The 72,089-nt window shown below is 33.0% G+C and overlaps 5 protein-coding genes, 1 long non-coding RNA gene and 3 pseudogenes across 6 annotated transcripts; 4 read left to right on the forward strand and 5 right to left on the reverse strand.

The window, feature by feature from the left end:
* Window positions 1-4,642: 4,642 nt before the first annotated feature.
* LOC108472335 (indole-3-acetic acid-amido synthetase GH3.17-like) lies at window positions 4,643-6,838 on the reverse strand (annotated as a pseudogene).
* Window positions 6,839-10,774: 3,936 nt separating this feature from the next.
* Window positions 10,775-12,131, forward strand: LOC108473688 (uncharacterized). Its single transcript, XR_008273949.1, has 3 exons — window positions 10,775-10,912; window positions 11,040-11,073; window positions 11,811-12,131. It is a non-coding gene; the product is annotated as an uncharacterized LOC108473688 (long non-coding RNA).
* A 2,156-nt stretch (window positions 12,132-14,287) lies between these two features.
* On the forward strand, window positions 14,288-18,195 carry LOC108472334 ((+)-delta-cadinene synthase isozyme XC14-like). Its single transcript, XM_053020990.1, has 7 exons — window positions 14,288-14,416; window positions 14,633-14,909; window positions 16,477-16,849; window positions 16,990-17,208; window positions 17,326-17,464; window positions 17,576-17,824; window positions 17,908-18,195. The coding sequence occupies exons 1-7, from the start codon at window positions 14,288-14,290 to the stop codon at window positions 18,193-18,195; spliced, it is 1,674 nt and encodes a 557-aa protein (XP_052876950.1).
* Window positions 18,196-18,987: 792 nt separating this feature from the next.
* On the reverse strand, window positions 18,988-30,388 carry LOC108472333 (indole-3-acetic acid-amido synthetase GH3.17-like; annotated as a pseudogene).
* A 6,156-nt stretch (window positions 30,389-36,544) lies between these two features.
* LOC108472331 (indole-3-acetic acid-amido synthetase GH3.17-like) lies at window positions 36,545-38,790 on the reverse strand. Its single transcript, XM_017773822.2, has 4 exons — window positions 38,391-38,790; window positions 38,169-38,270; window positions 37,186-37,985; window positions 36,545-37,066 (listed from the first exon to the last, which is right to left on the reverse strand). The coding sequence occupies exons 1-4, from the start codon at window positions 38,684-38,686 to the stop codon at window positions 36,573-36,575; spliced, it is 1,692 nt and encodes a 563-aa protein (XP_017629311.2). The 5' UTR covers window positions 38,687-38,790; the 3' UTR covers window positions 36,545-36,572.
* Window positions 38,791-43,186: 4,396 nt separating this feature from the next.
* Window positions 43,187-44,899, forward strand: LOC108472330 (indole-3-acetic acid-amido synthetase GH3.17-like). The gene is made up of 3 exons (XM_053020991.1): window positions 43,187-43,605; window positions 43,703-43,804; window positions 43,967-44,899. Exons 1-3 carry the CDS (start codon window positions 43,310-43,312, stop codon window positions 44,790-44,792), a joined length of 1,224 nt encoding a protein of 407 aa, XP_052876951.1. The 5' UTR covers window positions 43,187-43,309; the 3' UTR covers window positions 44,793-44,899.
* Window positions 44,900-50,159: 5,260 nt separating this feature from the next.
* Window positions 50,160-50,739, forward strand: LOC128279233 (indole-3-acetic acid-amido synthetase GH3.17-like; annotated as a pseudogene).
* Window positions 50,740-54,049: 3,310 nt separating this feature from the next.
* Window positions 54,050-54,667, reverse strand: LOC108472329 (uncharacterized). Its single transcript, XM_017773821.1, has 2 exons — window positions 54,443-54,667; window positions 54,050-54,358 (listed from the first exon to the last, which is right to left on the reverse strand). The coding sequence occupies exons 1-2, from the start codon at window positions 54,665-54,667 to the stop codon at window positions 54,050-54,052; spliced, it is 534 nt and encodes a 177-aa protein (XP_017629310.1).
* Window positions 54,668-64,978: 10,311 nt separating this feature from the next.
* On the reverse strand, window positions 64,979-67,527 carry LOC108473687 (indole-3-acetic acid-amido synthetase GH3.17-like). Its single transcript, XM_017775390.2, has 4 exons — window positions 67,127-67,527; window positions 66,903-67,004; window positions 65,923-66,722; window positions 64,979-65,805 (listed from the first exon to the last, which is right to left on the reverse strand). Exons 1-4 carry the CDS (start codon window positions 67,420-67,422, stop codon window positions 65,228-65,230), a joined length of 1,776 nt encoding a protein of 591 aa, XP_017630879.1. The 5' UTR covers window positions 67,423-67,527; the 3' UTR covers window positions 64,979-65,227.
* Window positions 67,528-72,089: the final 4,562 nt, after the last annotated feature.

The raw sequence follows: 72,089 nt of genomic DNA on the forward strand, positions 1-72,089 counted from the left end.
GTCTATTTTATGTTTTGTATTCAAAGTTCGTGACTATCCTTTTAAAAATATAATATGTCTTACTATTGTACACTAACACTTATTAATAATATATAATTTTATATTAATACTTATATATTTAAATTTAAATAAAATTTTAAAACATTTAATTTAAATTTTATATCAAATTTAAATTTAAAATCTAAAATCTTTATTCAAATTTGAGTCCGAGAATGCATAATATATGTCCCATTGGCATGGGAGAAATATTAAAAGAATTATTTATGGGTTATTACCTCTCAATCTTAATCCAAGTTTGTTAGGATTTCGACCCGATTGAGCAACGAACAAGAAAATAGCGAAATAAATTGAGAAATTGAACACATAAATTTAACGTGGAAAAACCCCTCCAAAGAGGATAAAAAACTACGGGCAAAGATAATTTTACTATAATGACAAAAGAACGAAGAGTACAAAAAGATGGAGATAAAAACTAAACCCCGAAAACCCGAAAACAAAGAACCCACAAAACGTAAACACAAAATTCTCTAAATGTGTTATGAGTTCTAATCTCTAATGGGTGTATATTCTAAGGTTATAAAAGAGCCTATTTATAGGCTAAATTCATAGATCAAATAATAATAAAAATAATCTAAACTAATCAGTGTTTGATTGAAACAAGTAAACAGAGTTTAACTGAAAGATTATTTTTCAAATTTGATTGAAAATATGAGTCATATTTAACAAATCTCCACCTTGACTCATATTTCCACAACGCTATCTTTGCCAAAACCTGCCACGAGCCTATCTTGAACTATGCAGGGAATTAACTGAGTCAAATTTGTGCTTAGAAACTGGAAGACTTCTAGCCTTCGACTTGTACACAGCCAAATCAAAACTAACCCAGGTTTGATTTTCACGAACACAGTGCCCTAACTTTTCAAAACCTGCATCCAAAAGAGAACCTCTCTTCAACGAAACGGTCATACCTTTTTCCCTCCTATGACCAAGTTGCCTCCGCTCCAAACGAGTTGACTTCGACTCTGTAACAGACGAGGGACTTCCGATTTCATCGGTCACTGTAAAACCTTCCAGAATATAAAGACTGCCGGTTCTTTTACCTTTTAACAAAACAAGAGATCTACGAGATACTTTAATGCCGTTCGACTTGATGTTGATTCTGCATCCTTTCAAGTCTAAAATACTCAAAGAGATGAGATTCTTTCGTAAATCAGGTACATACTTGACATCTGAGAGTGTCTTAATTGTCCCATCATGCATCTTAATTTTAACAGTACCAATACCAATTACCTTACTAGATGAATCGTTTCCCATGCGCACAACTCCACCTTCAACTGAACTGTATGTGAAGAACCATTCTCTATTGGGACACATATGGAAAGAACATCTTGAATCTAGGATCCACTCAGACGTGAGCTTGGAGTTATCGCTCGTTGAAACTAATAAGAAATCATCACCGTTTTCATCGGACAAATTAGAACCAGCTACATCTTCCTCGTTACTCTCAGCAGCTCTTTTATTTCGCAGTTTATAACAATCTGCTTTGACGTGACCTAACTTTTTAAAATAGTGACACCTTTTATCTCATTTCTTTGATGCTACCAAAACGGAAGCTTGCCTATCTGCTTTGCTATCCAAATGAAGCTCATTGTCGAGTTTGTCTCTACTCAACAAATGACCCTTCACATCTTCGAACGAGAGTTTGTCTCTGCCATAAATCAGGGTCTCCCTGAAAGACTTGTATGAATGGGGTAAAGAGCACAATAATAGCATAGCTTGATCTTCATCATCAATATGAACCTCAACATTCTTTAAATCATTTAAAAGAGCAATGAATTGACTGCTGTGATCTCTAAGAAGCTCACCTTCGTTCATGCGAAACGTAAATAGACGTTGTTTCAACACTAAACGGTTAGCCAGAGACTTAGTCGCATAAAGAGTTTCTAACCTTTTCCACAAGACGGATGAGGTTTCTTCATCAATACCTCTTGCAATACCATATTCGCGAGGCACAACTGGATTGCAGACAAAGCCTTTTCATCAAGCTCTTCCCATTCTGTTTTATTTAGATTCTCAGGCTTTTTCCCGGTAACAACCTTTTTCAAGCCTGATTGAACTAAAATTTTCATCATCTGAACTTGCCATAGATTGAAAATTGTCTCACCATCGAACTTCTCAATTTTAAACCTTGTTGTTGCCATCTTTGAACTGGCTGATCTATGAAAATTGAACTAGCTCTGATACCACTTCTTAGGATTTCGACTCGATTGAGCAACGAACAAGAAAATAGCAGAATAAATTGAAAAATTGAACACACAAATTTAACGTGGAAAAACTCCTCCAAAGAGAATAAAAAAATCACGGGCAAAGATAATTTTACTATAATGGCAAAAGAACGAAGAGCACAAAAAGATAGAGATAAAAACTAAACCCCGAAAACCCGAAAACAAAGAACTCACAAAACGTAAACACAAAATTCTCTAAATGTGTTATGAGTTCTAATCTCTAATGGGTGTATATTCTAAGGTTATAAAAGAGCCTATTTATAGGCTAAATTCATAGATCAAATAATAATAAAATAATCTAAACTAATCAGTGTTTGATTAAAACAAGTAAACAGAGTTTAACTGAAAGATTATTTTTTAAATTTAACTGAAAATAGGAGTCATATTTAACAAAGTTGAAATAAACTATGGTGCAAATTAATCATTGTATTTTGTACTTGTTCTGAACAAACTTATATTATGTTCTTTCAATGATTGCTTCTTACGTGGCCTTCCCTCCATCACTTGGTTAATGGAAATCAAGTAAGGTTACTCAAAAATATTAGTAAAAAAAAGAGCCAGAGAACCCAGCCATCCCCAAATTATTAATTTGTATAAAAGATTTAATTAAAAGAATATAAACTTCCTAAAATTAAAATAATAAACAAAGTCAATAGCTAACCAATCATTATCTGTAATTAGGTATTTATTTTTTCTCATCAGCCATTCTTTCTTTCTTATCACCTAACATGTGCAAAAAAAACCTAGAAATTAATGTTATTTTCTTGCTTAAAATTTTTTTATTTAGTCCCCTTTTTCTACATTGTTTGTCTCAAATGCCTTTTTAAAACCTAGAAAGAAACTCTAGATTAACAAATTTATAAACCCAGAAAAATGGTTGGGTTGAAGATACCAACTTTGACAGCTTTATTTTTTACTATAAAGATAATACCAGTTTCAGACTCTAGTGTTCCCATGTCTTTATCATTTCTAGCTCAAGCATTGGAGAGATTTCAAGTCAATATCGTAGCATTTGATATTTCCAACTTTGTCAATTGAACGGAAGAAAGACCAAAGTAGAAGATATTATTGAAAGTCATTTAAGGTACACAAATCCTAAAAATATTTTTATATTTACTTTTATTTTAAAATTTAATAATTTTAAGATATTTTTATAATTAGGACTAAAATGATAAATCTTGTAAACATTGAAGAATAAATTTGTTGAAATTTTTAGATTTAAGATCAAATTTATAGAAAACATAAATATTGGAGGGTTAAATTTTTATTAGGCCAATAAAATAAGGCCCACATTAGACTTCTATTAAGTAACTAATGAAAGAGTAACTAAAATATTTAATTTCAAATAGTTGAATGATTAAAACGAAAAAAATTAATAGTTGAGTAACCAAAATAAAACAAACTAAATAATTTGTGAGTATTCTTTTACTTATACACTCTTATTTTTAAAACTTTATTTTATCGTTACAATTAATTTTTTCAAAACTAATTGACTAATCCTCATTTAATTAGCATAAATATATATTTTTGAAATTATAAAATATATTATTTAATGAATTAAAACTATATAAAACTCATGTGCAATATATGTGACATTAGAACTAGCTAGTACATTTCAACTCATACGCGTCTTCATTAAATTAATTAGATTGGCTTGATTTTTTTAATAATATTGATTTTGTTAATATTTTATTGCGGATATCCTGGCAAAGTTGTAATCTTCAATATAGTAACCTTCAATGAAATTGTAAGGTTTTTATATTGTAATTAAGTCTTTATTTATTCTTTTTAACTTAAGGGATTGTATCCTATTGAGTGCATGAGTATTATTGTTAATATAAGAGCATGTGGGTTCAAATGCATTAAAATGCATTATCTTTTTATTTATAAATTCAAAAGAGATTATTGGTAGTTCTAACTATTATCTTAAAAAGAGCCATCCAAACTTATAATGGATTTGGAAGGTGCTGTTAGTAGGTTTAAATATTATTTTTTTAGTTTGTATTGATATTTATCTTTCTTTCATTATTTCATAAAATATTTAATTATTTATTATTAAATAATATTGGGAATCAGTACATAAACTACTTGCCATATTAAATAGGCACTAAAAGACCCTTTTATTCCTTTTAAGTTTTGATCCAGCTCAGTGTCGAAATAGTTTGAGTCTAATGTAGCCATCGGATAAAAAAGAAAAACTCAAACGTACTAATATTAAGAGCGAAAAAATAATATATAATGGCATAAATTCAGAAACTGTAGGTTCGGTGAATTATCTTTTCATGAAAAGATCCTTTGTCAAGTCCATGCCTGCAATTTCAGCTTGTAGGATTACCTCCACAATGTTTGATTAATCCTCAAACAATGCAGCTTAAGACATTGTTTTGGGGCTGAAAAACTTCCCCACCATCCCCTGGATTCAATATCTTTATGGCTTCCTCAGATTTCAGCCAACAAGGTGGCTTGTATTGGGAAATGGAAGCTCCCTTTGATGTATAGAAATCCATGAGTTCATCAAAGCTTCCATGTTTAACCACTCTTAGCTCTAAAGCTGAAATTGCACCATCTTTCCTAAATAATTTATACGTAAAATCAACGGATTCTTCCACTATACAGCAGCATTGATCCATTACCCTGGCATCAAGTTTTGGTAAATCATTGCTGCCTTTCATCTTCAGCTCCCAAAATAATACATATCGACCCGGTGTCGACGAGGTGTCGGAATAGCTACTGTATGCAGTCAACATGATGCCAAATGGTTCGAGGATGAGTTTTGCATTCGTGATTGCTTTCGAAAGGTCTTCTTCAGTTGTTTTGTCTCCATCTATACTCAAAACCACATTCTGTCGCTCTACAAATTAAAACTGTGGAGATTTACTATAGAATCCGGTCACCTTCAGAACATTTCCGACCCTGTACCGATATAGACCTGAAAAAGATGATTACAACACATTTAGGTGCGCAGAAGAGGTAGTCAATGTGAGACTTTTAACCGTGTCTCTTGATGTAACCGACATATAGCTTTGATGCCGAGTAAAAGAAACCTACCTGCCAAAGTTGTGACAACAACTTCGGAGTATTGACCAAGCTTCACATTCTCAAGATCGACCGGTTTGTCTATAGTCCTAGTTTCTTGAGCCTTTCCTCCACCATATTTGTTCACAGGGAGAAATTCGAAGTAGGCCGTATTTGGGAGAAAGGTGTAAGAGACGTCAAAGGGATTGCTTAGGGGTTTCATATTGATCCCGAAACAAGCTTCCGAAGAAACATAACTTGGTGAAACTAAAGGGATCCCTCCTCCATAAAGTTCAAGTAATGGAATATATTGGCTCATGCTACCTGTACAGATTGAACTAATATACTTGATTTTAGGCCAAAGTTTCTTAAAGACCCCTTCCCAAGATTTATCTTCACATATTTGTTGAATCAAATCAGCCAATTCAGGGTTTGGCCCAGTAAGGATCAATGACATGGCATTTTTGCAACCAGGGTCAATAATCCAATCCCTGAGGTAACCTGTTCTAATGTTACAACATAATTCTCTCCAATAATCTTCTAAGAACTTGATGGTCCTTGCCAAAACCGATGCAAAGATCGAACCGAGCCGTACGACCTCATCGCGCTGTAGTAAACCGGTAAGCAGTTGGCAGAACATAATTTGCTTGTGGTCCAAACATAAGATGGTCTCAATAGGACTTATGCAAAACTTAGCCAGGCTATTTTTGAAGGTATTGGTCTTGGAATAGAATGTTGAGTAGGTTGATGCCACTAATCCAGATGGAGTTTTCATATCTGGTTTGCTAAAATATAGGTAGAATGATTTGCCTTCATCTAAGTCACTAAAACATCTACCAAGAGAAAGGAAAAAAACAGTAATTAGTTTGTTTGATTATGTGTATCGTGATTGCGGATATGGTACTAATTGCTGCGAATATTGAAGGGGACAAAAACACATGAAGTAAAGATCTTAGCATCGAATTACGACTGCTATTGATACTTCACTGTAATTACGGATAATGAAATGTACTTACTTTTTCACCACAATGTCAGCCAGAAGACGATGATACTTCCCTTCCTCAAAACTCTCAGTTGTGATAGGTATTAACTTCTGCTGCCCCCCAGAAGTACCAGCGCTGTATCCAAAATTAATGGATTACTTTGAAAGGGAAAAAGGTTTAATTTTGAATTTCCTCCCTCTACTTCACAAAAATCAGGTACTCTATTTTAATTTTCCAGAATTTGATTATATATACCTTCGGATGAACTGGGTGATGGGATCAGCAAAAAGGATCGACGAGGTCTCTCCATTGGCAATCCGATCTATGTAAGGCTTGATATCTTCATAAGTAACGATGGGAACATTTGTTTTGAAGCTTTGCTTGTCTGCTTGGTCACTGGAGAAGAATCTGGATAGATATTCTGTTCCTGCATTTCTCTTTAATTAGTATCTCCTCCAACATTTGTTCTTGTAGTTCATGAGCATTGTTGGTTAAATGTTCCAATATTTTCATGCCATTTTCATATATTTCCTTTATTTCTATATCACCATCCATCACAGTCGTTGGGAGAGTAAAAAGAGCAAAGAACAAATCGGAAAGGAAAACTTGAAGAAAAGGGAGAAAAATATATTGATACATGAACTTTAATTTGATTCCGTTCTTGTAAATTATTAATACAATTATTGATATAACATCATTTTATATTTATATATTGCAGACATAAATATTTATATTTATCCAATATAAAAATATATTGATGTATTTATTTTTAAAATGTGTATGATTAAATTAAAATTAAAGTTTCAACTATACATTTAAACCACAATAAGAATTTCACGTCTACAATTACACATTAAACTGAAATTTATATATAATTCGAGATGTATCTCTATCAAAATTTAGGTGTATACATATAATTAAATGCTATTTATATAAAAATCTAAATAACTAATGCGGACCATACTTAAAAGAATAATGCTTGTATTGGTGTGTCATTTTGTATTTTTTAATTCATAGATTCTATTTTATTTCTCTTAAAGTTTCCTTTTGTATTTTATATGTTAATTTAAAAATTATAAAAATCTTTAAAAAATTTAAAATTTAAAATTAAAAATTAAAATAAAAAATAACGAACTTAAAAATTTAATATTTAATATTTTAGTTCATATTTCATATTAAAAAGTAAAAAATATATTAAAATAAAAAAATTTAAAATTAAGTAATAGTGGCGTTTTTAGGCAAAAGGCACAAAAAAATTGATCTATAATGACGTTTTTAATGGAAACGCCGCAAAAAGAAAAAATCAAAATCCCCAAATTTTTTTGGTTACCCGCTCGTTACCCATCGCTCCCTCTTCTTCTTATCTTACTCCCTCTTCTTCTCATCTCCATCGCTCCCTCTTCTTCTTATCTTACTCCCTCTTCTTCTCATCTCCATCGCTCCCTCTTCTTCTCATCTCCATCGCGCGCCCTAAATCCCCCAAATAACTCTCAAAATTTGCCCTCAAATTTCCCATTTCCAGCAACACCAAGTCAATACATCTACTGTATTTGTTCGGCTGAGAAAAAAAAAAAGGGAAAGAAGGAGGTCGGGAACCGGCAAAGTTCGTCGGATTTCACCCATTCGTCATCGGAGCTTCCTAAAAAATAACTCTTTATCTGAGTTTCGATCACGGATATAGAAAAGAATCGGGAAAATGAAGGGATCTGGACCTCTTGTTGCGACCGTGCTCGTTGCGTCTACAGTGGCTCTCACTTCGTCTTCATCCGCCGAAGTCCAACATGTTTCTTTTTCTCCAACCTCCTCCAACCAGGTTTATTCCCCCCCCCCCCTTTTAATTAGAGCTTTTTTTCATTCAGAAGTTAGAAATTTGGCCTAAATGTTTCTTTTTTCTTTAATTTTGTAGATATTTTACTGGGAAATTTTGGCTGCTTAAATCTATTAATTCTAGTGCCTTGCTTCTGGATCTAGATTTACTCATTTAATTTCACTTTAGGAGCACGATTCATTTGCTAAATTAAATATTTGGTTCTTGATCTTAACATGGAACAATTGATTATGTAGGAGTCACAGAACATTGTGTCGGGGAATCGTCGGCGTTATTTAGGAGGTTAAAATTGTATTATTATTAAAATTGTTTAGATTTTAATCGTAATCCTTGCTGTGATTGAAAGATACTATATTTTGAACATTCTTCTTCCATTTCCATCTATATTTTCTCTCAGAAAATTCCAACACCAAGACCATTAAGGGAATTTCCTCTATTTTCAACTAAATCTGACCTTATATGGCTCTTCCATTCAACTTGGATGACTCAACCTAAGTTCATTGTTGTTTTTCTTGCTCTTTTGCTAAGTTTGAGCAATGGTAAACATAATGAAGTAAAGCTACAATATTGAACTATCCCTGCCTTACAAGCCATTCTGATTGATAATAAATGAAACAATGAAAGAGAGGAATGCATGTTTGTTTTTTATGTTTTTCTTGTTTATTTTCAGTGTGGGTTTGGCTGAGGGGCATGGTAGGTTCTCCCGTGAATATTAGTCCTGTGTAGAAAGGGCTTGCAGATTTCACCCAGAAGCTGAGCTCAGCCACAACTGAATTGGAGAAAGCTGAAGCACAGATTGGGATTGATGTTCATGGCGCACTAAACTCAGCTCTCACAGGCTAACCGTTGTTTGCCATTTTGTTCATTGGTTAGTCCATATGTCCCCTTCTCTTTTAGGTTTATCCCATGGATGCTGATGTTATTCTGAATATAGTGGTTCTATTTGTTCTGAATATTTAAAGAGATACTGCTTGATTAATAAAGAGGAAACCGGAGATTTTGATTTGATATATAATCAAATACACTAGTATTAGTGATAGTAGCATAAAAGCAGTAACGGCCATGGATTAAAGCTAAAGGAGTTAATATAACAGAGAAAATCACTTCATAAGATCTCAGCACTAATATTTAGCATCTATAAAAATGTAGGTGGTGTGTTCTTTTTGGTCTGACTTGAAGGAGTACTTGCCATGTCAACTTTTATAAATTTCATAAATAAAGAAAAGAATCATCGTCACTCCGAAAAACAAGAAAAAGGTGAAAAATGATTGTTTTTCTAAAGTTCCTTAATTTGATTAGATTTTTCAGTTAATCTCTTTCTATTTCTGGAAACCCTTTTTTCTGTATGTAGTTATTTCCTAGGATTCAATCAATTTACCCTCTTTATTTTTTGGGATTTTGGTTGTAGGATAAAAGAGAATATGGTGAGAGGGAAAACACAGATGAAGAGAATAGAAAATGCAGCAAGCAGGCAAGTGACGTTTTCAAAGAGAAGAAATGGATTACTCAAAAAGGCTTTTGAGTTATCAGTGCTTTGTGATGCTAAAGTTGCACTTATTATCTTCTCTACCAGAGGGAAACTCTATGAGTTTTCTAGTTCTAGGTGCGTTCTTCTTCATTTACAACATACCTAAGTATCAGTATATGGTTCTTTTATTTATTTATGTTAATTAAATCTGTGAATTAGAGTTGGACTTGTTTCTTGATTATGGACCCCGCTTTACTAGGCTAGCACCATGTATAGGCAAGTACTATGAGTACATTGCTTATTTCAGGCTTTGTAGCAGAAGGTACCTGGTCTATGTCATAAAAACTTGAATTGATAGATGAAAAAATATTGAGTGAAGTGATAACCTATATTACATTTTAATTACATTTTAAAAAGAGAATGTATGTTTAAATTTTGAAGGTAATATTATTGAAAGAGACAAATACAAACTTCAAATATAATATTATATTAACAGTAAATTTGACAAGAAAAATATAAAAAAAATCATAAAAACTTTGAGCTTTAAACCAAAAGAGGAAGGGCAAATGTTAAGTTGAAATTAGAATCCTGTTGATTGTTTACCCGGGGGGCCTCTAAATTTTCAACTTTAAATTAATATTTAAAACTGCAAAATATTTGAACTAACATAAAGTTTTAGGAGTAATGATGGAGACCAGCACAACATTAAGGCCAGTGAATAGTAACAGAATTGACATAGGACGTGTTCTATAATCTATGAGGCATCTGGAACATTATTACTCAAATATTAAAATAATTGAGACAAATTTTATAATAAATCGACCTTTATGGGATAAAAAAATTAGTTAATTTACATTAATTAATTAAAATTTCATTTATAAAATTGGAAGGGCTTATGTGGGATTTAATTCTAGTCTATTTTAAAATCATTGAAGTATAACCATTTCCCAAGAATAGAAATGGCAGCTAGCATTCCCTCCTTTGCCGCGGAGAAGAGAAAGGGAAAAATATTGCTTGTCTCTACTTTTAGGATATTTTTGTTGTATTCAAAGGCACCACTTTGGTTTCCTCTTCATAACACCCTTTCGACATAGGTTGCCGCTGGTCTTGGTAATGTCTACACCAGGACCTCGAGGCGTCTTGAAAATAGTCTCTTTAATTTTGCCAGGAGCCGAAATCCAAGTAAAGCAAAAGTGCTAAACATGGATGCTGCTGGCAATCGAAGTTTTAAGTTACTATTATTTTTAATATATATGATTAAAATATATATGATCTAAAAGCAAGAGAGAAGGAACTTAAAGCAAAAGAGGCTGAACTGAATAAACGTGAACAGGTAATTTGTTCTTATATGTTCGGATGCAATATGTAACTGTGTTCCATATAAGGTGATTTTGCTATTCATTTTGCTCTTAGATTAATTTGTCCTTGTAGTAACTGAATGTTAACTTTATATTTTGCAGGAGTTGAGAAGGAAAGAGGATGCAATAGCACGAGGTAGGTTCTTTTTTATCTTTTATCTTGATAAGTCCCGAGTTTATCCATTACCAGTTTTATTTTGACATGAGTTCTTGACATGAGTCCCTTAAACATCTTTTGCTTTTTTCTTCCAAAAGTTTAACGTCTTTCCATTAGAGTTTCATCGTCAAGTTTATCTCCTCTTCCTTTTGATCGACATTTTCAATACTTTGGGTTCAAGATCCCCTATATGCTAAAGGTATAGAGTTTGAACTTTGGCATGAGCTTGTTTTTCAGCAACTATGGCATTTTGCTCTCATCTTCAACGATTAGATATTTCAAAGTGACTAAAGATAACACCAAATTTGTTTGAATGAAAAATAATTACTTTATCAATGCTATTGGACATAGAAATTAAGATTATGATAACTAAAAACTTGTGATATTTGTGAGCTTAATAAAAAAAGTGAAACATGTTATGAATCGCATGAAATCGAGAAAGGAGATAGACATTAAACACGTGAGGTTCGTCATGACATCTCATTTAACCTTCATTTGACCCTTTTTGTCTTTTTCATATATGGTACTTATTTTCTTTTTGAGGCCTTTACAAGTCCATCAACATGAAACTAGACTTATGCCTGTCATTTATTTACAGCGACATTAGCATTTACGATTAGCCTAGCATCAGTTTTTTTATTATGGGTTTACTTTTTACTGATTTCACTTTCGTTACAGTAAATGGTATAGCTAATTTCCTTGTTTTGCTCAATCAGGTGACCGAGATTCCGTTTAACAATTTTCTTTATTGTTGGAACAAGTCTTATCCAAGATCAAGATCAAAGTACTTCACTAAGTTATATACGCAGGCATTGCAATACTTTGGCTTCATCTAAGCTTGAACCAGTTGTTTGTTGTATATTGTTTCTTATTCTTTTCTGATCTTTTTCCTTTGATTAATGAGAGTTGGCGATGATTTGGTATTATTTTCTCACTAGGATGAATTTTGTTTTAGAAATTGTAGTACTCTGTGTTTTTTTTTATGTATTAAATTACATATTGAATCAATGTTTATGTATTAAATTTAAATTCATTAATTTTTATATTTAACTTTGAAGTTTAAATTTTAATGGAAAATTTAATTTAATTAATATTTTTACATATCCTTTTAAAGTTCAAATTTCAAAATTAAACATAATATAATATTTAACATAGAAATAAATATTATTTAATGAAAATAAAATAATTTTTAAAGGTAATAATTTTTAGCGGCGTTTTTCAGAAAAGCGCTGCTAAAGGTCTTGATCTTTAGCGGCGTTTGTGGGAAAAGCGTTGCTAAAGGTCCTGATCTTTTAGCAGCGTTTGTGGAAAAAGCGCCGCTTATAAAAATGCCGCAAATAGTTTTAGTGGCGTTTAAAAGCTCTGCTAAAAACCTTAAAAAATGCCGCTAAAAGTCAATTTTGTTGCAGTGATTGGACATTTATAATTTAGTCCATGAGCGGTAATTAATTATTTTTCGGTTAAATTTCTTAACTGATCTTCAATATATTTTCACAATAACTTCTTTAAACTTTATATGTCATCCTCACAGACTCGGTTTATGGAAATACGGTTTCAAAACTGCATTTTTTGACAACACTTAAAATTAGGTCGCTACAGTAAGATACTAGCAATCTATTACAATTCAACCCTTCAGTAATAACAACTATAAAATAGTAGAAGCAATATGCTAATAAAGACCAATGTAAAATGACAGTTGGAGCTTCATTCTTAAAAGAAGTCGTCAAATCAATCTCGATCAATTATCCACAATCCGAGGGGTTTAATTGTTTGATCTGAACAAATCCAATCTCCAAAACTAATTGCTTTAAATGGATTAGTCTTCAAAGTTGAGCTTTCGTACATTCAAAATATCAGCACAATTCAAAGTTCAAAGATTTTGTTTCAATAAATTTCCAACTCAAAATATGACAAGTTAATGAACTGTCACATGGATGATAGAAGTGGCCACTTTGATTGGCACTTAGCAGGACAATTCAAAAACTTAATATAGAGACTAAATTGGTTCTTTTTAATAGTATAGGATTAAATTGATCTATTTAATAATAAAAGAACTAATTTGGCCTAATTCCTATAATACAAGAACCTCTAGATACTTTAACCTAGTTTAAATAAAAGAAAATAAGAAAAAATTATATTAGGATGATCCTAAAATATATAGTTTTTAGACACTAATAATAAAATGTCACATCATCAACATTTAAAAGTGTAAAAGTTATTATACATACATCCATATTAAATATCTTCTTTAACTTAATTTAACTTTAACTTAATCACTTAACAAATTAAAGAATTAATAAATAAAGAAACAATTTTTCTTCTTTTATAACATTAAATCATTTTAGTTTTTTTTTAAATTTAGTCGTCTTCTATTTTTTGCTTTCAAATCACGTTTTATTTTTATGTAGTGAATTTTTTATTCTTTTCTAATTCTATTTTTAAATTTTTAATCAAATTTCAGAATTTGATAAAACCACTAATGCTGGATATAATTTTTCAAATTTTGATTTTTACTAGTATATTTTTTCTAGATTTTTAATTGTTGATTTTAGGTTTTTTTTGAATTTGTACTTACGATGTTTATCAGTTTTTTTTCATTTTTAATTAATGATTTAAGTATTTTCAAATATTATTTATTTTTTGTTATGTTTTTCTAGCATATAGTTTCAACATTTCCCCAATTTTTAATTATTTTAATTAAAGTTCATTTAAATTAGAGATGATATCGTATGTGATATTAGTTTTCAAAGTTAGTAAACCATTGTCTTTTATTTCCTTAAAAGATATTATATTTAAATAAAGTGATGGTGCATAAGTTTTACATACAATAAACAAATTACATCATAATGTTGAATAAAAGCAGATGAAGAAAATTCAAAACTTTTAAATAAATATTAAATTAAACTTATATAAATTTATTAATATTGGTAGATTTGACAACTTTTTCATTGTACTTAGTAAGTCCGACTTCGTAATAAATAATGTAAAAGACTATTACGTAGAACCAAAACAAACAAGTTATCTAACTTGGAAAATAAAATCAACAAGTCATCTGCACATGCTGAGAAATAAATCTAAAATCAGTATGCAGTAAGGTGAGAAAACTCAAAGGATGGTGCCTATAAATACAAGCTACTCATAAAAGCATTTGGATCACACAAAACAAAAAACAGCTTTTACCATACTAAACAAAATGTCTTCTCCAATTTCTACAAATCTTGTTCCATCTCAGCATAGTAACACCTCCAAGGAAAATCGTCATTTGTCCAAATTTAAACCTAGCTTTTGGGGGGACATTTTCCTCTCTTCTCCTTCTCAAATGGTATATTCGGGCGTATGATAATCACTTTTAATTTGTGTTTGTGTGACATTATTATTTAGATTTGATGTAAGTGCTAATATGTATTTCATACAAATGTATTCTAATTTTCAAAACTTTTTTCGTAATTGAAGAGACATACATCTGTTCTCATTTCAATGTGTCGGATACATGCATGTGAATAATTTAAAATTAATATAAAGCTTTACATTTGAATAGGAAATGGATGCTGGAACTCAACAAGAGTACGAAGAATTGAAGCAAGAAGTGAGGAGAATGTTAGTGGCAAATATGGATAAATCGTCCCAAAAGTTGCATATAATTGATGCAGTCCAACGCTTAGGTGTGGCTTACCATTTCGAGAAAGAGATAGAAGAGGCCTTGGAAATTATATACCATCATCATTGCAATCATATTGAGATAGATGGTGACGATCTTTACACTACTGCTGTTCGGTTTCGCCTGCTAAGAGAGCATGGTTTCGATGTTGATTGTGGTATGTCTTTGTTTTTTAAAAGCAAATCTGGTAACAAAAAAGGTTATGGAATTTAAATTGGTTTAAATATGTTAAAGGTTATTGTATTCTTTTAAAACCTAAATTTTAGTCTCTATATTTTAATTTGGAGACCTTAAATCCCTGTTTTTTAAATTTAAAAATCTTAGTACTTCCATCTATTTTTGTTGTAAAAGTTAACAGCGTCAAAATTGAAATAACTATTTTTAATCCTAAAAATACTATAAATATTGAGAGCTAAAATGTTATTTTACCTTTGATACTTTAATGAAAAAATTAGATAGAAGCACCAAGATTTTTAAATAAAAAAATTAAGGGATTCAATTTCTTAAAATTATAATGCATGGACTAAATTTTAAATTTCAAAAAAATACATAGACCTTTAGCATATTTAAACCATTTAAATTTTTAGACACGCTAGATACCACAATTTAAGGACCGTTGAAAAACCGAACCATACTAGTCTGTGGGACCTATTGGTCTAAGAATATGTAGTTGGTTCAATCCAGAATTATCATGATTTTCTAATCATAAAAAATCAACAAGAAAATTCTTAAAATCTTTAAAATTTCAATAAAAAGAGGTTAAAACTTTCCATAAGTCTCTATACTCTTTATAAATTCAAAATTTAGTCCCTGCACTTTTATTTTCTATGAATTTAGTTCTTGTACTTTTCAAATTTTAAAATTTAAGTCCAATTGTTAACATTGTTAACTTTTGTGGTTAAATTTTTAAGTGTGACATTTAACAAAATAATAAACTTCAATTTAACAAAAAAACCTGACGTAGTAAAATTTTAATAAAATAATAAAAATTTCTCACTCGGTAGTTAAGTAAGTAAAAAATGACGTAGTACTTAAATTTAACAAAAAGAATTTTAATAGTATCAACAATTGGACCTAAAATATTAAAATATAAAAATAGAGAAATTAAATTCTTAAAAATAAAAGGATAGAGACTAAATTAGAGATTCATGAAAAGTATAAGAACTTATGACATATTTTAACCAAAAAATTAATATATGTGATTAGATTTTAACTTTCAACCTTTAATTAATTTTTAGTTTTGAATATAGTATAAAGACATGGCAGCTGTCTGACCACACTATGGAGTTTTTTAATCTACCCATACCGGACAGACGGGTCAATTGTCCTTAATAAAATATATATTTTATTTAATATTTATTATATTTAATACTTATTTTATATTAAATTTTTAATATAATCAATTGATTTAACCAGTACGATGGATTGAACTATTTCAGTCCATAATTAGAGTACTCACCATTTTAACTGAACTTGATATTTTAAATATTAAATTGTATGAACTAAGCGAACTAAGCAAACTAAACATTAGATTTTAAGTTACTGTAATCTTGAACAAACCAATTTTATTATTGAATACAAATTTGTAAAATCCTTTTAATAAAATTATAATTGAATTAAAAGGTGACTACATTTTGAAATCCGAATCCTTCCATAAATATATTTTAAATTTACAAAGTGGAACTTACAAAATAACGTCTCAAAATTGTTTGATGATTAAGCAGCGACATTTAACAAATTCAAAGATGAGAATGGAAATTTCAAAGAATCTTTAATTGGTGATGTGAAAGGCATGCTAGAATTGTATGAAGCTGCACACTTTCAACTACATGGAGAAAATATATTAGAAGAAGCCCTTTCCTTCACTACATTTCATCTGAAGTTGGTAGAAACTACAGTAGACTATCCTCTCTCCACACAAATTGCTAATGTTCTAAAGCGACCCCTTCGCAAGAGCTTGCCGAGGTTGATTGCTAGGAGCTACATTTCCATATATGAAGGATACGGTACCCAAGATGAAAAATTAATGAAATTTGCAAAGTTAGATTTCAAAATCTTACAACATTTACACAAGAAGGAGATAAACAAGATAAACAGGTAACTGATAGTGGTAAAGATTTCCATAAGTCAAGCCAAATAAAACTCTTATTCATAGCCTAGCCAATACACATATCTACTAATATATATATATATATATATATATATATATATATCATAATTTCTTCTTCTTGTTTTAGGTGGTGGAAAGATTTAGATGTTGCGACCAATTTTCCTTTTATAAGGGATAGATTTGTGGAATGTTATTTTTGGATGTTGGGTGTATACTTTGAACCCCACTACGCGATTGCTAGAACTTTTGTGACCAAAGTGATATGCCTCATATCAATTTTGGATGATATTTATGATGCATATGGCACATATGAAGAACTTGAAATCTTTACAAAAGCAATCCAAAGGTCGTATAAAACATATATCCACTTTTACTTCAAATCATTAGAAGTAAATGGTTTTTATTGAATTGAATAATAGAGAGAATTGACCATTTGAATGGATGATATATTGATATATTGTAGGTGGGATACCAACTGCATTGATCAACTTCCAGACTACATGAAATTGTGGTATAGTGAAACCTTAAAGGTTTATAAAGATATGGAAGATTTGATGTCCAAAGAAGGAAAATCATATCGCGTCCAAGTCGCAATAGAAGCAGTATATCTAATTTTTACTTTTTTTTTTCTTGAAAAAAATTCTTATTTTGGAATGTTAATCAGCTACATTGGTTGGTTTTTGCTAACTTTTTGTTACTTTGTTTGTTAATAGATGAAACGACAATCTCAAGTTTACTATGTTGAGGCCAAATGGTTGCATGAAAATTACATACCAACAATGGAGGAGTATATGCCGATTGCATTACTCTCTTGTGGTTATTGGAATCTTACGATGTCCTCTTTTGTTGGCATGGAAGATAGCATAACAAAAGAGACATTCAATTGGGCATTTAATGACCCTAAGATTGTCAGAGCTTCAAGCACTATCTGTAGGCTGATGAGTGATATTGTTGGCCACAAGGTACAATAAATTATTTGTTTATTTTTATTATCTGACACAGCTCTACATTAGCTCAAATTAATTTATGTTTATTGTAGGTTGAGCGAGAGAGAGGACATGTTTCCTCAGCAGTGGAGTGTTACATGGAACAATATGGGGTGTCAATGCAAGAGGCATACGATGAGTTATACAAGCAAATAAACAATGCTTGGAAGGATATAAATGAAGAGTTTTTGAAACCAACAGCAGCACCAACATCGGCTCTTAATCGAATTCTAAACCTTGCAAGGGTCATTGATCTCCTTTACACGGGCGAAGATGCTTATACGCAAGTTGGGGAGTCAGCAAAAACTAGCATCACTGCTTTGCTGATAGATTCAATCCCAATTTGATCAAGAATTTAAGGTTCAAATGAACATGAACTCACTTTTGAAAAGTGACATTCAGAAGATTATTCTCTTATCCTCAAGTTGTCAGCTCATTTGCAAAATAAATAATTACTTGTCAGTGTGTTGTTTTATGCTGCTCTTCAATCTCTTGGCATGTGCTGGAGTTTTAGAGTTGTCTAGTGTGACTGGGATTGTGTTTGTGTATGCGTCCATTGTCGTTGTCTTTTAGTGTTGGTCATGTTGCTTTAAATTCAATTAATAGCTCTTGTTTAATTGTGTATTATGTGTTGTCTCTTTTGTATTAATAAAACTTAATGAAGGTTCATTATCAGATTTAATTCCCAAATCCAAAACAAGAAAAGTGAGCTCCTTGTTTTATTATGTATTGTCATTTAGTTTTATGGGAACTATACTTTTTTTTTTGTTGGATGAGAAGCTAGATTTGTTTCTATGGGAGGTGCACGTGATGCTTACTTAATCCTCTATGCGGGGGCGAAACCAGGGGTAGGCATGGGCTCGGTCCCCCCTAAAATGGAAAATTTTTATTTAAGTCCTTTAGATTTTTTAAAATTTTAAATTAGTAAAGGTAAAATTGCACTTTGGTCCCCCCTAAAATTATAAAAAAATTAATTTAATCCTTTAAAAATTATAAATATATAGACTATAAAAATTAAAATTTCATTCGGCCCCCCCAAAAAAATTTTTCTGGCTTCGCCCTGCCTCTGTGGTCTTGAAGGTTTTTTATTTTATTAATATTTTAGGTTGCTATCCTAAGGTGTGTTTTCAGGTGTAATTTTATAATAGTATGGCTAACACGATGCCGAGTGTTTCAAGGACAAGTTTTGCTTTCATGATTGCTTTCGAAAGGTCTTCTTCAGTTGTTTTGTCCAAATCAATACTCAAAACCACATTTTGTCGTTCAACAAATTGAAACTGTGGAGATTTATTAGAGAATCTGGTCACCTTGAGAACATATCCGATTCTGTACCGATATAGACCTGAAAAAGATGATTACAACACATTTAGGTGTATACAACTTGTAGCTTTGATGCCGAGTTGAAGAAACCTTACCTGTCAAAGTTGTGACAACAACTTCGTAATATTGATCAAGCTTCACATTCACAAGATCGACCGCTTTGTGTTGAAGTTGGTCTCCATGCAATACATGCAGCCAAGGAGCAACACATGCACTCGAGCCATGCGTGCAGCAGCTGAAGCTCAATGCTACTGTCCATTTCAGTTTGTTTTGTTACTTTAAATGATGTTTTGTAACTTAGTTGAGTTAGAACCAAGTTGCTGATGTACTTGATTGTATTTTGTTGACATTTGAGTTGATAAATCAACTTTACCAAGTGTACAAGTTTAGTCTTTCAATTTTCAATGTAATTAGTGGAGTTAGGTAATGTTTAGGTGATGTTAGCCTTACTTTGATCAGAAAAATGTTTGATACTTATATTGGCATTATGCCATTATTCAATCTTAATGAAATTATCATCATTTTCTTTCAATATACTCTCAACTTTTCTTTGCTCTTATTTACAATTTTGCTTCGAATTCTGTTTGTTTCTTCAGCAAGTCACAAGCCTTGCTGTGCAAGCCTCTGTGTTCTAAGGCAGTTCCTTGTTCATAACACCAACAATTGGTATCTAGAGCTGTAATCTCAGTGGACCTGTTCTAGTTGAGCTACAAAATCAAATGGCTTCATCAGGCTTCTCACCAGTTGCACCACTAGTCTTCAATGGAGAGGGCTATCACATATGGGTAGTCAAAATGAAGACCTACCTATAGGCATTCGACCTATGGGAGATGGTCAACTCAGATGTTGAACCAGCACACTCAGAGCCAACCCAACAGTGGCTCAAATCAGGCAGCATGCTGATGAAAGGACTAAGAGGCATAAACCCCTGTCTTGCATCCATAATTGTGTGTCAGATGTGATCTTCACAAGGATCATGGCCTGTAAGACACCAAAGCAGGCCTGGGATAGATTGAGGAAGAGTTTCAAGGGACAGAGAGGACAAAGCAGCAACAACTATTGAACTTGAAAATGGACTTCGAGAATTTGAAATGAAAGAGGAAGAAACTGTCAAGCAGTATTCAGATAGAATTATGGCTGTGGTAAATAGCATAAGGCTCCTTAGAGAGCAGTTCGGTGAAGCCAGGATAGTGTAGAAGATCTCAACCTTACCTGAGAGGTATGAGGTAAAAATATCTTCCCTTGAAGACTCAAGGGACCTGATCAGCATCTCATTGATAGAGTTGATTAATGCTCTTTATGCACAAGAGCAAAGAACAACCAGCAGACTGGAGGAGCACCAAGAAGGTGCCTTCTAAGCCAAAACTAAACCTGCCTCAAGTAGCACTGCCTACAAAGGCAAAAAGACTTGAAGGGGCAAGTCTAAACCAGATACTCTACTAAGAAGGGACCAACCCTGCAGGCATTGCAAAAGGCCTGGTCATCCAGAGGCCAACTGCTGGTTTAGGCCAGATGTGCAGTGCCAATATTGCAAAAAGATGGGCCATGTTGAAAAGGTTTGCAAAAACAAGGGCAAACCAAGGTAGGGTCAGCCACAACAGCTAAAGGCTGAAGCTCGAGTAACAAAGGAAGACAGTGACCATGAGGAGCAAGTTTTTGCTTTTTCATGCTCAGCTGCTCAGGAGAAGGTCACAAATGGATGGCTCTTAGACAGTGGTTGCACCAATCATATGACACCAGATGCTGCGATCTTTAAGTCATTAGATAGAAGCTACAAAACCAAAGTAAAAGTTGGTAATGGCCACTTCATCAAGGCAGAAGGAAAAGGAGATGTGCTGATATACACTCCTATAGATAACAAGCTTATTTAAAATGTGTTGCTAGTGTCTGACATTGATAGAAATCTGCTCAGCATAGCTCAGCTGCTTGAGAAGGGTTATACTATGGTGTTCAAAGGCAATGAGTGCCACATTAGTGATCCAACAGGATTTAAGCTCATGACAGTAGCCATGACATACAAGAGTTTTGTTGTGGACTGGAACAAAGGCCTAGATAGTGCCTACATTGTTTCTTCAGATTAATCCAAGCTTTGGCATCAAAGACTTGGTCATGCCAACTACAGATCGATGGCTCAGATGGTTAAAGAGGATTTGGCTGAAATTTTCACTAACTTGGTTGAGAAAGAAGAGGTTACAGGAAAACAGGCTAGATTGCCATTTCCTTCAAACAAGCCTGGAGAGCTTTAGAAAGGCTGCAGCTTGTGCACACTGATGTGTGTGGCCCTATGAAAACTCAGTCACTGAATGGAAGCAGGTACTTCATTCTATTTATTGATGATTACTCAAGATTTTACTGGATTTATTTCTTGAAGTACAAATCAGAAGTGACCCTAGTGTTTTGGAAGTTCAAGGCAGCTGCTGAGACTGAAACAGGTTGCATGCTCAAGATCTTAAGGTCTGATAATGGAACTGAGTACACGTTAGCTCAGTTTCAAGTCTTTTGTGATGAACAAGGCATTAAACATCAGCTTACTAACACCTATACACCTCAACAGAATGGTGTTAGTGAAAAGAAGAATAGAAGCTTAATAGATATAGCTAGATGTCTACTGTTCGAGAAGAATTTACCCAAAACTTTATGGGCTGAGGCAGTAAACACTGTTGTGTATCTTCAAAACAGACTCCCAACCAAATTTTTGGCTCACAAAACACAATTTAAAACCTGGTTCGGGTTCAAACCATCATTGGCTCACTTGAGGGTCTTTGGTTGCATTTGCTATGCACATGTCCCAGCAGTGAAGAGAGACAAGTTGGCTAAAAAGGCTCAACCTGGTATTCTGGTAGGCTATAGCATAGTCAAGAAGGGTTATAGGATCTTGGATCCTTTAACAAGCAAGATGCTAGTGAGAGGTATGTGAATCAACCTATAGAAGCCTAGTTGATTGCTTGCTATATTTGACTCCCACTAGGCCAAACATAATCTTTGCTGTGAGTTTACTCTCAAGATTCATGCATTGTTACAATACGAGTCACTTCAAAGCTACCAAGAGAGTTCTTAGGTACATCAAAGGTACTCTGAGCTATGGAATGTTGTATAGGAAGGCTGGAAGCCTAAGATTGGTTGGCTATACTGATAGTGACTGGGCTGGCTCGATGGATGATATGAAGAACACCTCAAGGTATGTCTTCACCCTTGGCTCAGCTATTTTTTGTTAGAGTTCGAAGAAGCAAAATGTAGTTGCTAATGAAGCTGAATATATAGTAGCTACTAGAGCTGAATATGTAGCAGCTGCTGGAGCTATGAATCAAGTTGTATGGTTAAGGAAAATTTTAGCTGATCTGAACATACACTAAGAGGGAGCAACAGAGATAAAATGTGATAATCAATCTGCTGTTGCAATTGCAAAGAATCCGGTTTCCATGGAAGGACAAAGCACTTCAGTATTAAACTTCATGTTGTTAGAGAAATGGAGAAAGTAAAGGAAATGGAGTTGATTCATTACAATTCTGAGGATCAAGTTGTTGACATCTTGACAAAGCCCCTTAGTGTGTCAAGGTTTATTAAACTGAGAGAGCAAATGGGAGTTTGCAGCATGGAAACCAGGAGAAGTGTTGAAGTTAGTCTCCATGCAATACATACAGCCAAGGAGCAGCACATGCACTTCAGCCATGCGTGCAGCAGCTGAAGCTCAATGCTACTGTCCATTTTAGTTTGTTTTGTTACTTCAGATGATGTTTTGTAACTTAGTTGAGTTAAAACCAAGTTGCTGATGTACTTGATTGTATTTTGTTGACATTTGAGCTGATAAAACAGCTTTACCAAGTGTACAAGTTTAGTCTTTCAATTTTCAATGTAATTAGTGGAGTTAGGTAATGTTTAGGTGATGTTAGCCTTACTTTGATCAGAAAAATGTTTGATATTTGTATTGGCATTATGCCATTATTCAATCGTAATGAAATTATCATCATTTTCATTCAATATACTCTCCATTTTTCTTTGCTTCTATTTTCAATTCTACTTCAAATTCTGTTTGTTTTTTCAGTAAGTCACGAGCCTTGCTGTGCAAGCCCCTGTGTTCTAAGGCAGTTCCTTGTTCATAACACCAACAGTTTGTCAATTGTCCTAGTTTCTTGAGCCTTTCCTCCACCATCTTTATTCATAGAGAGAAATTCAAATTAGGCCATATTTGGGAGAAAGGTTTAAGAGACATCAAAGGGCTTGCTTAGGGGTTTTAAATTGATCCCGAAACAAGCTTCCGAAGAACTATAATTTGGTGAAATTAAAGGGATCCCTCATCCATAAAATTCAAGTAATGGAATATATTGGCGTATGCTACTTGTACAGATAGAACTAATATATTTGATTTTAGGCCAAAGTTTCTTAATGATCCCTTCTCATGATTTATCTTCACATATTTGTTGAATCAAATCAGCCATTATAGGGTTTGGCCTAGTAAAGATCAATGACATAGCATTTTTGCAACCAGCATCGGTAATCCAATCACTGAGATAACCTGTTCTAATGTTGGAACATAATTCTTTCCAATAATCATCTAAGAATTTGATGCTCCTTGGCAAAACTGATGTAAAGCTTGAACCCATCCGTAGACCTCACCGCGTTGTAGTAAACCAGTAAGCAATTGGCAGAAAATACTTTGCTTATTGTCCGAACATAAGATGGTCTCAATAGGTGATAAACACATTAATTTACATAATTCTTGTGTTTAATTTGGTTTATTTCTGAATTAATCCCTGCTTAATTGGTGTTTTTATGATTTAATCTTGTCAGGGATGTAATTCGTCAAAAATGAGCAAAAAGAGGCCAAATTGGAAGACAAATCGTTGAGTTGGGGCCAAATCATAAAGATGGGAAGGCCAAGGATTCAAAATTTGATGGGCGTCGAATCCACCAAAAATAATTCCTACAAAATAGCTCTAATTAGTAGTAGAGTGGTAGTGGGGTCGAGTCCATAGGGACTGGATGCGATAATCAACTTTCGAATCTGGCTTATGAATAGGATGTCGTATCAAGGGTCGTGGCTAGAGTCGTGCCCACGACTCAAAACGTACCAGCTGAAAAAGAAGCAAATAAATAAGTAAAGTGAGGGATTTTGAAATTGATTAGAAATTAAATAATTAAAACTGCTAAGATAAATAATTAAATAAATCAGAAATTAAATTGGAATTTGCAGTCAAATGTAATGAGCCTTAGCCTTAGACTCGGTCAATTTCGTGTTGAGAATCGATCCTCAAAAATTAATCTTCTTCTCCGATCGATAAGCTAGTTATAGCAGTTAAGAACGTCCTAACCACCAATTCTTCCTCTAGTAGCTGGTTTTGGTACGACCTACAAACTAACCCTTACCGATTATCTAACCGAGATACACGTGTTCCCGATTCAAGATTCCGACAGCCTTGCATTCTGAAGAACCCAACTCGAAGCACGGCCTCAACCACGTGGGTTGTTTAGACCTGATCACTTCTTCCTCGATTTGTTCTCGGAAATCCGAATATAGCACGGCCGACTCGAATTTCCAACTGTAAGCCAACACGACTCCAACCCAATGTGCACTTTGACTTGAAATCGAATTCAACTTTAAAAGATGATTGGTCTATCCCGATACTTAGGAAAAAGGTGAATACCGATTGGAAGGATTTTAGGCGCGAGTACAAATCTCACAATTCTTGATCGAAAAGAACACAGGCCGCTAAGATGGAATTTAGTGGAGCATGAATTTATTCATTCTTAAAAGTGGAAGATGATAAGTTTATGTTGTCGAAACCATTTTTGAAAACGGGGATCGACTTTTTGAAAACAAAACATGGAGTCGCCACCAATCTTTTGTTTAGCTGTGATTGGCTCACCTGATAAAAAATTTTATTCCATTTAAGTCAATTTTGGCCGACATAACTTTGAGAAAACGGGTTCGGGAGCCGATAACGTATGAGGAAGGATTAGCACCCTCACTACGCCCAAAATTGGTACCAAATTGATTAAGTACTATCCTTATGTCTGAGGTTGGAAACTATTTTGAAATGTGATTCTTTTAAAAAATTTGAATAGCTCAAGTTGGTCGTCAAAATTCTCTTGTCTCGAAGGAATGTAGCATCATATCCAACACGATAGGACACGATACTTTATTCCCTCGAGAACACGATAAATCTTGGCTTCCAAAATTTGTACCCCAAAAATGACAAAAGGTTGTCCAATTATTTAGTCCAACGAAAAAATGAAACCCAGCACGGTAGGGCACGATTCTTCAAACTTCCAAACATTGAACATTGCTTTGTTTTAGGATTTAAAAAATATGAGTGAAATTCAAAAGGGACGTCCGATTATTTTAAACAAACAGAAAATTGTAACCCAGCACGATAGGGCACAATTCTCCGAATTGCCAAGCATCGAACATTTCCTTTGTTCTAAAGAAAATTTTTAAAGACATGAGTGAAATACTAAAGGGATATTCAATCGTTTCAAACAAACGGGAAATTGCAACCCAGCACGGTAGGGCACGATTCTCCGAATTGCCAAACATCGAATATTGCCTTCATTTTAAGGAATTTTTAAACAAATAAAACCGGTTTGAAATGCACTAATTTAACTTAAAATAAAATAGAATAATTAATTTTAAAGAGTTAGAAATTATAAAGTGATATTTGTTAACCGAAAAGGAAATAAAAACACGAGATAATATACATGTAGGAGATACTACGATGGATGAATGGAGATAATATAATTCGTTTAATTAACTAACAAGATAACAATCAAATTCCACCTACCTAAAAATATTATCAATTTCCTAATCATGGATGAAGAATAATCAATATGATGGCAATACAAAACGAAAATAATATACCACAATAATATATATACCCTAATACTACACATTCAAATGCAAAATGAAAAACAAAATGAAAGTTAAAGAAAAATATATATATATATATATATATATATATATATATATGTAAGACAAATTTAAAAGGATGAACACATAATATATATATTATATGAATTGTTAAACTGAAAACTTTTTACGAAATAAAATAAAGGTATACATGTGACCATTAAAATAGATGTTATAGAATGCATATTTAAATCAAATGATATACTGAAGTGTTAAAGAATATCGGTTTAAAATTGACAACTTATATATAATAAAGGAAAATTAAAAATATGCAAAGATAATAAAAGTATATATAATAATTTTAAGAACATATTAGATTTACAAATTATAAATGTATATATATGTAAATAAATTTAGAATGAAAGGAATACGCATACAAAATTTAATTAGTTTTATTATAAGTTATACAATGGACTTAGAAACATATTTATATATAAAAATATAGGTATAATATACATGAGTTTAGTGATGTATACATCAATGTTTATGTATACGTATAATAATAATTTAAATAATGTACAAAACATGTGATTTCTTTTTAATCAATAAGTATAGGTATTTAAAATATAAAAAGGGTTATATGTATGAATAATATAATACTAATAATATATAGAATAAAGTTAATTTTATTTTTAAGGTATATATATATACATATATATAATAATGCATAAAACAAAGAACAATAAATAAAAGGTGAAATTACAATTAATCAGACTACAACGAATAAATAAACAAAGTGATGCAAATGATACAATCAATATCAATAAACACGAATAATAGAGAAAACTACAAAAATGAATCTAAACAAAACCTAATTGAAATCAAATTAAAATAAGGAGGATAATTTACAAATAAAATAAACTGCTAGGGTTAAAATTGGGGCCCAGGCGAGTGCGCGAATAAGTAAGGAGGACCAAATGAGAAATAAACCCGTCCATCCAAAACGCACTGTTCGATCAGGGACCCAGATGAAACAATAATGAAATTCCAGGGGCAAAATTAAAAAAATAAAAAAAGAATGGGACTACATCAAAAATAGCCTCAAAAGCAGAGGGACTGAGGGCACAAATAGACCCCTAGTCCAAAAACACGCGGATCCTAGGTGGTTTTCTGGTCGAAGTCTGGGTCAGGTGATTAAACGACGCCGTTTTGGGTATTGAATGTTTGCCCCAAAACGACGCCATACCAAGGGGCTATAAAAGCAAAATTTTTTTGTGAAATTATCATTTTGTCAGTGCAGAGGAAAAAAAAGAAAGTGAGAGGTGAGCCTCTCCGGCCTGGGCGATTTTCGATCGTTGGATTGGTGCCCGTCCGTTGCCGGTGTCCGCCGTGCACGGTGGCTGGAGGTGCAAAGAAACCCCGAATCGATCCCTCTCGTCCCCCTCACTCCATATTTGAGCTCCAAGCAAGCAAAAGGAGACCTAGGAGACCAGATCGAACCATGGGAACCGTTCGGTTCTGACTTCTCCGATCTTCGAGAAAGTAAAGGTACCCCTTTTCTTTTTGAATATGTATTATGTATTGTGTGTGCGTGCGTTGGATCGACTTGCAAGATAAGGAAAATCTGTTAATAGAATGAAGAAACAACCTTTTCTTTTTGAAATATTTCGATTCCTGCTTTTATTTGTTTGTCTCCGTGAAAAAAAAGTTACATTTTCTCTTTGGCTATATATATCCAAATTTACAACATTCCCTGTTTTCTTCACTATTTTCGCATTTAATCCTATCTTTTCTTTGCAGGAGCAGTTGGCGATGGAGCAGGTGGCTACCAGTGGCGGTGATAGAGGTCTCGGGGCTAGGGTTTTTTTTTTTTGTTTTCTGAAAATATTAGGAATGGGCTAGGGTTTATTTGTTTTGGGCTTGTAACTGGGTAGTGGGCTTGTTTTAGTTTAGTTTTGGGTGTAATGGAGTTGTATTGGGTTGGGGTTATAAAACGAGCTGGGCAAATTGGCCTTGTAACATATGTGAAAGGTGATGGAAATTGGAATGGAAGGGGATTTGGATAGCAATTGAACCAATTTTGGAAAAGAAACGGCGCCAAAACTGATGGCTGTCGATTCTACCAATATAAACCTACACCTAATTTGCAAATTAAAGCAATATAGGGAGTAGAGTCGATCCCACAGAAACTAGTTTACTGAAAATTATTTATCTCTCGACCAGATTTATGTCTGAGCGGTTGTCGTGCCCTCGATGTTTGGGGGGATAAAATATGAGACCTGAAATAAACACAAAAAAACGTAAAAAGTAAAAGATGAAATAAAAAAACAACGAAGTAATCTGAAGAAAAATCAATTAAACTTAGCTCAGCCTTAAGCACGGGTTTTTCCGTCTTTGACCCGATCTTCGAAATTAGGTGAACTCCTCTTTTCCGATAAGCTAGTTATAGCTACCAAGGACACCTCGGACACCAACTCTTCCTTGTGTAAATTAGTTATGGAACGTCCTATAACTAACCCTTACCGATCGAACAACCTACGAAACGTTTGTGATTTAGAACTCCGGTAGCTTTGCGTTCTAGAAGAGCCTAGCTCGAACCAATGCCCTCAAACTTTTGGGACATTTAAATCTGGTTACTACTTCCCTTGACGGAACCAAACAGCAATCCCCACTTGGCACGCCAATGTGTTCACGGAAAACCAATTAGACAATCGATCCTTTCGGAATTCCAACTGTACGTCTAGCCACACTAACTCAAACGACGTCCTTTTTGACTTAGTATTGACTTGACTTTGTGCATTGACGAAGTCATACTCTTAATCCGGAGAAATAATAAATATCAAAAATTGGGAGTTAAACAGCTCGGGTTCGTAACTCACGGATTTTTGACGAGGTTAACACCGGCTTAAAGCTGAAAGGGGTTTAGTGTGGCATGAATTTAATCATGCTTGAAGGTTGTGGATTGTGTTTTGGCTTGGTGTGAAGGATGATGAAATTTTGGAAAGGAAAGGGGACTTGGATAGCAATTGAACCAATTTTGGAAAAGAAACAGAAATTGGAGACAAAGCTACAAAATACAACGTCAAATTGAAGAGAAAAGAAATATTATTCCAACTCCAAATTGAAAAAGGAAATACAAGAGAGAGAGTAATTCTATTCCAAGTAGAAGAAGGAATACAAAATTAAGAGATGATTTTTTTAGGAAACTAAAAGCCCCTATTTATATACATTGGGTTACTAAAAATAGCCTATTCTAAATTAATAAAATAAAAATAAAAATAAATAAATAATAAAACTAAATAAAAAAATATCTTCTATTTTTAGATTTTTACAGAGTCAAAATTGATGTTAAATCCTTGGCCTTCCCATCTTTATGATTTGACCTCAACTCAACGATTTGTCTTCCAATTTGGCCCCTTTTTGATCGTTTTTGACCAATTACATCCCTGACAAGATTAAATCATAAAAATACCAATTAAGCAGGGATTAATTCAGAAATAAACCAAATTAAACACAAAACTTATGTAAATTAATATGTTTATCAATAGGACTTCTGCAAAACTTCGCCAGGCCCGTTTTAAAGCTTTTGGTCTTGAAATTGAATGTTGTGTATAGTGATGCCACTAATGCAGATGGAGTTTCCATCTCTGGTTTGATAAAATATATATAGGTACAATGATTTGCCTTCGTCCGAGCCATTAAAACATCTGCCAAGAAAAAGGAAGGGAAACATTAATTAGTTGTTTGTTTGATTACGTGTATTGTGATTGTGGATCTAATAGTTATTACATCGAATATCAAATTACGACGGCTATCGGAACTTCACTGTAATGACATCTATTTAAATGTGGTTACCTTTTTATCACAAGGTCAGCCAGAAGAGGTTCATACATCCTTTTCTCAAAACTTTCAGCTGTCATAGGTATCAATTTCGGCTGCCCCCCAGAAGTACCAGTGCTTTGGATGAACTGGGTGATGCGATAAGCCAAAAGGATCGATGGGGTCTCTCCATTAGCAATCCGACCGATGTAAGGCTTGATATCTTCGTAAGTAATAATGGGGACATTTGTTTTGAAGCTTTGCTTGTCCGCTTGGCCATTGGGGAAGAATCTGCTTAGATATTCTGTTCCTGCATTGCTCTTCAGTATCTCCTCCAACACTTGTTCTTGTAGTTTATGAGCATTGCTGGTTAAATCTTCCAAAATGTTCATGACATTTTCATATATTTCCTTTATGTCTGTCTCACCATCCATCACAGTTATGGGGAGAGTGAGAAGAATAAAGAAGAAACCGGAGAGAAAAGCTTAAAGGACTTGAAAAAAGAAAATTTAAGAACAAATTAATTTGTTTCGTACTTGGAATATATCTAGATTGCATCCATCAAAAGTAAGCTGCCTTTCCACTGTTTTCTATAAGCATTTTTAAAAAAATTGTATATAATATATTTTATAAAATAAAAATATTTTAATCATTATTGAGTTGTGCCTATTAAAATGTGAAATCAACTTACTCAAAAGTTTATAATATATAATATAGACTGATTATAATTATAAGACCATTAATGCACATTTAATTGAGTCGTATTATTCATATATAAAATATTTACAAAGAATTGAATAATTTCATTTTGAATTTTTAAGAAAAATAAAATAATGAAATTTAATATTTTAATAATCTGTTTTTTAATTTTTATTTAAAAACAATAAACTATTTTTAAATATAAATTATAAAAATAATAAAATAATAAAAATATTTTTTAATATTCTTCATGTCTATTTTATATTTCATATTCAAAGTTCGTGACTATACTTTTAAAAATATAATATGTATTACCATTATACACAATATTTATTAATAATATATATAATTTTATATTAATACTTATATATTTAAATTTAAATAAAAATTTTAAAACATTTAATTTAAATTAATATCAAACTTAAATTTAAAATCTAAAAGTCTTTATCCAAATTTGAGTCCGAGAATGCATAATATATGTCCCATTGGCATGGGAGAAATATTAAAAGAATACTTATGGGTTATTACCTCTCAATCTTAATCCAAGTTGAAATAAACTATGGTGCAAATTAATCATTGTATTTTGTGCTTGTTCTGAACAAATGTATATTATATTCTTTGGCCTTCCCTCCATCACTTGGCTAATGGCAATCAAGTAAGGTTACTCAAAAATATTAGTAAAAAAGAGCAAGAGAACCCAACCATCCCCAAATTATTAATTTGTATAAAAGATTAAATTAAAAGAATATAAACTTCCTAAAATTAAAATAATAAACAAAGTCAACAGCTAACCAATCATTATTTGTAATTAGGTATATTCAATTATTAGTAATAATAAATTAAAATTATATAAAAAATAGAATATTAAAGTCATAATTTTTGAAAAGATAATATCAAATCATATTCGAACAACAGTTATACTCAAAAAGAAAAAATATTAATTTAATTAATGATGAGAGAATATTGTTATAGGCCAATTTTAGTCCATTTACATTAAACCCCATGACCCATGACCCATTTACATTTTTTACAAAACCATTAACCCACTTAAACCTTAAAACCCAATACAAAACAATCCAATTACCCAAACCCCTTAAAACCCAATACAAAACGGCCCAAATACAACCCAATATCTAACCTAAACTAACAGCCCACCTAAACTAACCCACTAACCCTAGCCCACCATCACCAAACATTTTCCAGCAAAGAAAAGCCCTAGCCCCTCTTCATCCGCAGCACGCCCCTCAACCTTGGCCACCACCCCCCCAACCTTGGCCACCACGCCCCCAAGCGTTTGACACTGCTCCACCTTGTCGGCCACCACGCCCCGCGCATGCTGAGCCATCACACACTCCATCGTCCATGCCCATGCCCTGCAAACAAGCAAAACAGAAGCAAGAATAGAAAATAATAATAAAGTATGTAAAAATTAGGCTATATAAAGCCATCCAAATAACAAATGTAGGGTTCTGGATTCGGCAGTTGGAAAAACATAAGAAATAAAAAAAATATTTCAAGTCCAAAGCAATAATAGCAATTGCATCAGTATTTTAGATACAAAAATAACATCCAAGCAAAGAGAACATCACAGATCAAAAATCAGAAGTTAAAGGAACCAAAAAGGTGATTCTTTTTTTATTTCTATTTCATTTTTTAAAAAACCTGTTTTAGTCTACCATACATATTAAACTATAGTAAAATAATAAAATAAAAATAACAAAACACAAAAAAAAATAGAATTTTTTTACCTTTCCGGCCACCGCCGGCGCCGGTGCTGGCGACGGTCCGGCGATCGGACCGACGCCCTCCCCTCTGGCCGGAAATCGCTCCGGGCCCTCCCTCTCCCTCTTTTCTCTCTTTTTTTTTTCTTCCCTTAGTCTCAAATGAATTTTTTAAAAAATTCTTAACTTTTATAGGGGACCAAAATGCACCGTTTTGGTCCCCCCTGTTTAATAATAAAACGACGTCGTTTTGGACATGGGTCGGGTCGACCCGACCCGCTCCAACAGGATCCGCGTGTTTTTTTAGAGAGGGGTTATTTGCGCGTTTAACCCCTCCGCTTTTTAAACATCTTGCAATTAAGTTTTTTGTTATTTTAATTCGGCCCTGGAATCTTACCCGTTTTTTTAATTTAGTCCTTACTGCCAAGCTGCGTTTTGAGGATCAGGTAATATTGCTGTTTTGGTCCTTTCACGTTCCTCGCGTGTTCTAATAAGTCCTTCCCTGTTTACTTATTTTTAAATTTTGCCCCAAAATGGCGTTTTATGTTCAATTTAGTCCTCTTTGTCGATTTATTGTTTTATTTTCAATTTACCCACTTTCATTTTCTGTTATTTATTATTTTAATATTTATATTTATTATATTAAATGTATTTATTGCATGTCTTAATATATAATTATTTATATATGCATGTGTATGTATGTATTTGTATTTAGTCTTTTAATTATTTTATTTTAATGTTTTAATGCTATATTTGTCTTTATATATCAATATTATCATTATCCTTATTATTATTATTATTATTATTATTATTATTATTATTATTATTATTATTATTATTATTATTATTATTATTATCGTAGTACATGTTTTGTTATATATGTAATTTATATATTATGTATATTATCATTTTATATGTTGAATGTTGTATTGTCCATGCATTTTACTATATATGTACATAGCTTTAATATATATATAAGTATATCTTTACGTAATATTATTATTATTTTTTAATATGTATTTAACCTTGAAATCATATGTGTATATTATGTAAATGTTTTAATATTATATTATATATGTTTTTCATATATGTTATGTAAATAAATTTTAATATTATATTTTATATATATTATTATATATATTTTAATATTATTAGTTATATATTTCTTATATTGTTATATGTATATTTCTAATATAGTATTGTATATTGATAATACTATTATTTATATATATATATATATATGTGTGTATAAGTATGTGTATAGTGTACTGAAATAGTTTTCTTATTATTATTATCATTTCTAAGGTATGTATGTATTGTATATGTTCTATATATGTTCTATATATTTTAATATTACTAGTTATATATAGTTCTTATACATTTCCATGTACATATTTTTATACTATCTTATGTATATATTTTAAATACTATATTGTATATATATATATATATTCTTAGTACCCCATTACGTATATATCATGTATATATTTATTTTTACCCATATTGTATTTATTATTAATTTTAATACGTTTATTTTATCATACATATATATATACCTTTCTTATTTGTATTATTTGTGTATGCCGTATTATTGATTTTGTATTTATTATTTCCCTATTGCCACTTATTATATTATTATTTGGTGTACATACTTCTTTTACTATTATTAGTATAAATGTATTTTCCTTGTCCATAGTATTCCTAATATTATTGCATATGTTCAATTATACTATGTGTACTTGTATCCAATGACGTATATATTTAGTAATATTGTACATATATGTCTATTAGGCATTATATTTTCATACATCATGTATATATGTCATATATTATATTTTTGCATATTATCTTATGTATATATTACCTTATATTATTATTACTAAATGTACTTTATATTTGTTCATGTTTGGTTTTCTTTTAAATATTATTATTATTGTTTTGCTATTGTTCTAGTATTATGTTAACATTTTTCATTGATAATGTCATTGTTTGCATCTTTGATTTATTTTAAATTCTTATTTCATGAATATTTTTTATGTTTAATTACTAATCGAGGCAATATATCGATTTAACATTAAGTCGTAAATTTCATCGCTATGTTGGATGGAATTTGTCGGCTCATGTTAAAACGGTATATCCTTCTCAAAAATCAAAGATTGAAAGTTCTTGTTTTTTAAATCGGATCACGATTGGAATTTAAATTGAACTAGTATTTTTGAAAATCAAGACAACACATGTTTATAAGATACCAATTTTGGGCGTCGCGAGGGTGCTAATACCTTCCTCGCGCGTAACCGACTCCCGGACCCTACTTTACTCTGATTTTAACGTAGACCTAAACTCGGCCTTCTTTTGTTTTAAAAATAAATTTATTAGGTGTCCGATCACACCTATAAAAAGGACCGGTGGCGACTCCCTTTGTTAATAAAATCGAAAGTTGGTTTTCAAATGTTTAATAAATCGCCACAATTAGCGACCAAGCGAAACTAAAATTTTTACGTCGCTACAAATATAATATTATGATATTAATTTTTTATTTTTTATAAGTTGTTTATATTATGCAAGACTAGTAATCTTAAACTTGTTCTTTTTTTATCCATTATTTGTGGATTTATTTTGAAAAGAAAATTAAATTTGAATAATTATTATTAAATATAATCATTAATTTAATGCAAATATCTTTTATATTTATTTTCTTTTATAGTTCTTAATTTGTATATTATTTTAGTAGTTTTATGTATTAATTTATTTTTTTATTTGCATTATTTTTAAGGTAATGTACAATAATAGTCACCCAACTACTTAGTTTGTTCTTTTGGCCACTCAATTATTTTTTATTTAGTCACTGAAATTAAATATTTTAGTAACTATTGCCTTTAATTTAGTAATTTAATTTAGTAATGAGAGTCTGGACTTTGTTTTATTGGCCTAATGACAAATTTAGCCTTACAATATTTACACATTTCATCAATTTGATCTTAAATTTAAAAATTTAACAAAATTTCCCCATTGTTTACAATTTATTTTTATTTTAGTTCTAATCCTAAAATTATAAAATATATTTAAAATATTTAAAATAATATTATATTTACTTTTTAAAATTTTTAAAATTTATATTTATTCTTTCTCATCAACCATTCTTTTTTTCTTATCACCTAACATGTGCAAAAAACCTAGAAATTAATGTTATTTTCTTGCTTCAATCTTTTTTTATTTAGTCCCTTTTTCTACATTGTTTTGTTTGTGTCAAATGTCTTTTTAAAACCTAGAAAGAAACTCTAAATTAACAAATTTATAAACCCAGAAAAATAGTTGCGTTGAGGATACCAATTACTTTGACAACCTTACTTTTTACTATAAAGATAATACCATTTTCATACTCTAGTGTTCTGGTAACTTTATCATTTCTAGCTCAAGCATTGGAGAGAGATTGCAAGTCAATGTCGTAGCATTTGATATTTTCAACTTTGTCAATTGAACGGAAGAAAGACCAAAGTGGAAGATACTATTGAAAGTCATTTAGGGTACACAAATCCTAAAAATATTTTTATATTTACTTTTATTTTAAATTTTAATAATTTTAAGATATTTTTATAATTAGGACTAAAATGATAAATCTTGTAAAGATTGAGGAATAAATTTGTTGAAATTTTTAGATTTAAGATCAAATTTGTAGAAAACATAAACATTGAAGGGTTAAATTTTTATTAGGCCAATAAAATAAGGCCCACATTAGACTTCTATTAAGCAACTAATGAAAGAGTAACTAAAATATTTAATTTCAAATAAGTTGAGTGATTAAAACGAAAAAATTAATAGCTAAGTAACCAAAATAAAACAAACTAATTAGTTTGTGAGTATTCTTTACTTCACTCTTATTTTTAAAACTTTATTTTATCCTCACAATTAATTTTTTCAAAACTAATTGACTAATCCTCATTTAATTAGTATAAATATATATTTTGAAATTATAAAATATATTATTTAATGAATTAAAAACTATATAAAATTTATGTACAATATGTGTGACATTAGAAACTAGCTAATACATTTTAACTCATAGGCGTCTTCATTTAATTAATTAGATTGGCTTGATTTTTTTAATAGTATTGATTTTGTTAATATTTTATTGTGGATATCTAGGCAAAGTTGTAATCTTCAATATAGTAACCTTCAATGGAATTATAAGGTTTTTATATTGTAATTAAGTCTTTATTTATTCTTTTTAATTTAAGGGATTGTATCCTATTTAGTGCATGAGTATTATTGTTAATATAAGAGAGAGTACGTGGGTTCAAGTAAATTAAAGTGTATTATTCTCTTATTTATGGGTTAAAAAGAGACTATTGGTAGTTTTAAGTATTATCTTCAAAGAGCCATCCAAACCTACCATGAGTTCATCAAAGCTTCCATGTTTAACCACCCTTAGCTCTAAAGCTGAAATTGCACCATCTTTCCTAAATGATTTATACGTAAAATCAAAGGATTCTTCCACTATACAGCAGCATTGTTCCATTACCCTGGCATCAAGTTTTGGTAAATCATTGCTGCCTTTCATCTTCAGCTCCCAAAATAATACATATCGACCCGGTGTCGACGAGGTGTCGGAATAGCTACTGTATGCAGTCAACATGATGCCAAATGATTCGAGGATGAGTTTTGCAGTCGTGATTGCTTTCGAAAGGTCTTCTTCAGTTGTTTTGTCTGCACCTATACTCAAAACCACATTCTGTCGTTCTACAAATTGAAACTGTGGAGATTTATTATAGAACCCGGTCACCTTCAGAACATCTCCAACTCTGTACCGATATAGACCTGAAAAAGATGATTACAACACATTTAGGTGCACAGAAGAGGTAGTCAATGTGAGACTTTTAACCGTGTCTCTTGATGTAACCAACGTATAGCTTTGATGCCGAGTAAAAGAAACCTACCTGCCAAAGTTGTGACAACAACTTCGTAGTATTGACCAAGCTTCACATTCTCAAGATCGACCGGTTTGTCTATAGTCTTAGTTTCTTGAGCCTTTCCTCCACCATCTTTGTTCACAGGGAGAAATTCAAAGTAGGCCGTATTTGGGAGAAAGGTGTAAGAGACGTCAAAGGGATTGCTTAGGGGTTTCATATTGATCCCGAAACAAGCTTCCGAAGAAACATAACTTGGTGAAACTAAAGGGATCCCTCCTCCATAAAGTTCAAGTAATGGAGTATATTGGCTCATGCTACCTGTACAGATTGAACTAATATACTTGATTTTAGGCCAAAGTTTCTTAAAGACCCCTTCCCAAGATTTATCTTCACATATTTGTTGAATCAAATCAGCCAATTCAGGGTTTGGCCCAGTAAGGATCAATGACATGGCATTTTTGCAACCAGGGTCAATAATCCAATCACTGAGGTAACCTGTTCTAATGTTACAACATAATTCTCTCCAATAATCTTCTAAGAACTTGATGGTCCTTGCCAAAACCGATGCAAAGATCGTACCGAGCCGTACGACCTCATCGCGCTGTAGTAAACCGGTAAGCAATTGGCAGAACATACTTTGCTTGTGGTCCAAACATAAGATGGTCTCAATAGGACTCATGCAAAACTTAGCCAGGCTATTTTTGAAGGTATTGGTCTTGGAATAGAATGTTGAGTAGGGCGATGCCACTAATCCAGATGGAGTTTTCATATCTGGTTTGCTAAAATATAGGTAGAATGATTTGCCTTCATGTAAGTCACTAAAACATCTGCCAAGAGAAAGGAAAAAAACAGTAATTAGTTTGTTTGATTATGTGTATCGTGATTGCGGATATGGTACTAATTGCTGCGAATATTGAAGGGGACAAAAACACATGAAGTAAAGATCTTAGCATCGAATTACGACTGCTATTGATACTTCACTGTAATTACGGATAATGAAATGTACTTACTTTTTCACCACAATGTCAGCCAGAAGACGATGATACTTCCCTTTCTCAAAACTTTCAGTTGTGATAGGTATTAACTTCTGCTGCCCCTCAGAAGTACCAGCGCTGTATCCAAAATTAATGAATTGCTTTGAAAGGGAAAAAGGTTTAATTTTGAATTTCATCCCTCTACTTCACAAAAATCAGGTACTCTATTTTAATTTTCCAGAATTTGATTATATATACCTTCGGATGAACTGGGTGATGGGATCAGCAAAAAGGATCGACGAGGTCTCTCCATTGGCAATCCGATCTATGTAAGGCTTGATATCTTCATAAGTAACGATGGGAACATTTGTTTTGAAGCTTTGCTTGTCTGCTTGGTCACTGGAGAAGAATCTGGATAGATATTCTGTTCCTGCATTTCTCTTTAGTATCTCCTCCAACATTTGTTCTTGTAGTTCATGAGCATTGTTGGTTAAATGTTCCAATATTTTCATGCCATTTTCATATATTTCCTTTATTTCTATATCACCATCCATCACAGTCGTTGGGAGAGTAAAAAGAGCAAAGAACAAATCGGAAAGGAAAACTTGAAGAAAAGGGAGAAAAATGTAAGAACAATTTTTTTTGGTGGTGGTGTTTTGGGGGGTGGTGAGAGGATGTAAGAACAAATTAATTAGCTTTTGTTTGATAGTTGAAAGAAGTAACTAAAGATAGTTGTTAAAGTGGTAAAACAAAGTCCCATGCTAGAATTTTATTATGTTAGTATTTTTCATTTTTTATATTAAAATCATAAAAAAATCAAATTAATATAATTTATTTTATAATAATGGTATTTTATGGGTTTAAATACTTGGGAGGTCGGATCGGATTAAATTTTTTTCTATTATTAAATAGATTAGTTTAATCTCTATATTATTCAAATGAATCAAATAAATTCAAATTGTAATAGACTTATCATTTATTATATAAAAATATATCGAATCTTATTTATTTTAATTGTAGTTTAATTTAAAATAAAAGATTTCATTTTCATTTTAAGAACTATAAAAACTTCAAAAATATTAAGTCGATTAAATAGTAAATGACATTTTTATACGGTAAATGTTAACTTAGTTTCAATTTGATATTACTTGATTCTTTTCAACAATACATGATCTAAAGTGATACATTTAATATTAGAGGATTAATTTGATTAGGTCTCTATAATGAGATCCAAGTACATTTACCAAATTTAGTCGTTAATAACTAAAGTAATATCTGATTGATTGTGACACCAACATTAATAATAACAAATTTTTTACCTAAATAAAATCACAATTGCTTTTTTTTTTTTTTAAGTTTATTAGAGTATCAATATGTTCTGTCCATTTTAAAATTATATTAAAATAGTTTTTAATTTAAAATATTAAATTATATTATAAAAATATTTAATTTTAAATTAAAATTAATTATAAGAGTTCAGAAAATTAAAATATAATTATTTAAAAAAATAAAATATTTAAATATTCTTAAAAGAATTACATATGGCTTTTAAAATGAAACTTACAAATTGCTTTTAAAATTGATATTTTTCAGTAATACAAAAATAAAGTTGCAAAACTAATTCAACTCTCAAATTATTAGTATTTTAAAAGATAATATATCAGTTTTAATAAATTATTAAATAATATGATTTTGAACCCTACATCCTGTCTTTAATTATGTTATTTGGTCGTGTCCCCGTGTAAAAGTTAATATATTACTTTTTAAAAATTATTAAATAATATGATTTTGAACCCTAATTTGTTACTTTGTCCTCTCTACAGACATGTTTAAATTATTAATGTCTCTTTAATTATGTTATTTGGTGGCTGGTCACACATCCTATTTTTAAAAAACTAATTTATAGATAAATTATAAAATTAGTCATCCAACTATTAGTATATTTCTATTATGATCATTTAATTATGAAAATTTTTAATTTAGTCACTAACATTTTAGATCATTTCTATTTTAATCTCTCCATTAAATGATTAATGGAAGTATTAATGTGGCCTTTTTCTAATTAGTATAATAATATATTTAGTTCTCAATACTTACACATTCTATCAATTTGATCATCAAATACATATAATTAAATATAAATTATATATTATGAAAAATATAAAATATAAAATTATTTTTATATATTTATATAAATAATATTATATGCGTTTATATTTAATTATAATTATAAGGCTTAAATATACATTTATCCCCTCTCGAACTTGACACCTCCCATGTTGGTACTTAGCATTTTGTTTTTTCAAGTTAGTACCCAAATTTTAAATACATTAAGGGTTTTGGTAATTTTTTTGTAACAATATTAAATATAGGACACATGGCACTCTTAGGTTGTGACATGTGGCATTGATATGTCTTAATCTATTTTGTTTATAAATTTTTTAAAAATTTAAAAGAAAATATATAAAATTTATATAAATGTCTTAAAATATAAAAGAAATTATAAATTAAAAAAATATATGTATCTAAAAATTAAAAATATTACAACTATAAAAAATCTAAAATTCAAGTTAGAAAATCAAAAACCTAGAAAATTTACATATTTTCTTAATAAATTGCAAACAAATTAAATGAAGAGAAATTTTACAAAAAATTTTATGTTTAGAGATGGGTTTAGATTATTATACGATTCTTCAAGTTGAGAAGAATGCAAAAGATGATGATTTGGAAAAGCTAATAAGATGCTTTTTCATTTTTATATTTTCATTTTATTTGTTAATTATTTATTAGGTTTCATAAGAAAACTTAGGTTCCTCTATTGAGAATGCTATTACCACAATCATTAATGAAGTTTATAAAAATAACAAATTTAATGAATTTTGGGGTTTTGAGTTTTGGAGTTATCAAAATAAAAATTTACAAATAAGTTTATCAAGTTTTAATTATGTGTTTAATATAATTATATTTATATTTAATTATTTGTGCTTGAGGATCAAATTGATAAAATTTATAAATGTGTATTATTAAATTTATTGAATTATTTAGAATTAAGATCAAATAAATAGAATTTATAAATATTTGAGACTAAATATATTATTATACTAGTTAAAAATGATCACATTATTACTGCGGTTAATTATTTAATGAAAAGTGACTAAAACAAAATGATTAGAACAAAAATATACTAATAATTGAGTGAATAAATTAAATATTTTTTTTGAACAAGCCAAAGGCGATGAACCCCAGTTTGATGGCATTAAGGAGCGTCGGCGTCGCAGGGGTTACGGTGGAGAAAAATGGATCATTGAAATACAATTGGGAAGGATAAGTTGAGCTTGTCCAAATGGTCAAAAACATGGTCTAAACCCCTAAGTTCCCATGTCTTTTCAACTGTACGGCGGCAATGTCGGTGACTCTTGCAGGTATGGTAGTATCTCTTCCACCAAAATTAAAAGACCTATTTACTAATAAAAGTTGAAATATTTTTAAATTTTCTTGAATAGGTGATTTTTAGAAAAATTACAGGAATAGACTGTTTTTATAAAAATGCATATAGTTGAAAGTGTTTTTAGGTGAAATGTAAAAAAAAAAAAATTAAACTAGATATGTTTTAACATATTGATAGAAAAATATTTCTAGTTAAAAACGTTTTTGACACATCAGCACTAAAATGTGACAATATTATTTTTGTGTTACTTATTAACGTGAAAATAAAACTTACAAAACATGTATTTATATAGACCCAAACTTACAAAACATGCCTTTAAAGTAATATAAGATATGAGATATGTGTATATATATATATTCATAAATAGATTTGCAACTTGTTCCTAGACAATATGAAATTACTTCCTCTCTTAACTAACAACATAAGATTAAAGGCTACACTATATTTTATAATTTTTATTTTCTTTTATTTTTATCATGAAAATTTTACATATTCGTACCATATTTATGTTATTTTTCGTTTTATAACCATGTATTAATTTATATTTAAAATATTATTTACACTTGTAAATTTTTTATTTTTATTTACAAATAACAACATAAGATTAAAGGCTACGCGGATCTGTTTTCTATAAAAATATAGAGAGTATTCTAGAATATATATTAAATTAGAAATAAAAAGATACGAACGTAAAGTGTTATATTTTTGTGAACAGTATGAATTACTCTGAAATTGATTCAGTTGATTGTCTATGTTTTAGAACATTATTTTTGCTTGACTAGAGTAACAACACCGAATCACTGTATTTGAAATTAACAGATAATTATAACCAATTATTATTATTGATAATGGTGTGTGATGTGTATTTAATGTTTAAAAACATAACTGTATGATTTAGTTTATTATAAGGGACTTGCATTGAGTTTCCATAGTTCACTCCCCTTAGTTTCCATCTTTTTAGAAAATCCTTCATGGTAGGACATAGACACTACAATTGGAGGGTCTCGACTTTTGTTTCATCTTTATTTTCGTTAATATTATTATTTTTAATTTCTTAAGAGGTGGAGTTATTTTTTGTTTTCTTTTATTATGAACCATGGTTTGAAATTAATTTTAATTTAATTATTAGATGCATCGATTCAAGTATGGGTTATAAAATTTAGGTTATTAATTGTTAATATTTGGTTAAACCGAATTGTTTTATTAAAAAGGCTTACGTTTTAATTACGTTATTAACTTTAATAAATTTAACTAGAATATAAATTATAAATCACTGAATAAACTAGAGTTTTAAATGAAAACTTATTTAAATAAAGACCGAATCACTTGATAATTAATATAATCTCCTAAATTCAAGTTTACTGTTTAGACTAGATTAGAGACGTTACCAATCCCTTCATAGTTATATTAAAAAAATATATTGTTTTTTAAAACACTTAAAATAGATTTTTAAAACATTAAAATCCTTTATTTTATTTTATTTTTCTTAAATGTTCAAAATAATATTATTTAATATTATTAAAATATTTTAGGCCGTAGGTGAAAGATGATTGGGAACCACTTTATTAATATATATATATATATATATATATATATGTATATGATATAATTTGGTTAATAATATTCCAAATAAATTTCAAGTAAGCAATAAGTTCGAAGCTTTTCTTTTTCTTTATTGAGTTTCCTCTCGAGTTTCTTCTTCGTTCTTCTCACTCTGCCAACTACTTTGATGGCTGATGAGTCAGAAATAAAGGAAATATATGAAAATGGCATGAAAATATTGGAAGATTTAACCAACAACGCTGATGAACTACAAGAACAAATCCTGGAGGAGATACTAACGAGAAATGCAGGAACAGAATATTTAAGTCGATTCTTCCCCAATGGCCAAGCTGACAAGCAAAGCTTCAAAACAAATGTTCCCATTGTTACTTACGAAGATATCAAGCCTTACATAGATCGGATTGCCAATGGAGAGATCTCGTCGATCCTGTTTGCTGATCCCATAACCCCGTTCATCCGAAGGTATGAAAATAGAGACTGATTTTTGTAAAATAGAGGTATGAAATTCAAAATTAAACATTTCTTTCATTTCAAAGTAAACCATTAATTTTGGATACAGCTCTGGTACTTCTGGGGGACAGCCGAAGTTAATACCTATGACAGCTGAAAGTTTTGAGAAAAGGAAGTATCATCTTCTTCTGTCTGACATTGTGGTGAAAAAGTAAGTACATTTAATTAGCTGTAATTACAGTCAAGTATCAATAGTAGTCGTAATTCGATATTAAGATCTTTACTCATGTGTTATTTTCCTCTTAAATATTCGCTGTAATTACATAATCAAACAAACAACTAATTGAATTTTCTTTTCCCTTTTTCTTGGCAGATGTTTTAGTGGCTTAGACGAAGGCAAATTATTGCTCCTACATTTTATCAAACCAGAGATGGGAACTCCATCTGGATTAGTGGCATCACCCTACACAACATTCTTTTCCAAGACCAATACCTTCAAAAATAGCCTGGCTAAGTCTTCCACAAGTCCTATTGACACCATCTTATGTTTGGAGAACAAGCAGAGTATGTACTGCCAATTGCTTTCCGGTTTACTACAGCTCGACAAGATCATAGTGATCGGATCAAGCTTTGCATCAGTTTTGGCAAGGAGCATCAAGTTCTTAGAAGATTATTGGAAAGAATTTTGTTCCAACATTAGAACAGGTTATCTCAGTGATTGGATTACCGACCATGGTTGCAGAAATGCTATGTCATCCATCCTTACTGGGCCAAACCCTGAATTGGCTGATTTGATTCAACAAATATGCCAGGATATATCATGGGAAGGGATCATTAAGAAACTTTGGCCTAAAATCAAGTATATTCATGGCATCATTACAGGTTCCATGAGCCAATATGTTTCATTACTTGAATTTTATGGAGGAGGGATCCCTTTAGTTTCACGAAGTTATAATTCTTCAGAATGTAGTTTTGGGATCAATTTAAATCCTCTAAGCAAGCCCTTTGATGTCTCTTACACCTTTCTCCCACATACGGCTTACTTCCAATTTCTTCCTGTGAATAACGATTGCGGAGGAAAGTCTCGAGAATTTGAGCTTCACGGTGCTTCAGCTACAGAGTCCTCTGGAATCAAGAATGAGACCATGGCCGTTAACGAACTGGTCGATCTTATGAATGTGAAGTTGGTGTTGTTCTAATAGGGTCGGAAGCGTGTAAATTATTGTACTAAAAAATCACACAAAGTTCAATTCCCAGGGAAGAGAGGTGGATCACAAGGATCTCTTAAATACCAAGTCTTTCCTTAGTCAGAATATTCCTTCTAACGTAATTTAATAGCACAATTAAATACTACTATTATACCCTCAAATATTGAAAGAAAAATAGGATAAAAAGAACACAAGAGTTTTAACGAGGTTCGGTAAATTATACCTACGTCCTCGGGGACTAACACCAGATGATAACTTTACTATCTTCAAAATATTACAAACAAATAGAATTCCTTAAGAATTCTCAAATGGGAGAAGAGAGAAAACTAAGAGAGAAAGATTGGTTGGGATGATGAAATGAGAAATGAGAAGGCCTATTTATAGTTGAGGTTCAAGGACCAAACTATAAATAGCCCATTATCTCAAGGACCAAAAAAAATTATCCCATGCCACTTTTTCAAAGTTGGTGGTTGTCATTTTTGATTGTCTCCCATTAATGTTAATGGCAACCATTATTAATTGTCTTCCATTAATGTTAACAATCTCCACCTTGAAGATTTGATTAGGATAATCACATCTTCACACACTTCCTTCAACTCCCCAAATTCGATAAAGCTATCTTTTGTAGTGCCTACAAATGCGCTCTCGGCGCCATACACTGAAGGTGCTCAAATTCTCGGGATGTTAATCAAGTTCAAACAATGATTAAACTTGATTGTTGTTACCACCTTGGTCATCATATCTGCGGATTATCTGCTGTCGGAATCTTCGAAGTAGAATTTTTCCTTTTCAAAGACTTCCGCACAAAGTGATATCTTACGTCGATATGCTTGGTTCTTGAATGATAGACTTGATTTTTGCTAAATGAATAGCGCTCGATTGTCACAATATAGACTAATGTGACTTTGATCAACTCCCAAGTCTTTCAACAATCCATTAAGCCAAATAGTCTCCTTAATGACACAGAATCGCCATATATTACGCCTCTGTAGTAGACACACCATCATGTAGATCGTAAGGTAGACTTCAACTCACTGGGCTTTCGCAAGAGTAAACAGATACCCGTGGTTGAACGACGTTTATCTAAATCACCAGCAAAGTCGGAATCAACATATCCAACTACAAACTGACCAAGTGCTTCATCCTGCTCAAAAATTAAACCAACATCTACGATTTTTCAAGATACCGTAGAATCCATTTCACGACTTGCCAATGTCCTTTTCGAGGATCATGCATATACCGCTCACAACTCCAACGACTTGTGAAATGTCGGGCCACGTACACACCATTGCATACATCAAACTCCCAACTACATTTGCATATGGGACTTTTGCCATATATTCTCTTTCTTCTTCAGTTTTCAGAGATAATTGAGCACTAAGTTTCAAATGAGAAGCAAGTGGGGTACTTACATGTTTTGTGTTTTCATTTACACCAAAATATTGTAATACCTTTTTCAGATATTGCTTCTGATTCAAGCAAAGCTTGCCTCTCTGTCTATCTCTACTTATCTCCATGCCGAGAATCTTCTTAGCCTCACCTAGATCTTTCATCTCGAACTCTTGATTCAAGCGAGCCTTCACTTATCTATCTCTTTTGGCTCTTGAGCGATTAACATATCATCAACATACAAGAGTAGATAAATGAAAGATTCATCATGTAGCTTTTGCAAATACACACAATTGTCATATTTGCTTCTTGTGTATACGCTTTTCATAAAGCTATCAAATCGCTTGTACCATCGCCTCGGGATTGCTTCAATCCATATAGCGATTTGTTCACTTACAAACCCAATTTCTACCACCAGCATCTTTGTATCCTTCGAAATGAGTCATATAGATCTCCTCTTCTAACTCACCATGCAAGAAAGCCGTCTTAACATCAAGTTGAGCTAGCTCCAAATTCAACTGTGCTACCAAGGCCAACAAAATTCTAATGGAGGAATGCTTCACAACAGGGAAAATACATCATTGTAGTCAATTCCTCCTTCGGCGTAGCCTTTAGCTACCAACCTTGCCTTGTAGCGAACATCTTTCTTGCTAGGAGATCCATCTTTCTTTGCGAATACCCACTTGCATCCGATTGCCCTTTTACCTTTCGCTAATTGTGCCAACTCCCAAGTATTGTTCTTCAGGAGAGATTGCATTTCTTCATCCATGGCGCTTTTCCATTTATCACTTTCTAAGCTTTGCATTGCTTCTTGATAAGTGATAGGAATATCATCATCAACAACGGGAAGGCGTAGGCCACCATATCGATAATCGAGCGGTTTACTTAATTTCTCTCCTTGGCCTTGCAAGCTGCAATCGGTTCGTGTACTTAATAGTTCTTGGGTCGAACCTCTTCAACCTCTAATTCCTCCATTGTGGCTGGAGAATTAGACTTATTAACGGGAAAATCCCCATCTGCTCAAACTCCACTGTTTTGGAGTACACTCCACCGCCGTGGAGTATCGCTCGTCTGAATATCTTTATCTGCTACCTTTTTCAATGTGGCGATTCATCAAAGGTAACATCTCCTACTGATCATTTTCTTTGTGTCTAAGCACCAAAGACGAAATCCCTTCACTCCGTAAGTGATTCCCATAAAGAGCTTTCTTTGCCCTCGGATCTAACTTTGACTCCTTCACATGGTAATATGCGGGATCCAAACACATGTAAGAAATCATAATCATGGCGGTTTTCCGCACCATACCTCCATAGGAGTTTTTCTTTCTAATGCGATGATGGCAAGCGATTAACAAGATGGCGGTATGTCACACCTCACCAAAATTGCTTGCCCAACCCAAAGATTGGACAACATACATCGAACTTTCTCCAAGAATGTTCGATTCATACGCTCTGCCACTCCATTCTGCTGCGGTGTATCCCTAACTGTGAAGTGTCGAACAATACTATACTCTTGGCACACATCGAAGAACGGATCACTTCTATATTCGCCTCCATTGTCCGTTCTAAGCCGCTTGATTTTCTTGCCAGTCTGGTTTTTGATCATAGTTTTCCATTTAAGAAAAACTCCAAGCACTTCATCCTTAGTTTTCATGGTATACACCCAAACTCTTCTGGAAAAGTCATCAACAAAGGTAACAAAGTAGTGTTTTCCTCCCAACGAAGGTGTTTTGGAAGGCCCCATACATCTTGAGTGAATATATTCCAAAATACCTTTTGTATTATGGATAGCAGGCTTAACTTCACTCTCTTTTGCTTTCCCGAACACAATGCTCGCAAAATTTTAATTTGCAAGCCTTTGCACCTTTCAACAATCCTTGCTTTGCGAATTTGCAAGGATTTTTCACGGCATGTCCCAACTTCATATGCCACAACCGCATTGAGTCTAAGTCTTTATTCTTTGGAAGTCGCAATGATCGCTCCAATAATGTACTACCTTGGTAGTAATACAAGTTATTTTTCCCGATGCCTTCAATATCACAAGTCGCCAGATGTCACTTTCAAAACCCCATCTCTCATAGTAACAAGCGAACCATTGGATTCCAACGCCCCAATGAGATGAGATTTTTCTTCAAAGCCGGCACGCATCAACATCGCTTAGAACTCTAGTTGATCCATCTTGATTCTTTAATTGGATTGAACCTATCCCAGCAGCTTTACGGGCATTGTCATTGCCCATATAAACAACTCCTCCATTTAGTTCTACTAAATCGAGAACCACTCCGGTTAGGGACATATGATAGGTACAACCCGAATCCAATATCCACTCATCCGAATGGAATGACGATGATGATGCAACCATGATAGTTCGAGTCACCGGTATCATGCTTTACAACACAAGTATCTACAATGACTTTTCCCTTATTCTTGACTTTGGACAATTTTTCTTCCAAAGGCCTTTCTCATGACAAAAGGCACATTCATCTTTCCGAGTCCGGACTTTGACTTTGATCTCCCTTTGAGTTTTCTTCCGAGTGTATGAACGACCTCGGACTACTAAAGCTTCAGATCTCGATTGAGTTTTTCTGCTTTTCCTTCTTTCTCTGTTCATAATCGTATAAGGCCGCATGAGACTTCGCTCGAGATATATCACTCCACCATAAAGTAGAGTAGTTTCTAGGAACTCAAACTCCTCGAAGTGACCCCAACAACATCAAAGCCAAATCTTCATCTTTGAATGTCTCATCCATATTCAAAGAAATCGGTGACTAATTGATTAAATTTGGTGATGTGATCATTCATTGTGGTACTTGGGACGTATGTGAAGCGAAATGATCTTTTCTTCAAGTGGAGCTTATTTTGACTGTTTTCTTCAAAAATTTTCTTCAAGTGCCACCCACAACTTATTTGCGAAGTCTCCTTTGAAAAAGCATACCTCTGCTCTCGAGAAAGGCATGATCGAATTGTGCCACATGCCAACCGATTGATCGCCTTCAATCTTTCTCCTGTACATCATTTGGTTTCTCTTCATCAATGGCAATGTCTAGACCTCTTTGAAAAGGGCATCTAGAACCTCACTTTGCCACATACCAAAATGGCCCGTGCCATCAAAGATCTCCACGGCCAATCTTGCATTTGCAATTGTCGGTCTTGTCCATATGGACGATGTTGAAGCTCCTACACCGACCGTTTTCTCCATAATCTTTCAATATACCTAAGGAAATCTTTTCGATGTGGAAGATCGGTTAAAGCGCAACCACAGAGCATACTACGATTAACCTTCTCTCTTGATACCACTTGTTGTTCTAATAGGGTTGGAGCGTGTAAATTATTGTACTAAAAAATCACACAAAGTTCAATTCCCAAGGAAGAGAGGTAGATCACAAGGATCTCTTAAATACCAAGTCTTTCCTTAGTCAGAATATTCCTTCTAACGTAATTTAATAGCACAATTAAATACTACTATTATACCCTCAAATATTGAAAGAAAAATAGGACAAAAGAACACAAGAGTTTTAACGAGGTTCGTAAATTATACCTACGTCCTCGGGCACTAACACCGATGATAACTTTACTATCTTCAAAATATTACAAACAAATAGAATTCCTTAAGAATTCTCAAATGGGAGAAGAGAAAACTAAGAGAGAAAGATTGGTTGGGATGATGAAATGAGAATGAGAAGGCCTATTTATAGTTGAGGTTCAAGGACCAAACTATAAATAGCCCATTATCTCAAGGACCAAAAAAAATTATCCCATGCCACTTTTCCAAAGTTGGTGGTTGTCATTTTTTATTGTCTCCCATTAATGTTAATGGCAACCATTATTAATTGTCTTCCATTAATGTTAACAGTTGGGTCAATATTACGAGGTTGTAGTCACAACTTCGGCAGGTAAGGTTTCTTTAACTCGGCATCAAAACTATACAAGGTTAGAAATCTCATATTGACTACCTCTTCTATGCACCTAGATGTGTTGTAAATCATCTTTTTCAAGTCTATATCGGTACAGAGTCGGAGATGTTCTGAAGGTGACCGGATTCTATAATAAATCTCCACAGTTTAAATTTGTAGAACGACAGAATGTGGTTTTGAGTATAGGTGCAGAAAAAACAACTGAAGAAGACCTTTCGAAAGCAATCACGAATGCAAAACTCATCCTCGAACCATTTGGCATCATGTTGACTGCATACGGTAGCTATTCCAACACCTCGTCGACACCGGTCGATATGTATTATTTTAGGAGTTGAAGATGAAAGGCGGCAATGATTTACCAAAACTTGATGCGTGGTAATGGAACAATCTTTGCAGTATAGTGGAAGAATCCTTTGATTTTACGTATAAATCATTTAGGAAAGATGGTGCAATTTCACTTTAGAGCTAAGGGTGGTTAAACATGGAAGCTTTGATGAACTCATGGATTTCTATACATCAAAGGGAGCTTCCATTTCCCAATACAAGCCACCTTGTTGCCTTAAATCTGAGGAAGCCATAAAGATATTGAATTCAGGGATGGTGGGGAAGTTTTTCAGCCCCAAAACTGTGTGTTAAGCTGCATTGTTTGAGGATCAATGAAGCATTGTGGACGTAATCCTGCAAGCTGCATGGACTTGAAAAGGTTTTCATGAAAAAATAATCCACCAAACCTACAGTTTCTGAATTTATGGCATTATATATTATATATTATTTACTCTCTCTTCGTATTATTACATTTGAGTTTTTCTTTTCCTACTTTGGTATCCGATTGCTACATTAGATTCAAACTATTTCGACACTGAATAAGATCAAAACTTAAACGAATAAAAAGGTCTTTTAGTGCCTATTTAATAATGCAAGCGTACTGATTCTCATTATTTAATAACAAATAATTAAATCTATTATGAATAATGAAAACAACTAACTAAAGAGAAATTATCAATACAATAAAAAGATTAGACCTATTCATGGGCCAGGTTACTCACTTAAGTTTGAAGGCCCGTCCGAAATTTGAGACGATTTGGAGAAAAATAAAAGGCTCGAAAAATAGGCTTGGACAAAAAATTAGACCTGTTTAAAAATGGGCCGAGCTCGGGCTTGAACATTCAAGGACTGAGCCCAGATCGAGCCCGACCTGTTTTAAGTTTATAATAATTTATATTATGTTATTTATTTATATATATGTAATTTAGAGCACATTAAAAAATAAACTTATACTAAATATATAATATTATTTTAATCAAATATTAAAATAATGTTAAGATGACTATATAAAATTTTCAATAAATAAAATTTATAGAATTATTAAATATTAAAATAATATAATATAAAATTTAAAAAATTAAAAAATAATATAGACGGGCCTAAAATGAGTTTGGATTAATCTTTACAAATATGAACAAGTAACTTATTGTGACCGTGTGCAAATTGACAACTTTTCTCTAACAGTACTCACACGACCGTATAATCCACTCAAGGTCGTGTCATCGTGTAAAAGATAATATATTACTTTTTAAAAAAATTATTGAAAAAATATGATTTTGAACCCTAATTTGTTACTTTGTCCTCTCTGCAGACATGTTTAAAATTGGACCTCTCACTTCAGTCATTTTCATGGCGCCGAAGGACTGCAGTACCGGATATGTTTGCATCCTGTTTAGTCAATCTTTTTCTTTTTCTTAATTCTGCTATTTGGTTAGCGGTCATATTGTAACACCCCAAACCCGGCCTAGACGTTATGGCCAAATCTGGCGGTGCCACATGAGAGTTTTTTTAGAAAACCTTTTTCGAAACTGTATTCAGTGAAACACGTATAGATTATTATCTTTACTTAAGCCGGGAAATCTCTATTCCATTTATTATATGAAAACATTTCATTATTGTGGAAGCTAAAACATCATTCAGTTATAAATCAATAACTTAACAATTGAAAATACCAAAAACAAATATTAAAGTAAACAGATGAAATAATATTAATCATAAAACCAATAAGTATCTATCAGTGGTCACCATCGAGCCCTCCACCACACTGATCCATCTACTGCTGAGGATTACCTGACAAACATAATAAACAAGGGGTGAGTTTTCACAAACTCAGTGTGTACATCCCCATAAGTAGCATGCATACAAACAGATAACAGAATACAGATAGTTCTGCCTTAGCCATGCAGATATCACATGCTTAACAGATCAGATATCAGAAAACATGCCCACTGACCCTGCACACCATCTCCGACCAACCTGACACACCATGTGGGGATAAAATCGACCCACGCAACCTTACACACCAAGTATAGGGATATAATCAACCCATCCAGCCCTACATACCAAAACGGGTACCGTAGAATAGTACTCAACGGATAGGGACAACGTAGCTGCTCGATATCAGGGTAATCGCCTTTTAGACTTCATTCTCTTCACAGCACTCCCAACCCAATGTAATGCAACATATATACCATGGCATGCTTATATGCAGATATCAGATCATATCAATATCATGGCAGAATAGTCATACAGAATCAGATAGTTACACATGCTTATAATATCATGTCAATTTTTGTATACAATTCAGTAATCAATCAGAAAATGGGGTCTGAGTAACGCTTACCACCCCTACAATCAGGTCATAGTCGACTTAGGCGACCCATGCAACCTTACAGAACATTTTATATTAATTGGGCTCACACGCCCGTGTGCTCTGCCTGTGTGGGCCACACACACCCGTGTAGGACACACTGCCCAAATTGGCCTTGCCCGTATAGATCACACAGCTTGGCCCAGATTCCCACACAGCCCATTTGCTTGAGCTCGTGCCTTGCACACAGCCTCGTCAACCTCACACGCCCGTGTCCATTTCATCCGTGTGGCACGCGCACAGCCTAGCTCGTCAGTCACATGCCCGTGTCTCGCAACACAAGCTACCACACGCCCGTGTGGTGTCAATAGACTACGTTTTGGCTTTCTCTAAAACTCGTTTTCTACGCGATCAGAGTACACACCTAGTTCGTTTTAGCTGCTAACCTAACCATGAGCACTCCAAAGCTTAAGATTGACAATACCGAGCCCAAATCAATCACTTAAATCAATATCCTTAAGAAGTGCCAAATCCCGAAAGAGAGATCTACTTACCTTCGATGAAGAACGGTAATTCCTCGCTGTTAAAAACTCAATTAATGATCTATAGATCCTTGAATATTCCCTAAACAGCAACCAAAAATCCTTCTTTAAACAAACTCTAAAGGAGAACATGTAACTCAATTAAAGTGTTATTTACTAAATTGACAGAACTTGCTAGCGATACGTCTAAGCTTATCAAAAAAGAAGAAAAACAAAGGAGAGGGGAAGGAGAAAGATGATTTTCGGCAGCAAGGTTTTTGGGAAAACAAAAGAAAAAAAGGCAGAAAACAAAGAGAATGCCTTTTATTCCCAAAAAGAAGGGAATAAACCCTAATTTCCCTTAAAACCCCAACTCAGATTTCTGATAAGCCCAACTCTTAATTGCAACTTACAGCAAAAATAATCCTATCGCCACTGTAGGGAATCGAACCCCTGACCATAAAGGTATTTCCTTGCCACTTAACCACTAGACCAGCAGGCTCATTCTGTTAAGTTTTTACCCATAACTTATTATAATCCCACTGTCCTCAAGTCAGGATTTATTCAATAAAAACCAAAATTTAGCCCAAGTTAAAGCTTGAACTTAGAACCTCCCAAACACACCCCAGAGTACATTATCACTTAACTCACATATATTTAAACTAAAAATAACTCGAAGCACAGATCTAGAAACTTCCAAGCCCAACTCTTACAAAAGTCGAAACTATAAAAATTTAGGGCGCTATAACTCTACCCCCTTAAAGAAACTTCATCCTCGAATTTTACCTGGTCAGAAAATGTGAGGATACTGTTGTCGCATCGAATTCTCTGGCTCCCAAGCAGCCTCCTCAGTGCTATGATTCCGCCACAGCACCTTCACTAAGGGAATGAACTTCCTAGTTAAGACCTTAACGTCGTGCTTTAGAATCTGAACAGGCTCCTCCTTGAACGTCAGATCCGATCTAACCTCAATCTCCTCCACGGGCACAATGTGCGTAGGATCAGAGCGGTAACATCTTAACATCGAAACGTGGAACACGTCATGTATGCGATCTAACTTTGGAGGTAGCTCTAACTGATATGCGACTGACCCCACTCGCTTCAGAATCCGGTATGGCCTAATAAATCAAGAACTCAGCTTGCCCTTACGACCGAACCTCAAAACCTTCTTTCATGGCGAGACCTTAAGAAAAACCATGTCTCCCACAGAATACTCGATGTCCTTCATTCTCACATCTGCATAGGACTTCTGTCTATTAGAAGCCGCTTTCAGTCGATCTCGAATCAAGCGAACCTTATCCTCTGTTTCTGAAACCAACTCTGGACCCAGAACACATCGTTCACTTAACTCAGTCCAGCATAAAGGAGTGCAACACTTACGACCATAAAGTGGCTCATATGGCGCCATCTAAATACTAGACTGATAATTATTGTTGTAAGCGAACTTTGCCAACGACAAGTACTCCTCTCAACTACTACCAAAATCCATAACACAACCCCTCAACATATCCTCCAGTATCTGAATCACCCTCTCTGATTGACCATCTGTCTGAGGATGAAAATCAGTACTGAAGTCAAGACGAGAACCCAAAGCCTCATGAAGTTTCTACCAAAATTGAGACGTAAAATGAGGATCCCTGTCAGAAATGATCGAGATAGGTACCCTATGTAGCCTCACTATATCAGAAATATAAAGCTTGGCCAACTTCTGTAGAGAGAAGTCTGTCCTAACAGGAATAAAATGTGCGATTTTAGTCAATCAGTCCACGATGACCCAAACAGAATCCTTCTTAGTGGGTGTTAGGGGCAACCCACTAACGAAGTCCATCGTTACTCACTCTCATTTCTACATCGGTATCTTAACCGACTACAGCAAACCCGAAGGTAACTAATACTCAGCCTTAACCTGCTGACAAGTTATACAGCAAGCAACAAAGTCGGTAACCTCACGTTTCAATCCTGGCCACCAATACAAATCTCAGAGGTCTCGGTACATCTTGTTTCCACCAGGATGCATAGTTCTATGTGCCTCTCTCAGAATCGACGATCTCAAATCCTCGTTATCAAGTACACAGATCCTATCTCGAAAACATAGTACCCCATTACTATTAATCCCAAAGTCAGTAGTAGTTTCAGCCTCAACCCGACGAAAACTCAACTCGAGAGTCTTATCCTCTAATTGCTTAGCTCTTATCTGCTCAATCCATGTCAACTTCACTTGCAGCTTTGCCAGAAGACTCCCATTGCCATAAAGACTTAGTCAAGCAAACAACACTCTCAAATCAGCTACAGCCCTACAGCTCAAAGCATCAGCCACTACATTGGCCTTTCCAGAGTGATACACTATACTGCAGTCATAATCCTTAAGCAGCTCGACCCATCAACACTGCTTAAGATTTAACTCTTTCTGAGTGACGAGATACTTGAGGCTCTTTTGATCAATGTAGATGGTACACTTCTCTCCATACAGATAATGCTTCCGAATCTTTAATGCAAAGACCACTACAGCCAACTCCAAATCATGCGTCGGATAATTAGCCTCGTAAGTCTTAAGCTGTCGAGATGCATAAGCTACTACCTTATCGTCTTGCATTAAGACGCAACCCAAACCCACATGGGACGCATCACTGTAAACCACGAAGTCCCTACCAAGCTCAGGCTGTATCAGAACTGGAGCCTGAGTTAAAACTATCTTGAGCTTCTCGAAGCTCTCCTGCTATGTGTGAGTCCAAACAAAAGGAACTTCTTTATGCAACAACTTAGTCAACGGTGCTCTAATCAATGAGAACCTAACTTAGTCAATGGTGCTCTAATCAATGAGAACCCTTCTATAAAACGTTGGTAATATCCTCCCAGTCCCAGAAAACTGCAGTTCTCTGACACATTCTTCGGCTGTTTCCAATCCAACATAGTCTTAATCTTACGAGGATCCACTCGAATCCCCTCAACAGAAACCATATGCCCCAAAAAGGTTACCTCTCTAAGCTAAAACTCACACTTCGTGAACTTCGCATACAACTGTTTCTCACGAAGAATTTGTAGAACCACCCTTAAATTCTCGTCGTGCTCGTCCTCGGACTTAAAATACACCAAAATGTCATCGATGAACACTGCCACAAAATGATCCAAGTAGGGCTGGAACACACGGTTCATCAAGTCCATAAATGTCGCTGGTGCATTAGTCAATCCAAAGGGAATAACTAGGAACTCGTAATGCCCATAATGAGTCCTAAATGTCGTCTTGTGCACATCGGCCTCTTTTACCCTCAACTGGTGATGACCTGACCGCAAATCGATATTAGAGAACACTGAAGCCCCTCTGAACTGATCGAATAAGTCGTCTATCCTTGGAAGTGGGTACTTATTCTTAATTATTAACTTGTTCAATTGACGGTAGTCGATACACATCCTCATTGTACCGTCCTTCTTCTTTACGAACAGAACAGGTGCTCCTAACGGAGACACACTGGGACGAATAAACCCACGATCCAACAGCTCCTGAATCTGAGCCTTAAATTCTTTCAGCTCCTTCGGTGCCATTTGATAAAGGGGCGATAGACACCAGAGCTGTACCAAGAATCAACTCAATCTCAAACTCTACCTCACGGCTCAGAGATAATCCCAGTAGTTCCTTTGGAAAAACATCTGGAAAGTCCCTACCGTACGAATGTCCTTAACCAATAAGTTCACAGAATCAGAAACACTGATGTAGGCCAAAAATGCCTCACATCCTTTCCTCACTAGCTTCTCTGCTACCAATGTAGATATCACATTACTCAGATAATTCCGTCGTTCTCCAATCACGACTATCTCATTATCCTCTTCGGTCCTCAGAACGACCCTCTTTTCAGTACAATTCAGACTTATACGATGCTTCACCAAACAGTCCGTACCAAGAATTAAGTTGAACTCCCCAAACAGAAGTTCCATCAGATCAGCCAGAAATATCATTCTTTGGACTTCTAACAGAACGTCTCTAAATAGTTTACTAACCTAATAGACTGCCCCAAAGGACTCACCACTGAAATCTCACTAGAAGCACTCTCATACAGTATTCCCAAAGTCTCAGACACAGAATATGCAACATAGGAATACGTAGAGCCTATGTTTATCAGTGCAACATAAGGTACATTAAGGATTAATAATGTACCCGTGATGATGTCCTAAGTATCTTCATCCTCACGATGATGTGTAATATAAACTAGTGCAGGCTGCATTGCCTCAGTCGGCCTAGCACTCTTGCCAGGTGCTCTCTAACCTCGACCCACACCGTTACCACCCCTAGCTTGTCCTCAGCCCCTAGGTGGCTGTTGTACTCCTCTCGGCGGCTGTACAATCTTAGTAGCCAGAGCTTGCATCTGATTACCCCTCAGTGGACAATCCTTAACTCGGTGCTCAGTTGACCCACACCTCAAACAAGCCCTAGAAGCTCTCCAACATTCACTCGGATGGTGTCTATTGCAAAGCTGACAGATCGCCACCCCAGTAGGTGCCACAGTAGGCCCAACGCTCATGGGCCTATCAGTCCTGGCCTTTTTCTTAGGCCTCACCCCAATATTCAAAGACTCTACGTCCCTCTTAGCCTTCCTTTTCTCACAGTTTTGGCCCTCAGAGCGCTTCACCTCCTCGGCTATCTTGGCATTCTCGACCAAAACTGAGAAATCTTGCTCCCTCTGAGGAGCTATCAGAACCTGCAGACTATCACGAAGACTATCCTCAAATTGAACACAGAGTTTATACTTATTCGTCACCATGCCCCTCGCATAGCTACTCAGCCTCAGAAATTCAGCCTCATACTCGGCCACTGTACGGTCTTCCTGAGTGAGATTTAGAAACTCACGTCACCTAGCATCAGTGTAGCTAGCTCCCACATACTTACTCTGATAGATGGTCTTAAACAAATCCCAAGTCAAGCTATCAGGCTGAGTATCCTCCTTAACGGTCAACCATCATTGGTATGCCTTATCACGAAGCAGAAACACAACCTCCTTGAGCTTCTGCTCACTAGTAAAATCCAAATCATCCATTATGGGCTCTGTGGCCTCCATCTAATACTCGATCACACTTAGAGTAACTCTAGCGATGCCCTTAAATATCTCAGCCCCATTCAACCGGAGTCATTCCGTAACCGACCCACGACCTCCAGATCCAATATTAGCCCAGCGACCCTTTCCAAAATTTACAGCATGGCACGGGACGGTCGTCGTCCCCGACTTCTACGATCCACGAGACTCGGCACCATCTACGTAACAAGTGACACCGGCGTCTCGCTAGTGTCCAGATTAAGAATCGTATCAGATGTGAAGGACTCAACTCGAATCCCTCTACAGCCTCTACCTCGGCCTCTAGTACCCCTTCCACGAATACCACGTGTGCTTATCGTAATTTTGAATTAATCTGTATTTTAGAAGTTTTATTGACATTAGTTTATAGTTTCGATAATTACTAACAGATATTTTATACATTATAATAATAGAGTTTCAAAGTTAGTTATCGCGAGTAATAAGCTCACTACAGTTTCAGTTTACTTTACCTAAGCATTTCAGTAAAATACTACCTATAGCAGTCTCACAATACATACATAGTATTTCAGACATTTACAGACAATATTCCATGTTAAGTATGCTTTCAGACAATACATATCAAAGTTTAAGAGAACTTACAAGATCAGTGCTGGAGGCTCAATGTACCACATACTCGTTATCGAAATTATTTCAAATCACTTTTCAAATCATTTTACACAAAAACCAAGTTTTGAAACCTAAATCCACAACCAAATTTTGTAACCTGGCTCTGATACTATAAATGTAACACCCTAAACCCGGCCTAGACGTTATGCCCGAATCTGGTGGTGCCACAGGAGAGTTTTTTTAGAAAACTTTTTTCAAAACCATATTCAGTGAAATGCGTACAGATTATTATCTTTACTTAAGCTGGGAAATCTCTATTCGATTTATTATATGAAAATCTTTCATTATCGAGGAAGCTAAAACATCATTCAGTTATAAATCATTAACTTAACAATTGAAAATACCAAAAACAAATATTAAAGTAAACAGATGAAATAATGTTACTCATAAAACCAATAAGTATCTACCAGTGGTCACCATCGAGCCCTCCACCACACCGATACATCTACTACTGAGGATTACCTGACAAACATAATAAACAATGGGTGAGTTTTCGCAAACTCAGCGTGTACATCCCCATAAGCAGCATGCATACAAACAGATAACAGAATATAGATAGTTCAACCTTAGCCATGCAGATATCACATGCATAACAGATCAGATATCAGAAAACATGCCCACCGACCCTGCACACCATTTCCGACCAACCTAACACACCATGTGAGAATAAAATCGACCCACCCAACCCTACACACCAAGTATGGGGATATAATCAACCCATCCAGCCCTACAAACCAAAATGGGTACCGTAGAACAGTACTCAATGGATAGGGATAGCGTAGCTGACCGATATCAGGCTAATCGCCTCTCAAACATCCTTCTCTTCACAGCAATCCCAACCTAATGCAATGCAACATACATACCATGTCATGCTTATATGTAGATATCAGATCATATCAATATCATAGCAGAACAGTCATACAGAATCAGACAGTTACACATGCTTATAATATCATGTTTTTGCATACAATTTAGTAATCAATTAGAGTATAGGGTCTGAGTAACGCTTACAGCCCCTACAATCAGGTCACAGTTGACTTAGGCGACCCGTGCAACCTTACAGAACATTTTACCTTAATTGGGCTCACACGCCCATGTACCTTACCCGTGTGGGCCACACACACCTGTGTGAGACACACGGCCCAAATTGGCCTTGCCCGTGTGGATCACACGGCCTGGCCCAGATTCTCACATGCCCACATAGGCCTTCAAGCCCGTGTGGCCCACACGGCCCATTTGCCTGAGCTCGTGTCTCGCATACGGCCTCGTCAGCCTCACACGCCCATGTCCGTCGCGCCTGTGTGGTGCGCGCACAGTCTAGCTCGTCAGTTACACGCCAATGTCTCGCGATACAGGCTACCACACGGGCAGACCACACGCCCGTGTGGTGTCGACAGATTGCATTTTGGCTTTCGCCTAAACTCGTTTTCTATGCAATCGGAGTACACATCTGGTTTGTTTTCACTGCTAACCCAACCATGAGCACTCCAAAGCCTAAGATTGACAATACCGAGCCCAAATCAATCACTTAAATTGATATCCTTAAGAACTGCCAAATCCCGTAAGAGAGATTTACTTATCTTCGATGAAGAACGGTAATTCCTCGCTATTAAAAACTCGGTTAATAATCCACATATCCTTGAATATTCCCTAAACAACAACCAAAATCCTTCTTTAAACAAACTCCAAAGGAAACACGTAACTCAATTAAAGTGTTACTTACCGAATCGATAGAACCATCTAGCGATACGTCTAAACTTATCGAAAAAGAAGAAAAACAAAGGAGAGGGGAAGGAGAAAGGTGATTTTCGACAGTAAGGTTTTTGGCGAAACAAAAGAAGAAAAAAAATGCAGAAAACAAAAAGAATACATTTTATTCCCAAAAAGAATAGAATAAACCCTAATTTCCCTTAAAACCCCAACTCAGATTTCTGATAAGCCCAACTCTTAATTGCAACTTGCAACAAAAATAATCCTATTGCCACTACAGGGTATCAAACCCCTGACCTTAAGCGTATTTCCTTGCCACTTAACCACTAGACCAGCAAACCCATTCTATTAAGTTTTTACCCATAACTCATTATAAGCCCACTGTTCTCAAGTCAGGCTTTATTCAATAAAAGCCAAAATTTAGCCCAAGTTAATGCTTGAACTTGGGACCTCCCAAACACACCCCAGAGCACATTATCACTTAACCCACATATATTTAAACTAAAAATAACTCGAACCACAGATTCAGACACTTCCAAGCCCAACTCTTACAAAAGCCGAAACTACAAAAATTTGGGGCGTTACACATATCCATAACATACTATTCATAGTTTATGTGAATAACTCTATTTTTTAAAAAAATTTAATAATTTATTGGTAAATTATAAAATTAGTCATCTAACTATTAGTATATTTATGTTATGATCATTTAAATATAAAATTTTAATTTAATCATTAACATTTTAGATCATTTCTATTTTAATCACTATCCGTTAAATGGTTAATGAAAGTATTAATGTGGCCTTTTTCTAATTAGTATGATAACATATTTAGTCATCAATACTTATACATTCTATTAATTTGATTATCAAATACATATAATTAAATATAAATTATATATTATGAAAATATAAAATATAAAATTATTTTTTTATATATTTATATAAATAATATTACATGCTTTTATATTTAATTATAATTATAAAACTCAAATATGCATTTATTGTCCCTCCGAACTTGACACCTCCCAAATTAGTACTTAGGATTTTTTTGTTATAAGGCTCAAATATACGTTTATATATATATATATATATATATATATATATATATATTGTTGTTGACACCTCTCAAGTTAGGATTTAAGTTAATAACTAAAGTAATATCTAACAGATTGTGACACCAACATTAATAATAACAAAATTCTTTTACCTAAATAATATCACAATTGCTTTTCTTTTTTTTAACTTTATTAGAGTATCAATATGTTCTGTCCATTTTAAAATTATATTAAAAATAGTTTTTAATTTAAAATATTAAATTATATTATAAAAATAGTTAATTTTAAATTAAAATTAATTATAAGAGTTCAGAAAATTAAAATATAATTATTTAAAATATAAAATATTTAAATATTCTTAAAAGAATTACATAAGGCGCCTTTTAAAATGAAACTCACAAATTGCTTTTAAAATTGATATTTTTCAGTAATACAAAAATAAAGTTACAAAACTAATTCAACTCTCAAATTATTAGTATTTTAAAAGTAATATATCAGTTTTAATAAATTATTAAATAATATGATTTTGAACCCTACATCCTGTCTTTAATTATGTTATTTCGTCGTGTCCCCGTGTAAAAGTTTATATATTACTTTTTAAAAATTATCAAATAATATGATTTTGAACCCTAATTTGTTACTTTGTCCTCTCCACAGACATGTTTAAATTATTAATGTCTCTTTAATTATGTTAGTTGGTGGGTGGTCACATCCATAACATTCTATTTCTACTTTATGTGAATAACTCTATTTTTTTAAAAATAATTTATCGGATAAATTGTAAAATTAGTCATCCAACTATTAGTATATTTCTATTATAATCATTTAATTATGAAAATTTTTAATTTAGTCACTAACATTTTAGATCATTTCTATTTTAATCACTCTCCATCAAATGATTAATAGAAGTATTAATGTGGCCTTTTTCTAATTAGTATAATAACATATTTAGTCCTCAATACTTACACATTCTATCAATTTGATCATCAAATACATATAATTAAATATAAATTATATATTATGAAAAAATTTAAAATATAAATTTATTTTATATATTTATATAAATAATATTATATGAGTTTATATTTAATTATAATTATAAGGCTTAAATATACATTTATCGCCCTCTCGAACTTGACACCTCCCAAGTTGGTACTTAAATTTTTTTTTTTTGTTTCAGGTTAGTACCCAAATTTTCAATACATTAAGGGTTTTGGGTTTTTTTTTGTAACAGTATTAAATATAGGACATATGATACTCTTAGGTTGTACTCTTAGGTTGTGACACGTGACATTGATATGTCATAATCTATTTTGTTCATAATTTTTTAAATTTAAAAGAAAATATATAAAAATATATAAATGTCTTAAAATATAAAAGAAATTATAAAGTATAAAATATATATCTAAAAATAAAAAATATTACAACAAAAAATCAAAAATTCAAGTTAGAAAAATCGAAAACCTAGAAAATTTACATATTTTTCTTAATAAATTGCAAAGAAATTAGATGAAAATAAATTTTACAAAAAATTTATGCTTAGAGATGGGTTTAGATTATTATACGATTCTTCAAGTTGACAAGAATACAAGAGATGATGATTTGAAAAAGCTAATAGGATACTTTTTCATTTTATATTTTCTTTTATTTGTTAATTATTTGTTAGGTTTCATAAGAAAAATTAGAATGCTATTACTATGATCATGAATAAAATTTATAAAATCACAAATTTAATGAATTTTGGGATTTTGAGTTTTTGGGTTTATCAAAATCACAAATTTACATAAAAGTTTATCAAGATTTAATTATGTGTTTAATATAATTATATTTATATTTAATTATATGTGCTTAAGGATCAAATTGATAAAATTTATAAATGTGGATTGTTAAATTTATTGAATTATTTAGAATTAAGATCAAATTGATAAACTTTGTAAATATTATGAACTAAATATATTATTAGATCAATTAAAAAAGTCACATTTACTACGATTAATTATTTAATAGAAAGTAACTAAAATAAAAGCGATTAAAACAAAAATATACTAATAATTGAATGACTAAATTGAAAAATTTCACCCACGTAACTTGAACAAGCCAAAGACGATGAATACCAGTTTGATGGCATTAAGGAGCGTCGGCATTGAAGGGGTTAAGTGTCAGATAGAAGCATTGTCACTAATTGATAAATTTATTGTAGAAAAAGTTGTCACTAATTAATAAATTTATTATAAGGAAAAAAATTTCAAATGAGTTGTGTCTTAGTTTTCAAAAAGGTAATAAGAGATTAGTTGCCTATCATTGAATCAATAACTAGAACTAATTTAATAAAGGCATTGAAGTTATCCTTACACCAATAATTGAATTTATAAATCAAATGGAGATTTTATATTTTACTAGAGTTTTTCTCATCGATTTTCCAGAACTTCTAATTTTTGCTTTCTTCATTTAAAGTTTTCAATTTAAATTTAATTTTTAATTTAATTTAGATTTCGATCTTATAAAAAACCCTCAATTTACTTTTCTTATTTTTGCTTAAGAAAAAAATTATGAGTTATCTATGTGGATATAATCCTATTTGTTTCGTTTTATTAATTCATTTTTTCAAGTAGCTTTTATTTTTTAGGTCTCCTCAACCTATCAAATTGCTTTACTTTAAATTTGAATCATTCAATTAATTTTGTTGTCCAAAAAATTATTTGACTAAATAGAATATTAGGGGATAAATTTCTAATTATGGCACTTATTTTTAAAACAAAGATAAAATTATTTTAATATGGTGTGATTCAAATTTTATAAATTATATAAATTATTTTATGTTATTCTTTTACAAGAAAATTATTTTATATTATTAAATATTGTTAATATTAATTATATAAAGTTTTTTAATATTTATTATGTTGGTTATTTAAAGTACAACGGAGAAAATAAGAGATTTCTATGTTGGATATTGTAATTTTAAATAATTTTAATTATGTTTGAGTATATTATTTGTTGATTTTAGATATGGATGGCAATTTTATATATTACATGTGTTTACATGTTTTAGAATAAGAATTGTGTTATATGTGTAACACCTCGAATTCGGTTTAAATGTTATGACCGAATTTAAAGACGTCACAAAAAAGAATTTTAAAAACGAAGTGGATACGATAAATAATTTCAGCTTTATATCTCATATTCCCTTATGAAAACACCAAGCAAAGCAAAAAAGAAAAAAAAAAAAGGGGAAATAAAAAGTATAAATCGTGGTAGGAGTGAGTTTCAATTAGAAATTATTTCTCTTTCTCCTCCTTCCAACATTCTGTTATTAAGTTTTGAGTCTAATGACCCAATCGAATACCAAAGTCTTAGATAATAATAGGAAAAGAAAGAGTCAAATGTACTAATACTAAAATAAAGTAAATAATACATAAACTATAGGCTTGGTGAATTGTTTATTCATGAAAAGATCCTTTGTCAAGTCCATGCCTGCAATTCCACCTTGCAGGATTGCCTCCACAATGCTTGATTAACCCTCAGACAATGCAGATAGAAACATAGTTTTGGGGCTGAAAAACTTCCCCACCATCGCTGAATTCAATATCTTTATGGCATCCTCAGATTTAAGGCAACAAGGAGGCTTGTATTGGGTAATGGAAGCTCCCTTTGATATATAGAAATCCATGAGTTCATCAAAGCTTCCATGTTTAACCACCTTTAGCTCTAAAGCTGAAATTGCACCACCTTTCCTAAGTGCTTTATATGTAAAACCAAAGGATTCTTCCACTATACAGCAGCATTCTTCCATTATCTTGGCATCAAGTTTTGGTAAATCATTGCTGCCTTTCATCTTCAGCTCCCAAAATAATACATATCGACCCGGTATCGACGAGGTGTCGGGATAGCTACTGTATGCTGTCAACATGATGCCAAATGGTTCGAGGATGAGTTTTGCATTCGTGATTGCTTTCGAAAGGTCTTCTTCAGTTGTTTTTTCTGTATCTATACTCAAAACCACATTCTGTCGTTCTACAAATTGAAACTGTGGAGATTTATTATAGAATCCGGTCACCTTCAGAACATCCCCGACTCTGTACCGATATAGACCTGAAAAAGATGATTACAACACATTTAGGTGCGCAGAAGAGGTAGTCAATGTGAGACTTTTAACTGTTTCTTGATGGAACCCACGTATAGCTTTGATGCCGCGTTAAAGAAACCTACCTGCCAAAGTTGTTACAACAACTTCGTAATATTGACCAAGCTTCACATTCGCAAGATCGACTGGTTTGTCCATAGTCCTAGTTTCTTGTGCCTTTCCACCACCATCTTTGTTCACAGGGAGAAATTCAAAATAGGCCGTATTTGGGAGAAAGGTGTAAGAGACGTCAAAGGGCTTGCTTAGGGGTTGTAAATTGATCCCAAAACAAGCTTCCGAAGAAACATAACTTGGTGAAACTAAAGGGATCCCACCTCCATAAAATTCAAGTAATGAAATATATTGGCTCATGCTACCTGTACAGATGGAACTAATATACTTGATTTTAGGCCAAAGTTTCTTAATGACCCCTTCCCAAGATTTATCTTCACATATTTGTTGAATCAAATCAGCCAATTCAGGATTTGGCCCAGTAAGGATCAATGACATGGCATTTTTGCAACCAGGGTCAATAATCCAGTCACTGAGGTAACCTGTTCTAATGTTGCAACATAATTCTCTCCAATAATCTTCTAAGAACTTGGTGGCCCTTGCCAAAACCGATGCAAAGATCGAACTGAGCTGTACGACCTCGTCGCGCTGTAGTAAACCGGTAAGCAATTGGCAGAACATACTTTGCTTGTTGTCCAAGCATAAGATGGTCTCAACAGGACTTGTGCAAAACTTAGCCAGGTTACTTTGGAAGATGTCGGTCTTGGAATAGAATGTTAAGTAGGGTGATGCCACTATTCCAGATGGAGTTTCTATTTCTGGTTTGCTAAAATATAGGGACAATGATTTGCCTTCGTCTGAGCCACTAAAACATCTGCCAAGAGAAAGGAAAAAAATTAATTAGTTGCTTGTTTGATTCTGTGTATCGTGATTGCGGATATAATAGTTATTGCTGCGAATATTAAAGAGGAAAAAACACATGAAGTAAAGATCTTAGCATCGAATTACGACTGCTATTAATACTTCACTGTAATTACAGCTAATGAAAACTTACTTTTTCGTCACAATGTCAACCAGAAAAAGATGATACTTCCCTTTCTCAAAACTTTCAGCTGTGATAGGTATTAGCTTCTGCTGCCCCCCAGAAGTACCAGAGCTGTATCCAAAATTAATGGTTTACTTTTAGGGGGAAAAAGGTTTAGTTTTGAATTTCATCCCTCTACTTAACAAAAAAACCAGTTCCTCTATTTTAAATTTCCAGAATTTGATTATATATACCTTCGGATGAATTGGATGATGGGATCAGCAAAAAGGATCGACGAGGTCTCTCCATTGGCAATCCGATCTATGTAAGGCTTGGTATCTTCATAAGTAACAATAGGAACATTTGTTTTGAAGTTTAGCTTGTCTGCTTGGCCACTGGGGAAGAATCTGCTTAGATATTCTGTTCCTGCATTTCTCCTTAGTATCTCCTCCAACATCTGTTCTTGTAGTTCATGAGCATTGTTGGTTAAATCTTCCAATATCTTCATGCCATTTTCGTATATTTCCTTTATTTCTATCTCCCCAGCCATAACAAAAGCGAGAAAACAACAAATATATTTGGGAGAATGTAAGAACAAGTTAATTTGTTTGAATATATTTAGATGACATACTTTAAAAGATAGGTTTGCATATTTATAGGACTTTTCACGGCTTCAATTTTTACGTACAACATGAATGAGGTAACAAATATATTTTTATAAAATTTACATAAGAAACAAATGTTATTTTGTTGAAATGGTAAAGCAAAGTTGGTGAAAATCATAGTCTCATGTTCAATTTTTATTAAGTTTGTATTTTTCATTTTTATATTAAAGTTATAAAAGACAGAAAATAATTCACAAATTAATATAATTTATTTTATAAAGTAATAGTATTTTAGTCGGTTAAAGTATTTGAGAGGTCCGGTATTATAAAACTGGATTAACTTTGTTCCTATCTATACTATTAAAAAGAATAAAATAAGTTCAAATTGTAATAGACTTAACATTTCTTGTATAAAAAATATCTTGAAACTTATTTTTTAGTTGTAGTTAAATTCAAAAGAAAAATTTTTATTTACACAACCATAAAAACTTTTAAAAATATTAACTAGATTAAATATATAGTAAATAACATTCTTATACTGTAAATGTTAACTCAATTTCAATTTAACATTATTTGATTCTTTTTAACGATCTGAGACTAAACGATGCATTTAATAGTAAAAGACTAATTTGATCTGGTCCCTATAATAGAGCGATCTCTTAAGTACATTCACCAATTTTAGTCGTTAGTAATTAAATTAATATCTCATTTACTCGTTACACCAATATTAATAGTATATCTACTATAATGACAAAAAAAATTATTGAAATAGATAATATGACAATCGCCTTTTAATTTTATTAGAGTATCGGTATGTTCCGTCTATTTTAAAATTATATTGAAAAAGAGTATATTTTAATTTTAAAATATTAAACTATATTATTGAAAAATATTTAATTTTAAATAAATTTTTTAAAAGAAATAAATTTTTTGAGTGATGCACTATGTCAAAGACACCGTATGTATTTTTCAAAATACCTGTTAAAAATATGAGTATTCACAGTGAAAAAAAATATATATTTTAATGAGTGTCGTCAGTCTGCCAGATGACATTGGCTTTTTTTTTTTAAAATTTAGATGTCGTGATGTATCGAAGCGACATCGAGTCGATTTAAAAAACAATATTTTTTCAGTGTCATCAATTTGTCAGGAGGGACTAATGTCAAAATTTAAAAAAATATATAATTTTTTCGGTGTCGCTAGTATGTCAGGTGACACTAGTGTGAAAATTTTAAAAAACAAAAATACTTTTTTGGCGTCACTGGTGTGTCAGGCGGCACCCATGTTAGTTTTTTTTTTTTGGAGGGGGGGATCTTTGGATGATATGTGTAGCATTGAGATTCTGATCAAAGCTATCAACCCGCAACTCCAAATGATAAGAACTTCCCTCTGATTGTGAATGTGACATCAGAGGTTGGGGCTCGGCCTCGGGCATGATTTGGGTAGCAAGAGACGGATGACATCAGGGATGATGTGGTTGACTCGGTCGCTTTGTTGACCCCTTCGTCAGTGCATGTGTCTCGGGACTACCATCAACTGTCCATCAAATAAATTAGGCAATCCATTCTCCATGTACCAAGTGGACCAAGGGCGAGAAATTGAACAAACAAGAGTCCACCCAAGGCCTCCTCTCCATCTAGATGTCACACAATGCAACATATAGTTTGTGCTCCAATGTCCAATTTTTTATTCTTTTCCCCTCTTATTAATGTCGCGAGCATTGTCAAAGTTATGTGGAACGTCCAGAACATGTTGTTTGCAGTCGAATTGTCATAGAACTGGATCCCCATCATACTACTCAACGGTTAAAAAGTTCAACACGGGTGCATTGATGCTATAACAGACCGTTTTTCGATGGTGTCAAAAACGGTAGTTTTGGAACCTCATTTTGGATATTCAAGTCCGTAAATAGTATTAATATTTACAAGGTTAGTATAAAGGTTAATTGAAATTTGGTCTCTTAATTTTGTTAAATGGATAATTAATTAAGGTACAAAGATTAAATTGTAAAAGTAATAAAAGTCAATCACTATGAATTTTTAATTAATTGAAAGACCAATTTAGCAATTGGCCCTTTTTAATTTAGTGAACAGTGGTGGAGATGAGCTATCATCCACCAAATTAGCTAATTAGATTTATATTAGTTAATTGTTAATTAATTAAGTTAATTATAATTAATTATAAACTAACCTACGTATAAATAACAAAAAAAAAGAGAAGGAATTGTCATCTTTTCTTTTCTTCATCACTGTGGGAAGCAATAGAAGACCTAAGCAACAATTGTTTTTCGACCCTTGGATTATTGAAATTGATTTAGTTATTTTATTGTAATTTTTATGTTTTTGAGGTCTTGGGAGTTTGATTTAGCTAGCATGTGTACCAACTTATAAAACTATTAAAGTTTTCAAAAGTTTCCATTGTTGATTTCTTGAAGTTTTTGGTACCAAGTTGTTATATTTTAAGCTTAGAAGTGAAAAAAGACTAGTTCGTAAAGCTTAATTATTAGTTTTTGAACATAGGGATTAAAGTACATAAATTTCTAATTTAATGCTAAATTTGTGTAAATTTAGATAACTGAGGGCTGTAGAAGGATGTAATTGAGATCAGTTTTAAAATCGAAGCTCAAAATTGAAGGTTATAACAATTACGATTTTAGGGACTAAATTGAATAAAATGCAAAATTTTAGGGGCATTTGAATGATGAAATTGAACTATTCCATGCATATAATAGAACATAAACTGTTTGGAATTAATAAATTGAATTGAATTATCATTTAGATCAGGAATTGAACCAAAACGAGGTTAACTGGGGAAAGGACAAATTTATCAATTAGTCCTTGCAATTTAACTTGCCTGCTGAATTAATAAGGTAAGTTCATATGGTGTGTTGTGTTTAAATTATTATGTATTTAAAATTATGAATACATATATTTTTACTTGAAATTTGGGTTGTTTACTGTTTGGCACAAAAAGGTGAGATTTGGATAAAATTGTAAAGAAATAAATATGAACTTATATGTTGAAAATTGCCCTGATGAAACTTCGTAAAATACACATGGATACAAATTGACTATCGATGATTATCAAGATCAAACATTTGTTGCGGACTTGAAGAAACATGTGACATAGATTTAGCTCCGAGGAGTAACCTAATGTCATTTTACAGGTTTAGCCCGAACGGGTAAAATGACATGTATATTTACAGCTTTAGCCAAGCTATTTAATGTGTCAATATAAAGGTTTAGCCTGGAAGGTAAACTGACAAGAATATATGTTTAGCTCTGTAACACCCCAAAACCCGACTAAAAGTCTAGATTGAATCTCAGAGGTTACATTGATCACCGAAAGGAACCGTTGGTAAAATTTGAGTTCAACCAACTAGAAAATATACGATATTTAAGTTACATAAAACTCTTCATTGTAAAATTCCGATATTACAAAAAATTTAGTCCAAAAGTTGTTTACGTGCGTAAAACCCGAAATTCATACCACAATATTCAAAATAAGCTTATTGTTCAAACTGTTTACTAATAAATGCTGAATTTATGAAAATACTTTTAAAGTTGATTCTAAAAAACATGACACTTCTGAGACCTCCACACACCGAGTCCAACTGTAGAAATAGAAAACAAGAGTACCTAAAAAAAGGAAAACTAAAGGAGTGAGCTACACAAGCTCAGTGTGAGATCAAAATGATAGAAAAACAAGAATTAAGTGCCACAATAAAAAAAATCACAATAGCAATCTGATATCCAAATAGTCATCACAACCAAAACAGACACATCAATACAGAACACATTGATCTATATCGTTAATCTCGCAATCAGACAGACAGACCGATAAAATGTAGAACAAAAGCAACAACATGAAACCCACCCATCCAGCCAAACACCTCTTCATCCCCCATTCACACCATAAACGAGCTATAAGAAGCTCAACCAACCCTGCACACCATATAGGACCTCGAAAGGCCCATCCAACCCTACACACCACGCATATGGAACAAAGCCACGTAAATAATAGTATGCAGCTGAGCTACCAGAAGTATCATACTATGCTGGAAACTGCTATACAGACATACTGCAGTTGAAACTGCCAAAATAGATCAGACTTCCTTCTCTTCATATCCCAAACTCGAAATCATAATGCAGATGCAAAAATGCACAGCAAACACTGTCAATCTAGACATAGAAGCTCGTAATCAATCAATCAATTATAGAATCGATGTACACAGTTTCCAGACAGTCACACACCAGTTAAATAGAATCGGAAGTACATATGCTCAATCGACTAATTCTAGGATTATACATCACAATACTCAAACATTAGGCAACACACACTAACGAGTCACTTAACTAATGTAACGATTGCTTATAACAGATATGTCAGAGCCAAAGTAGAGTCCCAACCACCCTTACTAAGGCCTAACAGTGGGTCAGAACACACAGGATCACAAACAAGTCAAAAACAGACACAGTATAAAATTTGGCGACATAAGGCCACAAGGTCATATGGCCCAGCTGTGTGGAATTGCCCAGGCCGTGTAAGGGTCTACACGCCTATGTGGAGGCCATACATGCCCGTGTGGAGGGAGCACACACTCGTGTGAGTA

The sequence above is a fragment of the Gossypium arboreum genome, chromosome 11 (assembly GCF_025698485.1).
Source record: "Gossypium arboreum isolate Shixiya-1 chromosome 11, ASM2569848v2, whole genome shotgun sequence".
In the NCBI taxonomy this organism is placed as follows: Eukaryota; Viridiplantae; Streptophyta; class Magnoliopsida; order Malvales; family Malvaceae; genus Gossypium; species Gossypium arboreum.

Excerpts from the sequence above, each read along its gene's own strand:
- LOC108472334 (XM_053020990.1), top strand. The coding sequence starts at position 14,288 with ATGTCTTCTCCAATTTCTACAAATCTTGTTCCATCTCAGCATAGTAAC. Across the intron at positions 16,850-16,989 it reads GAGATAAACAAGATAAACAG|GTGGTGGAAAGATTTAGATG; the intron begins GTAACTGATAGT and ends TTCTTGTTTTAG. Across the intron at positions 17,209-17,325 it reads TTTACAAAAGCAATCCAAAG|GTGGGATACCAACTGCATTG; the intron begins GTCGTATAAAAC and ends GATATATTGTAG.
- LOC108472331 (XM_017773822.2), bottom strand. The coding sequence starts at position 38,686 with ATGGATGGTGATATAGAAATAAAGGAAATATATGAAAATGGCATGAAA. Across the intron at positions 38,271-38,390 it reads ATCACCCAGTTCATCCGAAG|CGCTGGTACTTCTGAGGGGC; the intron begins GTATATATAATC and ends TTTTGGATACAG. Across the intron at positions 37,067-37,185 it reads TGTTGTCACAACTTTGGCAG|GTCTATATCGGTACAGAGTT; the intron begins GTAGGTTTCTTT and ends CATCTTTTTCAG.
- LOC108472330 (XM_053020991.1), top strand. The coding sequence starts at position 43,310 with ATGGCTGATGAGTCAGAAATAAAGGAAATATATGAAAATGGCATGAAA. Across the intron at positions 43,606-43,702 it reads ATAACCCCGTTCATCCGAAG|CTCTGGTACTTCTGGGGGAC; the intron begins GTATGAAAATAG and ends TTTTGGATACAG. Across the intron at positions 43,805-43,966 it reads TCTGACATTGTGGTGAAAAA|ATGTTTTAGTGGCTTAGACG; the intron begins GTAAGTACATTT and ends TTTTCTTGGCAG.
- LOC108472329 (XM_017773821.1), bottom strand. The coding sequence starts at position 54,667 with ATGGCGCCATATGAGCCACTTTATGGTCGTAAGTGTTGCACTCCTTTA. Across the intron at positions 54,359-54,442 it reads GAGACATGGTTTTTCTTAAG|CGAGTGGGGTCAGTCGCATA; the intron begins GTCTCGCCATGA and ends CGGATTCTGAAG.
- LOC108473687 (XM_017775390.2), bottom strand. The coding sequence starts at position 67,422 with ATGGCTGGGGAGATAGAAATAAAGGAAATATACGAAAATGGCATGAAG. Across the intron at positions 66,723-66,902 it reads GTTGACATTGTGACGAAAAA|ATGTTTTAGTGGCTCAGACG; the intron begins GTAAGTTTTCAT and ends TTCTCTTGGCAG. Across the intron at positions 65,806-65,922 it reads TGTTGTAACAACTTTGGCAG|GTCTATATCGGTACAGAGTC; the intron begins GTAGGTTTCTTT and ends CATCTTTTTCAG.